The following is a 60949-nucleotide window of genomic DNA, read 5'->3' on the forward strand; positions in this document are numbered from 1 at the left end:
TACAGAACCCTCATAAGACAAAGCTAGAAAAAGACAATGACATTTTTAAAATGCTGAATATGAGAGAAAACATGACAAATAACGGTAATCTATCTGTCCCTGAAAGAGGACAGCAGAATTCACACGCTCATAGACATACACACAAATTCACACATGGGAGGAATAAGAAAAAAATAATTAAAAAAAATACATGTGTATTTTAAAAAAAGAAAAATATCCAATGTCTTAGTTGTAGACCAAAGTGACCTCCACCGAAATGGTCGAAATATTTGACCAGCATGGGTGGTCAGTGTCTGTTCAGTAGTCTTTCTCGTCCATTTTTCCTGAGTCAAGTACTGGTAGAACGGATGCAGGGCCTTAACCCATGCTGTGGCTCTCTGAGCTGCCTGTGCACCTAGGATTGAAGCTGTGTGCCTTCCTCTATCCTGATAATTCCTAGATTTGGTATTTCAGGTTATCCCATAATTTTTGGAGGTTCTGTTCATGGATTCTTACCATCTTCACTGTGAGGTCAACTTTTTAAAGATTATACATTTGTCTTCATTGTGTGAGGTTCTGTCTTCCAAATGATCTAGTCTGTTGGTGATGCTTCTGTAATTTTGTAGTGTCCTGCAGGTTACCAATACCTCATCTTTAAGAGGGAGATCAATATTTAGAGCACTCAAGGTGAACAATATGCATCCTTAAACCATATAGGTTCTCTTTAGACAGTTATAGTTTTTTCACAATAAACAGAAGCGGTGAATTTGATTAATACCTATAATGAAATAGTAGGTTTGTGTCAGGGTCTGCAGTTTCTGATGGTAGAGAGCAGGGGCGGGTGGGAGGTGAGAATAGAGAGGTGTTAGCTCACAACAAGAGTGAAGGAGGATCAAGAGAAGCAGGCTAGCAGGGTGCCTCTGGTGAACCAAGCCTGCAGGGACCTTGGTGATGGTCTTCCAGATGCTGGCTGTTGTTTTTAGATTGTATCGAGCATGTCCCTCGTTGGTGGCAGCGGCAGTGTCAAGTCTTCCAGGCCCCTAGCCATTGTCCTAAGATGGAAGCTTCCCTGACTAAAGATGATGGTGGTGGCAGTGGAGGTGTCCCAGAAGTGAGGTGATTGCTTTCAGAGATGGGGCTGAGAGGGTAGTTCCTGCATTGGCCAGCAGCGCTGTGATGTGTAGTGCTGCATCAGGCTGCTACCTCCAGGCCCTGTCCATTGTCCCAAGGTGGAGGCTAACATCTTGGAGGGGTTGCGCAGGTAGCTGCAGTGTCCCAAGATGGCAGCAGGTGGGAAAGCCATGCGTTGGTAGACGGGGCTGCAGCATGGTCACTCTCCTCCACATGTACGTGTTCACTCCCAGGTTTATATGCTCACATTGACCTAATGTACTGGGGTGAATTCTGGTATGTGCTGTGGTTTAAGGGACTTCTAGATACACAGCAGAGAGATGAGCTGAGGTGATGTTTGTGTCCACACAAAAAAAGTGAGGTCTTGAATGAGGGATGTGCAGAGAAGGAGAGGAAGACAGCAGGGTGTGGGGCAGGACAGACTCGAGGGTGAGACCTGGGTTCCCCTTGGCTGAGGCCCCGGCCTTGCTGTGAAGGTTTCCCTAGCCTCCCTTTCTTGATTCCCCATTGGCATGATTATTTTAAGGTACATCTCCTAATGGGAACTACAATGGTAGTTACTACAGATATCAAATAGCCACAGGTCCACAGAATTCTTCTCTAGAACGCTTTTAGGAGATTGTTGTCGGGGCTTTTAGCCCCCGTCTCCTCCTGACCAGCGGGAGACCTGTGAGGTGGGTAAGTGTACACACTTGAAAGAGTATAAGTGTAATAGATGTAGAGTTTCTCACAGTGATGTAGTTAAACGACACTCTTCAGTAAGTTCAAGCTCCATTTAACACATGACTGTTATAGGAATAGAACACAAGCCACACAGTTAATCAGAGTTTTTCTACTACCTACATTAAAATAACTTTAAAAACAGGCAAAATTATTTTGTTAACCCAGTGTATTTAAAATACTGCAATGTATGATCACTATTTTTACAGTGAGATATTTTACTGCCCTTTTTTTGTACTACATCTTCACAATCTGGAGTGTATTTCACACAGCATGTCCCACATCAGACCAGCCATGTGTTGTGGAGCTCAGTAGACCCATATGCCTTGTGGGTGCTATATTGGACAGCTCTGAACCTGTGTGGTGTTTATTGTTCCCTATAATTTCAGGTTTATAGTCAGTCTGCTGTACAATCATCTTAAATTATCTGGACTTTTGTGTCCTACTCCATTTCATCTATTTTGCCAGATAAGAGGTTCATTTTTATTTAGTCTAATCTTTTACCTTTTTTCCTACTTCTCTGAGTTTAAAGTTTTCACTCTTGTAAAATCTAAATACTGAATTCTAATTGCTACTAGGTTTGCAGTCTTTAAATATTTGATTTCTGCATTTTGAGGGATTTATAATTTTACAAATGTATAATTTATAATATAAGATTCGATCATTTTAAAGAACATAATTCAGTGACTTTTTAAAAAATGTATTTTCCACGTTGTGTAACCATCTCCACAATTCTGATTCAGAACATTTTCATCACCCTACTAAGATCCCTTTTGCCAAGTTACAGATAATCCTGATTGACATCTCCAGACCCAGACAACTAATGGTCTTGTCTCTGCAGATTTGCCTTTTATAGACATTTCATAAAACAAAACTACATTTATTTGTCCAGTGACACCTATGGGGTTGAATGTAGTATGTGGTACAAATTTATCCTCGAAGTAAAACTTTGATTTATTTACTTTCTCATCACAAACTCTCCTGAAATATTAAATATTTCATTAAAATCTTTCATATGATAATTCAAACCCCAAGAAGACACTAAAAAGTTATTGTTCTGTTTTTCATAGTTATTCTGATCAGTAATGATAATGATTGCATGCATATTGTAGAAGATTGATTTTTCAAGCACAGGAAAACAACCAGTCAATTTTTTGGTATCTTTCAGACTCCAGGTCTAAGTGTGAGGTGAAGAAATTACCACCAAATCAGTGCAACAAATCTGGGCAAAGCAGCTGTCAGAAACCAGTTTCTACAAAACAAAAGGTTCCAACAGGGAGCAGGGGCTACAGGAAAAGTTCATTTCTAAGCAAACCCAAGAAAGGTAATTCAGGGAAGAAAGCCTTAAAATGTGATTACTGTGCTAAAACCTTTAGTCAAAGCATCTCTCTTAAACTGCATCAGAACTCACATACTGGAGAGAGACCTTATGAATGTGGTAATTGTAGAAAAGCTTTCAGACAGATCTCATCTCTCATTCTTCATCAGAGAGTTCACAATGGGAAGAAAAGCCATGAGTGTGATAAATGTGGGGAAAGTTTCAATAACAAAATAGCCTTTATTCTACATAGAAAAATTCATAATGGAAAGGAAATGTCTAATTGTGGGAAGGGTTTGAGTTCATGCCCATCTCTCAGTGTACATCACAACATCCAAATTGTTGAGAGAGTCTACCAGTGCAGAAAATGTAGGAAAGTCTTTAGTCGGAAGTCATCCCTTTTAGTTCATAAGAGAATTCACAGTACAAAGAAAATACATAAATGCAATAGATGTGGGAGAGGCTTCAAAAAGAAACCAGCCCTTGTTACACATGAAAAAATTCATATCGGAGAGAAACCTCATAAAAGTGTGAAGGCCTTAAGTCAGAGTGTGATGCAGAGAAGTCACCATTTAGAGAATGCCTTTAAATGTGGAAAATGTGGGAAATCCTTTAGTAGGATTTCACCCCTTCTGCTTCATCATAAAATTCATGCTTCAGGTAAACCCTATAAATGTGACAAATGTGAGAAGGACTTTAGGCGCCTTTCAACCCTTATTCTGCATCGAAGGGTTCACAGTGGAAAGAAGCTGTACAGATGCAATAAATGTGAGAAGGTCTGTAATCGGCATTCATCCCTCATTCAACATCAGAAAATTCATAAACGGAAAAAGAAGCTCTTTGAGTGTAAGGAATGTGGAAAGATGTTTTCTGGAACTGCAAACCTTAAAATACATCAGAACATTCATTCTGAAGAGAAACCTTTCAAGTGCAATAAATGTAGTAAAGTTTTTGGTCGCCAGTCATTCCTTATTGAACATCAGAGGATTCATACTGGAGAAAAGCCCTATCAGTGTGAGGAATGTGGGAAAGCGTTCAGCCACCGAATATCCCTAACTCGACACAAGAGGATTCATACTGAAGACAGACCTTATGAATGTGACCAGTGTGGGAAGGCCTTCAGCCAGAGTGCACATCTTGCCCAGCACGAGAGAATCCACACTGGAGAGAAGCCGTACACCTGCAAGACATGTGGGAAGGCCTTCAGTCAGCGCACCTCCCTCATCCTCCATGAAAGAAGTCATACAGGAGAGAAACCCTACGAGTGCAATGAGTGTGGGAAGGCGTTTAGCAGTGGCTCAGACCTCATTCGACATCAGAGAAGTCATTCTTCGGAGAAACCCTATGAATGTAGCAAGTGTGGGAAGGCGTATAGTCGGAGCTCGTCCCTGATTCGACATCAAAACACTCATTCTGAAGAAAAGGCCTAATGTTTTAAATCTGTGAAAGCTAAGGATGAGGTTATCAGAGAAGCAGTCACAGGCATGGGGGAAATGTACAGATCTTCCTTAGGGGGTGGGGTTGTGTCCTGAGAAACTCCCCAAGGTTGAAAATATAGTGAATAACACACTTGAAGTACCAAACATCAGAGCTTTGCAACACAGCCCAGTGCAGAGTACCGAGCATTCATCATTGCACGGCTGACAGGGAGCTGTGCCCACTACTGCCGCCCAGCACCATGAAAGAGCATCATACTGCCTGCTGCTAGCCTAGGAAAAGATCACATCCTGAAGTATAGTTTCTACAGAACATATTGCTTCTGCACCATCATAAAGCCAAAACTCACAGGTTAAGCCTTTGTATATTGAGGTCTGTCTATACCTGTCTCTAATATAAATTCTGTATATATGGGGTGATGTGATGATGTATATCCCACTTTGAAAGCCAAAGAACAAAAGTCACTGGTGACTTTTGACCTCTGGATTTGAAACCAACTGAGGCAAGCTCAGGAGAAAGATAAGTCTTTTGAGGATGAAGGCTATTTTTCTTTGATGTTTTATTTCCTAGTGTAGTTTTGAAGAGACTTCACTGGCCACATGCCACACAATGGAATTGTGAAGTCTGGTTTTGTAGATGGGGCGTTGAGCCTGATTTGAGTTCACATGAGTTTGAGTTGGTTCCTCAGAACCAAAACTGTCCCATAAAAGGGAGTTCCTGGCAAAATAGGATGCTGCTTTCACCTGACAGTCTTTAGGGGGATAAAGACAGCACCTATAATGGTGTGTAGCAGCAGTGTTCACCATACTGTCTTCATGGATTTGAAGACGTGGTGTGAAAATTGAATGTGTTCAAGACAGGCTAATGGGGAAGAACCATGAGGCGGTGACAAAATGAGGAACTTCAGAGCAGGGAGAAAATTTATATTTGAAAATAAATTGTTTATATTTATATGACTATATATTGGTATTTTCATGTAATACCGATGTGTAATAAGTGACTTGTGAAATGTGTTGCAGATTAAATGTGTGTGTCACCCCAAAATTACATGCTGAAGCCCTCGCCCTCAATGTGGGGTATTTGGAAATGGGGCATCTGAGAAGTATTTAGCATTACATGAGGGCAAGGCTTCGTGATGGGTCATTGCCCTTAGAAGAAGAGACACCAGAGAGCGTACTCTCTGCACCATGCAAGAACATAGCAAGGCAGATGTCTGCCCCCAAGGAGACAGCCCTCCCTGGAACTGACCTGGTGGACATTCTGATCTCAGATTTCCAGCCTCTGGAACTGAGAAATTAATTCTGTTGTTTAAGTCCCAGTCTGTGGTATTTTATGATGTCAGCTCAAGTGGACCAAGACACTGGGGAGCCTCTAGGTATATATACTGAGCTCTTTTCATTTCACCTGTTTCCAGTGTGTGTAAAACATGTCAGAAATAAAGTCAGAGTTCTGTTTTGTGATTAATTATATAGTCAGGCTTTTCTGTTCGTGTTTTCCTTCTGCAAAAAAAAAAAAAAAACTACTTTTATGAATACTTGTATCTTGTTAATACAACTTTGTGGAATGTGGGATCACATGGGTTAGGTTATTTTGACTTTGACAAGTGAGAACAACAACCAGAATTGTGAGGAGTGAACATGCATGCAGCATGACCAACTAAGTTTCCCGTTTAAATTCGACCGTTCAGATATGAAAAGTAAGCATTAAAAATAAATCTCCACTTGGAGTAAATGGGTGAGTAAGGGCCTGGGGGAGGCAACAGGAAGCATCTTTTCTCCTCCTGCTTCTGCACACGTGTCCCTCCTCTCCACCTTGCTCTTTCTCCCAGGCTGCCATATGAGTGGTTCCTGATGGAGGGTGGTGTACCTAGAGTGGGGAGGAGCGAGAGGATGACCTGCCCCAGTCACCCACTCCCTTCAGTCTCACTGCCTGTTGGCCTTCTTGCCCTTCTTGGAAACTGCAAGAGTGCATCGGGATGGCAGTTCATTCACTCAGAAGCCGACTTGGGATGGGTTATGAGAACTGCTTATTGTAGCTGCCTTATTGCTGACCCCATCAGAAATCCTCACTTGATCTTGTTAGGCCTATTCTCACATTTCTGAGGGCGCCACATAGGCAGTGTGACTTAAGGCTTACCTACCTGTGCTCCCAACTACTAGCAACTCAGTTATTTTCTAAAGGATCAAAACCTTCATTATTTAATTTTTTAGTAATAGACATAAGTTTTAGAAGTACATTCAACCTCAAGAAAATCAATATTCGTTTGCTTTAATCCCTAAAACTTAAAATCCTGATAAAATGTGTTTTATTCACTTGCCTGGTATAGAAGAGGCGATTTTGACAGTATTTTTCTTTTTGTTTTTTAAAAATATTATTGTGGTTGTAGATGGACACAGTTCCTATATTTTATTTTTATGTGGTGCTGAGGATTGAACCCAGTGGCCCACACGTGTGAGGCAAGCGCTCTGTCACTGAGCTGCAACCCCAGCCCAGTATTTTGCTTTTAAGCGGTGCCTATGGACTTTCCGTAATCCTTCAGTGACATCATGTCTGCACATTTGTGTGTCGCTGTCCTGGAAACAATTACTCCTAAATCCAGGGATGTACGAGCTGGCTAGACATTGTTCCTGCCCACAGGCACCTGCTGATGACCAGAGAATACAGGATGTGAGAAAAGGGAAGTGTGTGCAAGGTGTCAGGCAGAGGGTGATGGTCTCCACGGTGCGGGCGGCAGGTAGGCAGACTGCTTCTAGAGATGGTGATGGTATTAAAGGAGGAACAAGGTGGGAGGCCAGGAGAAAAGTATACATGCATAAATAATGCAGGAGAAGTGGAGTGTGGGGGATGCTGCAAACTCCATCACTTAGTACCCCACAGGTGAGTGGTAAGCACTTAATGAAATATTTCACTGAAAATATTCTAGTAGAACTGGACTGTCTCTGAGCATGCCTTAACCTGAAGAGGACCTGGATGCTGAGGTAAACACTTGGGAACTAGCCCTCACCCCAAACTAAGAGTCACAAGTGGTGAACTTCAGGTAACTAGCCACAGCCAACCTGAAGCCTTGCCCAACACGGAAGGCTTAACAGAACCTTTTTCTATTGCCCTACTCAAGATACTGGACTTCCAGAAAAAACAGTACAGGGCACAAAAAATGCAAGGAAATACACCTCCCCGTCAGGACAGGAGGCCATCCTTAGAAGTACTGATGGAATTGAAGTAACAGTGACGTGTTAAATGTTCTAGCAGAAAAAGTGCACAATGGGCAGATATAGATGGGCAATTGAAGCTGAGAGATAATCAAATGGAAATGCAAAGAGTGAAAATAATAGATGACAGTGTCTTCAGCAAGTTCATCAATATAATTGAAACTCTGATAAAGAATGAATAAACCCGAAAGTAAGAAATATATGTATATGTCTCCATATACATATATATGTATATATAAAAAGCACCCAACAGCTGCCGGGAAATATCTTTTAGTCCAACAAAATAATTGAAATTCCAGAAGGCATATGGAATATGGGGCAGGAGAAACTCCAGAAATGAGGCTAGGAAGTTTCCAAAGTTAATGATCCCAGAATGCCAATGTGAAGCTCAGAGAGCACCAAGAAACAAGTACCAAAAGCACAGACACCAAGGCAAATTATATTCAAACTGCTGGGAAAATCTGATGTAGTCCACTTTGGGGCTGGGCTCAATGGTAGAGCTCTTGCCTAGCATGCATGAGGCTCTGGGTTTGATTCTCAGTACCGCATATAAATACATAAATAAATATCCATAGACAACTAAAAAATATTAAGAAAATCCCACATAGTACATGCAGAACACATTCTTTTTTAAGTGCTCACTAAATATTTCCAAGATATCATTAAACATTTAGTAAATGATAGAAAATTATTACAAAATGTGTTTTTTGTAACATAAGCAATAATAACATGAAGAATGCTAGGCATAAATTACAAATTCCATCTCTTTAATAGTCTGAACTGTTCTGATTATCATGAGTAACCTTTAGTAGTTTGATTCTTTCCAAAAGTTCTCCCATTTTATCTGTTATGAAATTTATTTCTGGAAAGGCCATTATGTGTGTGTGTGTATGTGAGTTTGTGTCTATATATGTATTTGTGTGTCTGTGTGTGTGTGTGTGTGTACACATATTTTGCCATTCCTGTTATGGCTAGAATTTGTCATGTCACCTCTGCTGCTCCATCTATCGGTAGCATATTTTCTCCCTTTTTTTCTTGGTCAGTCTGAATGAAAGTTCATTGACATTCTCATAGAAACAGCTCCTTAAGTTTTCTGATCTTTGACTTCCATCCTGTTAGTACGAGATGTCTGGAAGCAATGCAGTTGTCTGGGGACATCCTAGTACTTGTCTTGTGTTCCCATTTCTCAGGGGTCAGTCTTCCCTTGCGTGATGTCCATTTCAAACTGGATTCTGAACCTCTGCTGCTGCAGTTGCTGGCGGGCGTCCTCTGCAGCAGTGGCAGTCTGTGCTGCAGGGTGCCCTCAGCCAGCAGGACCGTACTCTGAAGCAGTGCAGTGTCGCAGCCCTTGGTGGCAGGAAGATGCCCTCTTGGCATTGCAGCAGACCCAGCCCCACCAGTGATTTCTTTCCAGGTTCTTGTGAATCCAAAGAATGAAACCCACAGACAATGGAAGGCAAGAGTTAAAAGAGGATTTAAGTGAGAAGAAAAACAATTCTTGCCAGGTGAGAGGGGACCTAAGGGTAGATTGTCATCCAGGTGTGCTAGTCTAGGAGTTAATACACTACGAGGTCAGGTCACCTGCCAGTCTGTGCTAAATAGGTGTTAGGAGAGTGCCATGGCTGCTGTCTACATCTCAGCTGAACATGCTGGATGTGGGGAAGCTCTCGGATCAGTCTGGGACTTCCTAACTGGTCATGCCCTCTTTGTCCTTGAGTCTGTAGCCTTCACTCAGGTCGCACCTGCTCTACCCTTTCTGCCATGAGAGGACCGATGGTTAATCTCACGGGGTGGCCTGTACGGTGATTGTGCTGCCTGCCTGTTTTACTGTCTGTCCTATGCACAATGTCCTGAACACCAACACTCCATATGTTTTGTTCGGTATTTTAAATGACATTTTAGATAGGTTAAACCAATCCCTATAACTCTGTCTTTGCTAGTTTAGTTCTTAGATAAGCATTTAGAGAGGAAAGTAGAATCCATTTAACATTCCTGTACATACATATTTTATTTTAAAATAATCTTTTTAAATGTAGATGGACATAATAACTTGATTTATTTTTATGTGGTGCCTCACACTTGCTAGGCCAGCGCCCCACTACTGATTCGCATCCCCCGCCCCCCTGCTTTTGTTTGTTTTGCACCAGTGGGTGAATCAGGGATGCTTAACAACTGAGCACATCCCCAGGATTTTTTTTTTTTACAGGATCTTGCTAAGTTGCTTACAATCTCACTAAGTTGCTGAGGCTAGCCTCAAACTTGCAATCTTCCTGCCTCAGCCTCCTAAGCCAATGGGATTATAGGTGTGTATCACCACTCCTGGCTTGTACATATGCTTTTGAAAAGCTTTACCCAATATTTTGGAAGACAAATGGAGCAAAGGTAGCCATGCCTTAATAATGTTGGCCACTTGTCTTTCCTAACCAAAGCAGTGCCCATTTGGAGTGAAGCAGAAGGGCCCTCAGAGCAATTCTGTGTGCCTTCCTTCAGCACTGCCTTCTTATTGCCACCCAGTGAACGGAGCAGCGAGGTTGTTCACGTTTCTTTGTGTAGAGTTTTCCATTATGATGCTTTCATCTGACAGAAGAAAGTACCAAAGATGCTGGATGCACTTTTAATGTGTCCCAAATCATCGTTTCTGCACACTTTTTTTCTCTTTTGGTGCTGGGCATTGAACCCAGGTCCTGTGTAGAGCAAGACCTCTTCCCTGAGCTCCGTGCCCGGCCCTGCATTACATCAGGGTGCTTAGGATTGACTCCAGGGCTGCTGTGTGCTGAGTAGGCACTCCACCACTGAACACATCCCCAGGCCCCAGCGGTATGAAGAGGTGCCACTCGTAAGTGATTTTTTTTTCTTTTCATTTTGTTGAGTTTGGGAAATTATCTGTGAATTTGAGTCGCTAATATTCGAGATAATCTGTGAAAGGATGGACTTCCTTTAAACGTTATTTAGAGACAGAGTCTCACTAAGTTGTTCAGGCTGGATTCCAGCTCATGGTGTTACTGCTGTTTACCGGTGATGCTGAAGTGTAACACCAGAGAAGCACTCCGAGGCAGTGAAGAGTGGAAAGTAAAAGTTTTATTAAAGGACAGCAGAAAAGACTTCTCCAGGAGGAAAAGGAGATCCAAAAGGCCGAATCTGTGGAAGGCGGAGGTCTTCACTTTTTTATAGCTAAGGTCTTCTTTCAGCTTTCCCATACTCCTATCCTTGTTTCTTGTTACCTTGCTGCGATAGAATGCAGGTGGGAAGGCCAAAAGGTCGGGAGATAGGTGGGCTGGAGGAGTAATCTGGGCTTTGATCAGCATTTGTTGGGAGCTGTTCCATTAACAGTTGCTTAGAATGGGCTCCAGGCCTTGGGGACATTAACATTTCAATTTCCCCAAGTGCTGCCCTGGTTTCCTGGACTCCATTCTCTATAATGGCTTCCATTTTATTTATCTTATTCGACATAGACCCAATTTACCTAACTACTAACTACCTATCTGTAAATCTGGCTTCAATGGCTCTCCCCTTCAACCTCCCGAGCAGCTGGACTTTTGTTATTTTAATTAAGAGAGTTCTTCCTGATGAGTTACTTATCAAGGGGGTGTTTCAGATTAGCAGGAAGTTGTTTTTGCCTAGTGATTTTCAAACCTTAAGGCAGATCATCTGGGGAATTTGTAAAAAGGCAGATTCTGCATAGCAGGTCAGTTTAGGACTCACAATTCTGGAATTGTCACGGACCCTCAGGGCACTACCGGGACAGCACTTGGATTTACCAGGAATTAGCTTTTACTGTACAATCCTCTCATCTCCTCGGTCACCTAGTAAGGCACCTTTTGAAAACCCATGGCAGTTTAACTTGCCCTTACTACAGGGTCTAAGGCAACACCCTTATCAAACTTGTCAGTACTGCTACAGCAAAAGACACGAATGTTCTCCCCACGTGAAATGAATGGTCGTGGGTGATGCACTCAGCCAGGGTCAGGCTTTCCCTCTCCACCCAGCTGCCATTCAGTGGGTTTTTTTTTAACCAATCTTTTATTGTTCTATTTCGTAGTTATTAGCTAGCCACAAGACAGCTCCCTCAGGCCCTGAATTCCACTTCTCAAGTCCATCCATGGGCTCCATTTTGTGGGTGCTTGTACTTTCCTCAGTGTGCCCTAGGGGGAGGTGCCAGGAGACCTGTCCCTCAGAGACCTTGGTGAAACTTTCTCTGAGTAGTGATGGCAGCCTCGAGATTCGCAAAGGGTAGCATTTAGGGAATCCCAATTTATTTTTTTTTATTTTTTTTTAATTTTTTTTTTAAGAGAGAGTGAGAGAGGAGAGAGAGAGAGAGAGGAGAGAGAGAGAGAGAGAGAGAGAGAGAGAGAGAGAGAGAGAGAGAGAGAGAAATTTTAATATTTATTTTTTAGTTCTCGACAGACACAACATCTTTGTTGGTATGTGGTGCTGGGGATCGAACCTGGGCCTCTCGCATGCCAGACGAGCACGCTACCGCCTGAGCCACATCCCCAGCCCAGGGAATCCCAATTTAAAGCCTGAAGTCTAAGGTGCATAACTTCACAACTGAAATCGTGTGGTTGGACAGTGTTTTTGTGTACATAGCACACAATGTTTAACAAATTTTATACACACACACACACACATACACATACACAAACACAAACACACATTGGGAAAACCTCCAGGCTAATTCCCCAAATGACATTATTATTATTATTATTCCAAATAACAGCCAAAAGAAATAAAAGAAATAAAGAGGAGGGGCACAAATTCATAGCCCAGAGAATTGAAAAAGGATTTTCATGGAACCTGGATGGAGATGTAACCTAGCCTGTAGCTAAGGTGACCACAGGAGGTCACAAATGCTGACGGTCTGTAAAGGAGTGGTGGCTGCTTGTATCCCAGGGCTCCTGAGAGAAGCAGTGGCTCCAGTAGCCAAGTGGCCGTGCACAGCAGAGTGCAGCAAGGTGGGCCCACCAGAGTGTGTGTCCGAGAATACAGACATGGATAGCACAGGCTCCGGGAGAATCAGGAATCAGTAGAGCTAGGAGCCACTGACAGTCCCTACACCAAAGTGCTCACAGTTGGAACTGGCCCTGTAAAATGGCAACAGTGTTGGAGAAACACTGAACCAACACTCAAGTCTGTAGAAAAGAAACAGTATAAAACATACCTTTAAAAAAAACAATGTTACTTTTTTAAAGTTGTAGATGGACATAATACTTTTTTTTTTTTAAATTTTTTATGTGGGGCTGATAAACCCAGCTTAATTCCCTCTTAAGATTGGGAGCTATCTTGTCACAAAGACAAGAAAAAGTAATTTCGGCTTTACTATAAATTACTGCGATTTCTAAACTTGCTTGCAATGCCTGCCCGTGCCTTGAACTCACCCACGCCTGTTTTTCCCTGACCAGATAACAACCCTCTCTGAAAATTTAGTGGTGCCTCATAAATTCCGATGTTGGGATCTAAATTTACTCTCTAAGTGCTGAACCATTTAGACCAATAACCTACTACCTGCCTTTGTATTATGCTTGTCAAAATCCTGTTATCTGTAAGTTCTCAAGACACCCCCCTTTTGCAATTTTCTGTGCTATAAAACTGTATTCCTAGAGAGCTGGGGTACTGTCTTCTACCCCACGGGTTTTGGGAGGGACAGCCCTGGCCGGTTGGAATTACAAGCTTGCTTTAATTTGATTTAAATTGGAGTCAGTGGTCTTTTTTTTTTTGCTTCATGGCTTAACAGTGCTAAGGATTGAATCCAGTGCCTCACATGTGGCAGGCAAATGCTTTACCACTGAGCCACAAGCTCAGCCCCTAAAACATAACTTTTGGGGATTTTTCTTTTAGGTAAGGTTTTCAGAAAACCCATGGGTAGATTTTGTTTCACAGAATGACCCAGCAGGCATGGGGGCGACACCTGTGATCCCAGTGGCTTGGGAGGTTGAGACAGAGGATCATCACTTCAAAGCCACCCTCAGCAATTGAGGCCCTAAGCAACTTAGCGAGACTCGGTCTCAAAATGAAAATTTTTTAAAAGGCAGGGGAGCTGGAAATGTAGTTCAGAGGTCAAGCACCCTGGGTTCAATCCCTGGTGCCAAAAAACACATATTCAAAACCAGAGTGATCTATATCACCCAAAAATGTCTTGCCTGGACAATAAATACTTGTTGTAGCCAAAAAGGGAGATAAAGCAGTTATTCTTTTAACTTCTCCATTTTTCTTGCAGATCAACTTACCGTCTAAGTTCTCAGGGCACAGGAAGAGATGGCAGCTTTCTGCAGGGTGCGTAGGGGAGCATGTCTCCACTTCTGCCCTCCAGTTTAGGGAGGGGCGGCAGGTGCTCAAAGAAATTGAAATCCTTGACTCCTGTTCTTCCATTGGGTTTTTTTCTTTTGAGTTTAAAACAGTTTTCAAAGGTGACTCCAGAGTGGATGCTGGCGTTTCTGTGTGGCAGTGAATAAACCTTTTATTTCATATTTTTTACATTTATTTATTTTGCATTTCATTTTTTGTTTCTTCTGCTAGAATGGAACTCCACAAGGGCAAGAAGCTGTGACAGTTATTGCTGCATCCACACCAAGAGCCTTAAGCTGGTCCATCGTAGGTGTTCAGTAAGTGAACTAATAGCAAGGCTCGACTCATCTCTTTTCTTTTTGTGGTTGGCACTGGGGGTTGACCTCAAAGGCACTGGGACACTGAGCACATCCCCATCCCTATTTCATATTTTATTTAGAGACATCGGCTCACTTTTGCTGAGGCTGGCTTTGAACTTGTGCTCCTCCTGCCTCAGCCTCCTGAGCTGCTGGGATTACAGGAGTGTGCCTCTGCACCCGGCTCATCTCTTTTCTTTATAGCTACATTGGGTCCAATATTTGTGAGTGAGCTTTACTTTTAAAATACACAAGGGCCTGACCACTTCTCACTATTGCTACTGTTAAGCCCCCAACCCATCTTTCTTAGAGAATCCCAGTAGCCTCTTACCTGTTTTCCCTGTTGCGTATCAGCCTTGGCCTACTGGAATCTACTCTTCATTGCATATGGTGTTAAATGGTCTTATTCAAGCATAAATCAGAACATGTTCCTTGGGCACACAAATCTCTCCGATGCCTCTCCACAACAGACCATGGTCTGCAGAAGGCCCTGCCGCATCCTGGTCCTTGTTCCCTACCATTCTTTCTCTCACTCATGCTTTCTGGCTACCATGGCCTCTTGCTTGCTGTGGTTGGATAGTCACTTTTTCTCTGGACTCGGTGCTTTATCCAGCCTTAAACACTGCCTGGCAAACTTCCCCTTAGGACTTTACACCAGCTCTCTGTGGAAGCATCACATTTTTGCGAGGCCTTCCTTGACCAGTGGCCTGTCACTTCCCACCATCCCACAAGCTGTGCCTGTTCTAACTTACTTTCTCCATGGCACCTCTTCTTCTCCTCTCTCTTTTTTTTTTTAAATATTTTTTTTTTAGTTGTAGATGGACAGAACATCTTTATTTTTATTTGCTTATTATTTTTTTTTAATGTGGTGCTGGGGACCGAATCCAGGGCCTCAGGTATGCGAGGCAAACACTCTACAAAGCTACATCCCCAGCCTTGGCACTTCTTACTAGAAGTAAAATGTATTTGGTTGTTTGTTCATTGACTCGTTTCTTCCTGAGACAGTAAACCGCAAGAAGACAGGGATCTTTGAGCCGATTTGCCTTGCATTCCCAAGGTTCAGAAGTACCTGGCTCAGAGTGCTGCTCAGTAGACATTTGTTGAATGAACAAATGGAAGGCCCTTCCTGAGGTAGCACCGAATCCTTACTGGTGCCTGCACTGTATACAGGAGAAAGGAGGTGCCATTGCATTCTAGGATGCAATGACGACTTTTTTTTTATATTTATTTATTCATTAGTTCTAACCGGTTATACATAACCGTAGAAAGCTCCTTGATTCATCGTACACAAATAAAGCAGAATTTTTCACTTCTCTGGTTGTGCATGAAGTAGTCACACAATTGGTGCAATCATACATGTACCAAGGGTAATGATGTCTGTCTCATTCCACTGCCTTTTGAAGGAATAATAATAAAGAAGACAGAGACAAGGTGCAGAGGCAGGAAAGTGGCAGAGTGGCTGAAAGACCTTTATTTATATCAACAGGTTGCATTAGGTCATTAGTACCACAACCACATTATTGTTCAGAGTGTCAGTAAGGTTGCTTGTTCTGCAGTTACATTTCACAGTTACAGTATGCAATGTCAGGAGCTTTGTGCAGTTCTCTGAAGTTACTGTTAGGTGGGCAGCTCCAGGAGCACTGGAGCTTGGTGAAACACTGCAGCTATCTAGCAAGCAGGTTCCTTTATTCCCTAAGACTAAGGTGAAGCTGATAGGACTCTAGCATGCAGGGCATTGCCATAGCCACTGGGCATCCTATGCCTTTGCACAAACTTTCCCAGGTACCAAGCATGCCACAGCCCTGAAGTCATCAGGGACCCCAATCCCAAACACACAACTCCTACAGTCTTTCCCACCCCTTTAGCCCCTCCCTATTAGACCTCTTTTTATAGAAACTTTTTTTTAGTTTTTAATGGACCTTTATTTTTATTTATTTATTTATATGTGTTGCCAGCATCCAAACCCAGTGTCTCACACATGCTAGGCAGGTGCTCTACCCCGATCTACAACTCCAGCCTGAATGGACCTCTTCTGTCAAATCAGAAAGAAAATCAAGCTGTTTCTTCTCTATAGCCCAAATTCAGTTATGGCATTAGGTTGGAATTATTAGAATTTCCCGATGTATTTTTTCTAATATCTGTTGGATTTTATATAACTGGAGTTGTCAAATTAGGGCTTTCTACAGAAATTAGCATGTCATCATCATCATTGTTTCTTTCAAAAACAAACTTAACCCAAAGTGGTGACAAATGAATCTTTTCACTTGCTTTCACTGAGGGGTTAGAAGGTTCACGTTCACAGAAATCACTCCCCCTCCCTTTTTTTTGTACTAGGGATGAACACAAGGGGCTTTACCACTGAGCCTCATCCCTAACCCATCTTATGTTTTTGAGAAAGAGTCTGGCTGCATTGCTAAGGCTGGTGTTTTGAAATTGTGATCCTCTTCTTCTGCCTCTCAAGCTGTTGGGATCACAGGCATGTCCCACCACTCCCAGCAGAAGTCCCCACATCATTCAGACAATTAACTCTTATTTCTTACCCAAACTCATGGTTTCTGGATTTGTAATCTTACTGGCTAAGAATCTGGTTCCACACAGTTTTGAGGTAATACTGCTGTTCTCATATGTCTTTGAAGTCTGGCTATTTTTGTAAGGGGTTCGTCAGCTATTGCTTTAATTTTATTCCTGTTCCTGTTTTCCCCATGTGTTCATTCAGTTCTTTATCAAATAGCTTGTAATTTGTGTATAGAGATCACTTTGAATCAAATGCCTGACCTGTTCCAGTGCTGCTGTTCAATTTTGCAAAGCTACACAAATATTTTCATTAGTTGGCTCTGAAGTTTTCATGCATCTAACATTTTGTTTTCTGAAAGCATCATCTTCTTTTGATTCATAATATCTATGTCAAGTAATGACTGCCACTGTGAGTCTGTGATTTTACAGTTTGAAATGCTGGAGTGATAGGTTCTACTGTTTTCTCTTTTCAGAATATTAGTAGTAGTTGGAAGAATGAACTGAATTCACCAAGTAAGGTGTAAAAAACATTAGTCTAGATTTAAAATGTTATATTGCCTTTTATCAAGTGACTCTGTCGTTTGCTTCTAAATTGGAAATCATCTTGTCAATGCTCTTATCATTCAAGTTATTTTTAACTACACCAGTCAATATAGTGGGTGGGCAGAAAATGGATTTTAGATTACAATTCTCTTCTGGTTCGAAACCAGTTTCTGTGACTTTTGTCAGATATTCAAGATTAGTTTCAGAAGTGTTCTGTAAATCTTCTGCCTTTTGTATAAACAATTTGCTGGGAGACTGTTGTTTTTCTTAGCTTTTGGAATGAATGACACACAACTTGTACATCAATGTATTCCAGTTGATATTGGAATCTATGATTCATTGTTGGTTCATTAGATCCTCAGGAACCACTCCACTGTGAGAATACTGTATCAGGTACAGTCCACTGGGCCTCAGAAGTCTCAGAATGTCCCCAGTTGCTAGTCTGACCCCAGTATTTTTCTTTTGCGGGAGCTTTTGATACCTTCCGTTGACTTCTACCTGGCCTTGCCGTCTTGCATATCCTTACAACACAGATGTTCAGGTGGGTTGGTTGTGGCATCTGCAATCCCAGCAACGTGGGCAGCTCAGGCAAGAGGATCCAAGTTAGAGGCCTGCCTGGGCAACTGAACAGGCTGGTTCAGTGGGCGCAGTCCACAGTTGTCTGACTCCACTGTCTCTGGGCTGGAACCAAAGCAGAGCATCACCGCCACCTGCCAGCTCCCAGCCAGGGCTGCACGTGTCTCTGTGAATGGTCAATCCAGCAGTCCGACCTTTCTGCACACGCACTTGACCCCGTGTTGTGGATCCAGTGGTTCACCCAGAGCAGGCCCAAAGCCTAGGCTGGGAGAAACCACCTCTCCTGCACCCCCAGGATCGAAATGGAAGTGGTATTTGAGTCACATTTCCATCAGTGTTGACTATGCTTGCTGTTTCTGAATCTGTCAACTTTACATGCTCTTTATCAGTCTTATGAAAATTAGGGACTGAACTCACCCCACCAAGAGAGTTATACTTTAGCTTAAAATATAGCTAGCCTAATTTTCTTATTTATCAACATAAGACTTCTTGAATTCTTGGTCTACCAGTAATTTGGTCTGATTGTTCTCTCTTTGCTAGTTAGAGTGTGACCCTCCTCATCCCCCACTCTTCTGTTTGAGAGCTACTGTTTTTTTTTTTAAGCTAGTTCTGCTGTTTTCTTCCTTATCCTTCCACAGTTTGGTGGAGGCAAACTTTGTTTGTTTTTGGTACCAGGGATTGAACTCAGGGGCACTCAACCACATCCCCAGCCCTATTTTGTATTTTATTTAGAGAGAGTCTCACTGAGTTGCTTAGTGCCTCACCGTTGCTGAGGCTGGCTTTGAACTTGTGATCCTCCTGCCTTAGCCTCCTGAGTCACTGGGATTAAAGGCTTGCACCACTGTGCCCAGAGAGGCAAACTTTTAATACCCTAAAAAAAAAAAAAAAAGCATTTGGTTGTGGGCTGGGGTGTGGCTCAGTGGTAGAGCACATGCCTAGCTAGCATGTGTGAGGCACTGGGTTCAATCCCCAGCACCATATAAAACTAGAACAAAATAATGCTATTGTGTCCATCTACAACTAAAACCATTTTTATAAAAAAATATATTTTGTGTTAATTGCCTGTCCAAAAATATCAGTACCTGGCCTCATGCTTTCAGTTATTATTGGATCGGTATTTCTAAGATTATTTTACTTCATAACCTGGCAGATGCTTTTCTGTATTCTGTCATTGATTTGAGAGAGAAAACTAGCTTAATTCTGTTTTTTTTAAAAAAAATTTTGTTTTTAGGAAACAGATATTTTTGAAAGCTTTCACAATGTTCTCATATTCAGTATTCTGTGATTTCACAAATGTATTTCTGGATTTTCCCCCTATTGTTGTTTTTGCAGTTAATCCTGTCCACTATTCAGTAAGCTATTCCAAGCTGAACATGAATGACTTGCTTCAGCCTATAAATATTCTCAATTATTTATGATACATTCTTCTTAAATTCTGTTGATTTTTAAAAAATCATAGTCAGATGTGGACCTTCTAAATTTCCATGTCCATTTTCATATTTTTCTGTCTTTTTATGTATTTGGAGATTTTCCTTAATTTTCTTTCACAACTTGATTATTACAGCAGTAATTCTTTTATTCTTGGGGAGTTTTGTATTATTATTCCTTTTACAAATAGTTTCCTATTTTAAAAATGCAACATCTCTTCATATCTCAGATTATACTGGAATTCTCACTTTCCTCCCTTACGACACAACTTGACCTTCTGGATCTAGTGCTGTCTTTTGGCTGTTTTCATGCAGATGGTTCTCACCACATGTTATGACCCCTGACCACCTGCACACATTCTAGAGCTCCATGGTGTGGTCACCCTGTGTAAATGGAAGGGGACTCTGGATGTTCTCCTGTTGCTGAACGGCATGGGTTAGCAGGCCCTCCATGTGCACAGGGAGGGGTGCAAGCCACGGAGAGGCTCCCACATATTAAAGAGGAGGCCTTCCCTTAGGTTGCTACTCGTCACTCTCAAGCTGCTGAGGTTATTTGTAAATACAGTTTCTTTAATGGTAATTTTTTTTATCACCTTCTTGTTTAAAACTTACAACTACATCCCGAGTTCAATTTCCATCACTATGAGAAAAAAATTTTTTCCAACAATACATATAACACTAAATTTCTGTGAGCAGAACATCCTAGTCCCTTCCCCAGAAGGAACACTGACCAGTTAGATCTGTTCAGAACTTTTCCTAAGCATTTTTTACTTACATAAATCCCTTACTTTTTTTTTTTCTCCAGTACCAAAGATAAACCCAGGGGTGACCTAGTAGTGAACTACATCCCCACCCCTTTTTATTTTAAATTATTTTGAGATAAGGTCTCACTAAGTTGCTAAGGCTGGCCTCCAACTTGTGATCCTCCTGTCTCCCAAGTTGTTGGAATTACAAGTGTTTGCCATTGCACCTGGCTAGAAATGTGCTTTTAAATATATAATACATACAAATTCTGCAATTTTTAGTCTTTTAATCAAATCCATACCAATATTGTCAGTCCATTCTTTTTAATTGCTGGATAGAACTTGCAGTTGTGAATGCATTGATGGAAACTGAAGATTGTTTCCTAGGGTCCACAAGCCCGAGGCCAGAGCAGCGAGCGGTGAGCATTCAAAAGGCTGCCTCCGCTGTAGCCGGGTGACAGCACTCACTCCACACCACTGACAGTGCGTGATAGTGTACTTTAAACTTGCAACTTAATGCTGGTGAGGCTGAGCAGGGACCCTGATTTACAAGCCTGCATTCTCTGGTCCACTCGCATCCTTTGCCAGAACTCAGGGGATCCTTTAGCAATCTAGTGGACATTGCCGCACTCCAGGGAGCAGCTATCTCCTCTGGATGTCAGGAACTCTTTCACCCCTTTGGCCTTTTGCAGAAACACTGACAATCTTGCTTGACCTTCTTTTCTTTTGTTTGGCAGTTTTTATGCTGACCAATTGGCTAAAGGGGATTTGGAGGGAAGACCAAGTCGAGTGCTATTTTTATTGCTTTTCCTAATGACAGTTTTAAAAAATATATATTTTTAGCTGTCAGTGGACCTTTATTTATATGTGGTGCTGAGAATCAGACCCAGTGTCTCTCACATGCTAGGTAAGCACTCTACCACTGAGCCATGACTCCAGCCCCCCACTGACAATTTTGATACTGGCAAATTGCTTCCCAGAAACCTGTATAAATTCACACTCCACCCCACAGCAGTGCATAGCAGGTTCTCCTTTCCTCTGATTGCACCATGCAAAATTTTATCAATGTACTGCAAAATGGTTCTTCAAATTGTATTTCTGGCCAGTGAGATTCAGTACTTATCACACACTTATCACTTGATAAATCTTCACATTCTTTGCTGTTGGAGGGAGAAGTGTGTTCTCCCAATCTGGGATTTAAAAACTTTTTACTTTGTTTATCTTTTAAGATTTTTATTTGTTCTTTTTAGTTATATATGACAGTAGAATGTTATACTATCTTTGACCATATATAAAGACTTTTATGAAATTCTTAGCAAACCTGAATCTTCATGTGCAAGGGGAGGGAAGTTTGTGATCTCACATATTTAGGGAGATTGTCCTCATTCAATGATTTTACATTGTCCTCTAGTGTTTGTTCCACATTTAGATAACTATTTAAAGCAACTTTCATGTACAGGAGGAGAGGATTCCTGTTTTTTTTTTTTTTTTGGGGGGGGTGGGGGCGTGGGCAGTGGTACCGGGGATTGAACTGCACTTGACTTCACACCTATTTTGTATTTTATTTGAGCAACATCCTCACTTCTATTTTGCATTTTATTTAGAGACAAGGTCTCACTGAGTTGCTTAGCACCTTGCTGTTGCTGAGGCTGGCTTTGAACTTGTGATCCTCTTGTCTCAGCCTCCAGAGCTGCTGGGATTACAGGTGTGTGCCACCATCCCCGGCTGGGGAGTAGTTTTGAACAGAGCAGAATCAATTTTTCCCAAGTACTGAAACAACTGTTGTCAAATATGACTTTTATTATGCATTTTCTTTATATGTGTGTCTTTATGAATGTATATGTCTATTCACACACACAATCATTCACCAAGAGAGACACATACTTCAAGCCGTGGAAAATTTTCAGGATTTTGTTAGGTTTAAATAATCTGTATATTAATTTGTGGGCTACTGATATCTATATCATGCTGAAAATTCCCATAGAGGTGGATAAATGTCTACTCAAGTCTTCATTTCCATCCTCCTTTTATCTCGTATGTTCAGATGTGAGCTGGTTACTGTGTTGCTGCACACTCAAAGCCTTCGAGTCAGGAGGAGTATAAACAGTACAGCAGGGTAGATACGAGGGAATGGCGAGTGGTTTGAACTTTGGAGAACTAGAAATAACATTGTCATAAAAGGTATTAGGTTCATTTAAAACTCAATGCACATTAAACCAATGTTTGTGGACAGCCAGTTGGAGTATCCATCTATAGTTCTACTTTATCTTCTCCTTTGGGTTTGGAATTTTAGAAATGTAACAGCTTTTTTAGTTTAAATGACATAAGTTTGAGACAATTCATCCACCTGGAATTAGGAAAGCAGGTCAAACTTTATTCTCTATCTTCACTGGTTACGGATGAAGTTTTATCTAGTTTTAAAAATTTGTTGTTTTGTTTATATGTAAATGAGGAACACATCTTGGTTCTTTTTAAAATATTTTTTCTCTCTCTTTTTTTTATCTTTTCTTTTTTTGGAACTGGGAATCAAACCCAGGGCTTTGTGAATGAGAGGCAGATGCTTTGCTGCTGATCTAAATCCCAGCCCTCAGTTCTCTTTTGAAAAGTGATTTTGCATAAAATCTAGCTTCTGAGAACTCTTGAATTTCTATTGAAGTTGTCCTTGTTACCAGTGGTCATGTATCCACATCTCTGCATTCTGAAGTAAAGCCACATTACCCTGCAGCAGAGATGCTAATGAGAATTGCAGTAGATCTCACCACCTACACTGCTGCTCCTAAGGAAAGGTCTCACAACTGCTCGGCCGACACTCTTGGTCGATTTCTTATGGTGAAGTCGAACAGCTCTTTGTATGCCATGGTCTTTAATTCTACATTAACATTTGAGTTATTATCATGCTAGGCACTCTGCTGAGCAATTTACATGCATTATTTAATTTTCTCATTAAGTTTTGAGGTAGTACCATTATTATTCATATAAGACTTAAGTTTACAAAGGAAAAACTGCTTCCTCAAAATTAGGGCTAGAAAATGGAAGAGTCAGGATTGGACACCAGATCTACTGGATGTTGAAATAAGTACTTAATTTTGAACAAATATTCAGGAAAAGAGAGGGTTTGGGAAGGTAGTCTGGAATAAGGTATTGTCTGTGGGAGGGCAGGAGGCTTTTTAGGTTATTTTGAGAAATGTGATGAGAATGATGGAATGTCACTGAGGGATTTTAATGAGGCAGAAATGATGTGACCTACACCTCTTTTTTTTTTTTTTAAATACAAGTTTGGCTGAAATGCTGATGATGGACAGAGGCAATGGTGCTCCTTGTAAACCAACCAGAAGCCATTTCCATATGCGATAGATTCATACGTATTGGATAAGGGTGATATGATGGAAATGCATTAAATGGGTCAGCTTTTGTACATATTAGGAGATCAAACCTACAGGTCTTGTCAACTGATTAGATGTAGAGGGTGAGGAAGAGGAAATGGTCAAGAATGTCTCCATAGTATGAATTTTCTCATGATGAGAAAGGTGTGCACGCTGCCTGAAAGATTTCCTGCAATCTTTACATTCATAGGGTCTCTCTCCAGTATGAATTCTCTGGTGTAGAGTAAGAGAGCCACTATAGCTAAAGGCTTTCCCACAAATATTACATTCATAAGGCTTCTCTCCAGTATGAATTCTCTGATGCTGAGCAAGGCCTGCATTCTGGCTAAATGTTTTCCTACATTCCTTGCACATATAAGGTTTTTCTCCAGTATGACTTCTCTGGTGTTGTGCAAGGGAGGAACTATTGCTAAAAGCCTTCCCACATTCCACACATTCATAGGGCTTCTCTCCAGTGTGAACCCTCTGGTGCTGATCCAGGTATGCAATCTGGCTGAAGGCTTTCCTGCATACTTTGCATTCATAGGGCTTCTCTCCAGTGTGAACCCTCTGGTGCTGAGCCAGGTGTGCGTACTGGCTGAAGGCCTTTCTACATTCCTTACATTCATAGGGTCTCTCTCCTGTATGAATCCTCTGATGTACAATTAGGTATCCACGATGGCTAAAGGCCTTCCCACACACATGACATACATAAGGTTTCTCTCCTGTGTGAATCCTCTGATGTTGAGCAAGAAATGAACCATTACTAAAGGCCTTTCCACACTCAATACATTCAAAAGGTCTCTCTCCAGTGTGAACCCTCTGGTGCTGAGTCAGGTGGGCGATCTGGCTGAAGGCCTTTTTACATTCCTGACACTGATAAGGCCTCTCTCCAGTGTGAACCCTCTGGTGCTGAGCCAAGTGTGCGTTCTGGCTGAAGGCCTTCCTACATTCTTTACACTCAAAAGGCTTCTCCCCAGTATGTATTCTTTTATGTTGAGCTAGGTTTGCACTCTGGCTGAAGGTTTTCCCACATTCCACACATGCATAGGGTTTCTCTCCAGTATGAATTCTCTGATGGAGAGTAAGTGATGAGCTCTGATTGAAGACCTTCTCACATTCATTACATTTCAAAAGTTTCTTTTCTACATACACCTTCTTATGTTTCATTTCAACAGATTTTTTTCGATAACATCTCTTTTGTGGTTCACACTTATGCACTCTTTCTTTGGTGGGGAATCTCTGATGTATATTTAGTCTTGCATCCAGACTGAATGTTTCCCAAGATTTATTACACTCATTGCTTTGATCTTCAGGGAGGATTTCTTTATGAGTGATGGTAAGTTGATCAGAATGTAACTCCTGACTTCCAAACTTGTTCTTAAACCAGTCCTCACTTACACAGGGTTTCCAACTGGGGCACACAAGGCTATGAGAGAGATGGCTTCTTCCCAGTGTCACTGCTTTGGCAGATTCTTGATAAACATCTTGCTTTGATGAAAAGTCACTGTTTTTAAATACATACTCCCAATCTGAAATATATCAATAAAACAAACATATTTTGAATTTTTTTCATTATAAGAAATTTCTAAAACAAAAATGGGAAAATGAAATGCTAAAGTATTTCAAAATTAATGTCTCAATGCATTCTAAGACTTATGAAAGTACAAACAACAAGAGCTTAAGAAAGGTGATTCAGGAAATAAAATAATCACATATAACCAGTAAGGTGATATTAGAAGAGCAAAACACTGAAGAGGTCATTGAAAATCACAATTGCTGTTTTATATCTAAGTTAATATTATAGTCTTCATCTTTCCTCTATTGCTGCAGTTTATTCTGCATTCAATCTAAGTTGGTTATCTTTAAAAAGTAGATTTTAAAAACTAAGTGCAGTGTTGCCTGCCTGTAATCCCAGCAACTCAGGAGGCTGAGGACCACAAATTCAAAGCCACAAGACCTAGGCAACAAGACCCTGTCTCAAAATTAAAAAAAAAAAAAAAAAAAAAAAAAAAAAGAAGGCCTGAGGATGGGGTTGGTGTATCTCAGTAGTAGAGTGCCCCCTGTGTTCAATTCCAGTAACAACAACAACAACAAAAAGCACCAAGTGTAAAATGTCAAGAATATAGCTAATAAGCCTCCATGGATCCCCCAAAACTAAAGACACACCAGAAGCCTTAGGATGCACATGAAACTGCTTGTTCATCAAGCTATATGTGTAAACTTTTGCAATTAGAGAAAGGTCTTTCTGAGCATAATTTTCTACATGCTAAATTCCAACTAAACATACATTTTCTTTCAACTGATCCTTGAAGCTAAGATTCCTTTACATAAAACAAAAATTTTGTATCAAGCTACTTGCTTTTATTAACAGCCCAGGCCTTAATCTGCCTTCTCCTTTCCAGTGATTTCTTACTAGTGTACATTAAAATCAAAATCCCTAGCCTGGTCTATAGTCCTGTGTGGCCTGTTCTCTGACCCCTTCCACCTGTCCTTCTCCTGCCTACTGGGCTTCAGCTAGTGGGTATTTCCACTTGAAAGTGCCTGCCCTGAATACCTTCTTCCCTTCCTTAGTGGGCTGCACTCAGGGTCTGCTCACACTTACCTCTCTAGGTGACCTTCCTTGACCTCCTAATATAAATTACTACACACTTAGCACTATCTATTCTTTGTCTGGCTCTTCATAGCACTTAACTTAGTTCGCATTATCATACATGTTAATTTAATCTCTGTCATCACGAGAATGGACACTTGTATATGCAGGAACCATCCCTTCCTATTTCTTGAATACCCATTGCCTAGAATAGGCCAGAATTAGGATTGTGAATCAATAACACTTGAAACGCCACATTAATTTGTCCTTTCATTTGAATGATCTGCTTGCACAAATAAAGTAAATGACTGATATACTACTAGAAAACTGGATATATCACAGTAGATAAGGAAATGTGGTAGAAAACTATCAAGACAACAGATCTGAACTGCAGCTGATTACTCATGCTGCCTTTCCTCAATGCTCTTGCAGACTCCTACCCTGTAGCTAAATAATCACACACCAACTCATGAATGTCCCCTAGAAAGTCAACATGAAGAAGCAGTCCTGAAGACTCAATCTAGGCAAACTCAGGATTAAATCCATAAAACTGTAATAAAAAAATAAAAATAAAAGTAGTGTGTTTTTTAATATTAATTCTCAATGGACTGATAAGTGAGGGATCTATATTATATTCATTATAGCCATACAACTCTCAGAGTTTAGAATATATCAGAATTACCTACAGAACTTGTTAAAATATAGATTGCTGCACCTCAGGAGGCTGAGGCAGGAGAATCACAAGTTAAAGGCCAATCCTGGCAACTTAGTGAGACCCCTCCCTCAAAAAAAAATAATAGTTCACTAAATGCCTACACACAGAAATGAGTTGGGATGCAGCTTATAGTAGTGCACCCCTGCGTCCAACCCCCAGTACCACAAATAGAAAAAACATGCAGATCGCTGGGCCCCATGCACAGAGTTTCTGAGTAGGTCTGGGAAGTGAGCTGAATATCCAAATTTCTAATGAGTTCCCAGGTGACGCTGCTCATCTCAAGATCATATTTTTGAGTACTACTGCCCAACAGCAGCCACTGAAAACATAATGTAAAAAGGGTACATCTAAAAAGCCAGGAAATAAATTAACATTCTAAAACATATTCAAATAAGCTAAAAGAAGAGGAAAACAGAAGAATAAAAGAGCAGAGAAAAAAAAATGATAATGGCAGACCAAAATCAAGCTACCTAAATAATTACAGGTTGAGTATCTCTTATGGTCAGAACCAGAAGTATTCTGGATATTAGATTTTTTTTTTGCATTTTTGAAAAAAATATATATATAAATAAAAATAAACATCTTAGGGATGGGACATAAGTGGAAACACAAAACTAATTTACATTTCATATAAACTTTCATGTAGCTTGAATGTAATTTTACACAATATTTTAAATAATTTTATGGATAAAACTAGTCTCATGGTGTGGAACTTTGCACATATGGCATGTCAGCATTCAAAATTTTCAGATTTTGGAGAATTTCAGATTTCTGGATTGGGCATGTTCAACCTGCATACTAAATATTAATGGATTTCCTAACCAGTTAAAGGGTAGCAAGTGTAAGAAAGACACCCATGCTGTCCACAGTAACATGCAAACAGTAAGTACAGGCCAGAGTGCCTCTGTTCATACAGATAAAACAGACTTCAAAGGAGAGCATCACCAAAAACAAGGAGGGATATATCACAATGATAAATGATCAAGTCATCAGGAAATTATAATTATTAATGTGTATGCATCTAATACATAGCCTCATATACCTTAAAACAAAATCTGACAATATTAAGTACTAAAGGATACTGTATAATCATAGTAAGTGATTTCAATATGTTATATCCAGCAATTGATAAAACTAGATAAAAATTAGTAGATACATAGAAGATAATGTCTGGATTAACTAACTTGATGTAATTTATATTAACAGCACACTATGTACATCAACTGTACAATAGGTATTGATGGCATGTTCAATAAGATAGACAGAATGCTGGTTCATAAGCCAAGTCTTAGTAAACAGTATGTTCTTTAACTTCAACAGAATTAAATTCAAAATGAATAAATAATGATGTCTTGTAAAATTCACACATCTGGGAAATTATATAGAAACAATTCATTTCTATATAATTCATAGGTCAAATAGTTTATTAAAAGAAATCAGAAAATATCTTATATTGACCAATAATGATAATATAACACACGGAAATTTGTAAGATGTAGCTAAAACAGTACTTAAAGGAAACTCTTTAAGATACTCATAGTAGAAAAAAACCTAAAAGTATAAACATCAACAATCTAAGTGAGAAGAAAAACCACAATAAACCCAAGGAAAATAGAAAAAAAAAAAAAAGCTAACTAGAGAAAATAACAAAATAGAAAACAATTGATAGAGAAGTAAAACCAAAAGTAGGTTCACTGAAAAGATCACTAATTAGGGAGAAAAAAAAAAAAAGAATAGAAGTCAGAAAAATCAGAGCTTTAAAGAGGAGTCTGGTGTGATCGAATGCACTTGGAATCCTAGCCATGCAGGAGGCTAAGGCAGGAGGATCCCAGGTTCAAGGCCAGCCTCAGCCACTTAGAAAGACCCTGTTTCAGAATAAAAATACAATGGGCCGGGGATGCAGCTCAATGGTAGAGCACCTCTGCATTTAATTCCCAGTACCAAAGACAAAACACAAAACAACAACAACAACAACAAAAAACAAACTGAAAAGAATTATCATATACCCTATAGACATTAAGAAGAAAATATTATGAACAACATATACATAAACTGGACAACTCAAATAAACTGTACAAATCCCTTGAAAGATATACCCTACTAGAGTTGATTCAAGAAGAATTATATAACAAAAATAACCCTTATATCCATTAAATCTATTAATGGATAAAAATATTCCACATAAACAACATTCCAGGCATAGATGTCTTAACTATTCCACCAGTGTAGGGGAAAAACAATTATACCCAACTCTTTCATAAAATAGGAGAGGATGAAATACTTCCCAACTTGTTTCCGTAATGCCAGCATTATCTTGGTAAGGAAATTACAAAAGGGTAAATCCATGTAGCATATGAACATAAATGTAAAATATTTAGTCAAACGTTGCCAAATCAAATGCAGGACAATATGAAAAGCATAATCTTGACCAAGTAGAGTTTTATCCCTGGAAAGCAAATTGGTTTAATATTTGAAAATCATCAATGCAATTCATCATATTAATACAGAATAAAGATGAAAAACTGCATGATCATGTTTAGAATGAGTATTTGACCCATTACAAAAAATTTTAGGAGCTGGGGCTAGAGCTCAGTGGTAGAACACTTGCCTAGCATGTATGAGGCACTGGGTTCAATTCTCAGCACCACATATAAATAAATGAATAACATAAAGATCCATCAATATCTAAAAAATATATTTTAAAAGGAATTGCATTGAATTCATCAAGATTATCTAAGGAAAGAACTATAGCTTACATCAAGGGAATAGGGATAGAATACATTTCCTCTCAAGAATGGCACAACATAAATGTATTTGTTCTTACCACTTGTATTCAACATTGTATAGGAGATGCTAGCTATTGCAATACATCAAGAAAAAGAAATGATCAGAAAGAAATAAAACTGTATATGCAGATGTTATAACTGTGTTTTCGAAAAATCCTCAGAAATATATAAAAGAATTCCTATAATCCTATATGAAACTCTTAAAGATACTTATAGTAGAAATGAGTTAATATAAAAACACTTTACATTCTTTGCATACAAGCAGAACACTACTGGAAAACAGAATTTTTAAAAATTATATTTATAGTGATACCCAAAAACCATAAAAGATTTAGGAAAAAATTTAAAAAGCTATACAACATCACTACACTAGATACTATAAAATAATCCTATGAGAAATTAAAGTATACTAAATGGCTTATTAAAACACACTCATGGGGGCTGAAGTTGTGGCTCAGTAGTAGAACGCTTGCTTAGCATGTGTGAGGCATTGGGTTGGATCCCCAGCACCACATAAAAATAAATAAATAAAAGTATTATCTCCATCTACAACTAAAAAAATATTTAAAAAAACATACTCATGATTAGAAGAATCAAAAAAAATTTTTTTTCAGGGAGGGATTACCTGGGATTGAACTCAGGGGCACTTGACCACTGAACCACACCCCCAGCCCTATTTTGTATTTTATTTAGAGACAGGGTCTCACTGAGCTGCTTATTGCCTTGCACTGCTGAGGCTGGCTTTGAACTCATGATCTTCCCGCCCCAGCCTCCTGAGCTGCTGGGATTACAGGCATGTGCAAGTGCACCTAGCTAAGAATGTTGTTAAGGTGTCACTTCTCTCAATGGGTACATGGATTCAACATAATCCCAACCAAAACCCACCCTTGTTGAAGAGAAATTCTAAACTTCATTCTAAAATGCAAATGACTTCTAATAGTCAAAGTGATTTAACAAATGGCACAATCTGATATCAAAATTAATCATAATGCTACAGCAATCAAGGCGATGTGGTTCTGGTGAAAGGATAAATGTATAAATTTCCAGGTGCAATGGTACCTGCCTGAAACCCCAGTGGCTTGGGAGACTGACACAGGAGGATCTCAAGTTCAAGACCAGCCTCAGCAACCTAAAGAGACCCTAAGCAACTCAGTGAGACCCCCGTCTCAAAACAAAATAAAAAGCTGGGAATGTATCTCAATGGTAAATTGTCCCCAGGTAAATCCCCAGTACAAATAGAACAGAACAGAACAAAACTACAATACCACCATTATAATGACTTAGATTAAAAATAATACTGATAATAACAATATTTTTTGAGGGCATAAAGCAAACAAGATGCTTATATATTGCTAGAGGTTATGTACAATGGACAGTCCCTTTGGGAATCTTTGGCAGTTTCTTATGAAGTTAAACGTATAATTATCATATGATCTAGTTTAGATATTTACTCAAGAGAAATGAAAAGAACTGTCTACCCAATGTTCTTCACATGACAGCTTCATAGCAGCTTTATTTATAATAGCCCAAACTGGAAACAACACAGGTGGGTGATCTGTTTATCCATTCACAATGGATGCTATTCAATGTAAAACTCCTCACCAATCAAAGGATCAATGTGGGACTGAGGTTGTGGCTCAGTGGTAAAGCGCTTGCCTCGAGTGTGAGGCACTGGGTTCAATCTTCAGCACCAGGTAAAAACAAAGATACGGTGTGTCCACCTACAACTAAAAAGATAATAACCACAAAAAAAGGAGCCACATATTCATACATGAACAATGTGGGCAGATTTCAAAATCATCATGCCAATTAGAGATGCTGGACAGAACCTAAGCCACAGTAGATGATTTCATTTAGTATGGCTGCAACCTAATCTAATGTGACAAAGAAAATGTCAGTATTCACTTGGAACTAGAGATGGAGAAAAGGGTGGACTGCACAGAGCTAGATGTAATCTTTTTTCTTTTTCCTTTTTTTTTTTTTGTGGTACAAGGGATGAAACTGGGGTCTTGGACATGCTCTACTCAGCTATTCCTCCACCCCATAAGTAGTCTTTTGGTATATAAATACTATGTGGCTTGATTGTGGTGGAGATTTAAGGATATATGCAAATATCAGAACTACTTAAGTTGTATAATTTATGTAGATACAATTTACTGTTTATAAATATCCTTAATATTAATAGGATCTAATAAAATACAATAGAACAAGTAGATCAAAATATATTAAAACCAGAAAATTATTTTTTAAACAATTCTTCAGTGAAAAGGAACTTTAAAATTGTAGATTATTTGGGAAATGGCAATAACAAAACTTTTAAATGTCAAAGTCTGTAGGAGAGAGTTCTAGAAAGAGATTTAAAATACATAGCTCTTAATAATTTCATTACTGAATAAAAGAAAATGAAATTAACATATTAAGCTCTCATTTCAGCAACATAGAGAACAAAATAAATAAGAAAATTAGAAGGAAAAAGTCAGTAAGGGAAGAAAAGCAAAAGAACAAAGAACTGAAAAAGAGAAGAGCAGTCACTAAAAAGAGAAATCCATTAGCTGGGTCTTGAAAAAGAAAACTGATTTATGAGTGGCAACCTAATAATTTAAAAAAAAAAACAATGACTATATAAAGTAAGAAACTTGCCAGGCGTGGTGGCACATGCCTGCAATCCTGGCAATTCAGTAGGCTGAGGCAGAGAGATCAAAAGTTCAAGGTCAGCCTCAGCAACTTAGACCAAGTCTTAAAAAAAAAAAAAAAAAAAAAAAGGCAGGGGCTGGGGCTGGGGATCTGGCTCAATGGTAGACTGCCCCAGTACTATCAAAGAAAAGACTAAAGAAACTGGGAGAGTGCTCGCCTAGCATGTGCAAGGCCCTGGGTTCAATCCTCAGCACCATATATAAATAAATAAATAAATAAAATAAAGCTTAAAAAAAAAAAAGATTATTTTGTTCAAAATCATGGGAAAAAAATCTGATAATGAAAAGGATAGTTATGTAGAAAAAATTTTTTAACCAAAGACAAATCTACAGAGTCAATTTAATACAGAGGACCCTGAGAAAGTTGTCAAAGATCTGCTTTTGATAAGACTTTAAGTCTTTACCTCTCAAACTCTCAAGACAGGTGATCTCATTCATTCACACTGACATCTTTAGATTTTTTTTGAACCTCTGTCTTCCAATCCAGTTGCATGTTGCATTTCTACACTTGGAAACCTTCATATGTCATGAGAATACATTTTTTTCCCCAGCAAAATTCCTCATCTTTCCTCCCACCAAGATATTTTCTTATGATTGTTTCTATTAAGTGCTATCACCTTCCAGTTACTTAGACTTGAAAATAAAACTAGAGCTGGGCATGGTGGCCAATGCCTGTAATCCCAGAGGCTCGGGAGGCTGAGGCAGGAGGATCACAAGTTCAAAGCTAGCCTCAGCAAAATCGAGGTACTAAGCAAGTCAGTGAGACCCTATTCCTAAATAATATACAAAATAGGCCTCGGATGTGGCTCAGTGGTCAAGTACCCTTGAGTTCAATCCCTGGTATGCCAATTAAAAAAAAAAATAGAAATGCTTTATTTTTTATTTTTTTTATGGTTTATAAAACTCTTTAATAATCCCAAGAATTTAGCAAGGTGTTGTGCTCAAAACAGAAACTCAGTGAAATAATAAGTAAATAAAAAATGAATCAATCCTTCAATCAAAGGAATAAATATCTGGAAAGGAACAAAGTCTGGATTTAAACAAATAGAATGAATAACTATTGCAAAACTAGACAAGGACAAGGAGACACTGACATTTGGACCCAGAGATCAGGAAAATGAGTCATCGGAGAAGGTAATAATTTTCGAGAGAAGATATACAAAAACAATAAATCAAAGCACTGTGCTAAAAATATTACTTCTCAGGCCTCTGCTTTGAATAGAGCCCCCAGGAAGCATCCATTCTGAGTTGGAGCTGCACTGTCCCTAGCAGTGTGCCTCCTAGTTCTCTCACTCACCAGGGCATGTTACTCTTGTTCCTTCCTTCTTCACAATCCAGGGCTCTTTTCCTTGCTCCAATAATGAGATTACATCTGGCTTAGAAAAAGAAATCCCTGCTTATAAGAGATAAAAGAGGAATTAGCCACACCTGTAAATTAGTCAAGTTTCTTGGTCATCAGGACTGGGGGGGGGGTGAGGGGGGCATCACAGTCAGAAGATAAAGAAGTGGTAAAATATTTTGAAAAATGGGGAAGATGAAATTGCAGAACCACACTAATGAAGATCCGAATTCTACAAAACTCCACCTATTTGGGGGAGCATAAGAAAAAAGACTTTTATATGGAGTCTTGCTATGCTGGCCAGGCTGGCCCTGCTGGGCTCTACAACTCTCCTGTCACAGCCTCTGAGGTAGATGAGACTACAGGCACACACCAGGGCACCCGGCTCAAGAAAGAATCCTTCAGGAGGCACACTGGAGGCTCTCCAAACACTGGAACGCACACCTGCATAGAAATTTTGAATTATAAGGAGTCCTCCTTACCCAGTGATACCAGGCTCCTATAGTTCTCCAACATGACCTTCCTGTACAAAATCCTCTGAGTGGGGTTCAGCCATTCCCACTCCTCTTGAGTGAAACTTACAGACACATCCCCAAATGTCACCAAATCCTGAAATGACACAAACACATATTTGTTCAATTAGTGTTCAAATTCTACTATGGGCCTAAGTGAAAGAGTTAAATTGTCTTCAGTTTTGGATATAATATTGCATATAGAAAAATCTTCTGACAGTGTACTAAGTTCATAGCAATTCGTGTCAAATAATGGTAGATGACTTTTTTGCTTGCTTTGATGGAAAGTATACAATTTCAGAGAGAATAGCTACTGGGATGGAAAAGATCTACCACACATACATACATACACACACAAAATTGGGCTGACGGAAAACTGTAATCAATCAAGAATAAACTAATAGGTTATTCATACTAAATGTCAGGGCATTTCTCAATCTGGGGAAACCAGGATACACTAGGGAAGTAAACAAGATATTATATAATAAGTAATGGATGAATATTCTTTAAAGTAGTCACTAAAAGATTATAAAGTTGATAGCACTTAATAAGATAATAAGGGGAAAATGCTTGATTTATCAGAAGGCAAAAAAGGAGAAATAAAGGAACCAAGAAAAAATGGTATAAATGGAAAACAAACAGAAATATGGTAGGTTTAGACACACATTCATGAGTAATAACATTAAATGAAAATGTACTAAACACTAATTAAAAGACCAAGATTACCATATTGGATTTTAAAAAAACAACATACGCTATTTGTAAGAGTCATATGGTAATCTCTGTTGGCAGAGATTCTCAAAAGGTATGCATTAAAATAACACTGAGAGACAGGCACAGTGGTGCATGCCTTTAATTCCAGTGACTCAGGAGGCTGAGGCAGGAGGATCATGAGTTCCAACCAAGCTCAGCAAAAGCGAGGTGTTGAGCAACTCAGTGAAACCCTGTCTCTAAATAAAATACCAAAAGAGGGCTAGGGATGTGGCTCAGTGGTTGAGTACTCCTGAATCAATCCCCAGTACCAAAAAAAAAAAAAAAAAAAAAAAAATCACACTGGGGTGATCATGGTAGACCACGCCTATAATCACATGACACAGGAGGCTGAGGCAGAAGGCTGCAAGTTCTACTGGTAGTGTTGCTGTAGATTATTTCTCACTCACCAGGGCATGTTCCTCTTGCAGGCCAAATCTGGCCTGCATTTCTCATACAACCATTCTCTGTATTTTAATCTTTTTTTAATGTTTAACCTACAAAATCTCTAAGTGTAAGGAAGAACGTTTTTTTCTAAGTGAATAATCCATTCTTTTCCCACTGACTTAAAACCATACCAGTACATTATCATATAATAAGCAAACTAGTAGATGTTAAATTCTTCATAGACAATGTCTATTTTTATTTTCCACAGCACTTAGTTCTCAGTCTTTAGTAACTACGTGTTCAGTGAATGAGTAAATATTTTCCATTCTTATGGAATTCTTATATTTGTTTCTGGACATTATATACTGATCTTTTCATGTTTCTTCTAGTTCCAATTCCATAGGCTATTACAATTTTCATTATTATAGATTTTTTCCATTTTTTTAAAAAATGTAGCTTCAAGTGCTTCCCCCATAACTCTCTTTTTTTTAAGAAAGTATCCATTTTCCACATTAATTCCATTAATCTTAACTGGATGGCCTAGAATATCATAGCTGCAGCCTCCTGTGAACTCAGGATGTCCCTAAAATGAGAATTTACTATTCCCCTAAAATTCTACCCTTCAAACTCCACCAAAGTACCTTCAAAAAGCCCTGCCTCCGCTGATCCACACTCTTATGCTCAAGATACAATACATCTCACTCCTCAAAATCACCTCAAATAATGTGCTCAGTGGAGGTGCGGAATGTTCTTTGAATAAAGATGAAAATACGAATTAGGGGAAAATAAGGAAGTTCATGGCTTTTTGGGGACTTCCTTTTTTTCTGGAATGAAAGGTATAAGGAGCAAGTCACTCATAAATGAGATTTTTTTAACTTGTTTTTTAATTTTTATTTTTGTTTATTTTTTAAATTTTCATGTGGTGCCAGGGATCGAACCCAGTACCTCACGCATACTAGGCAAGTGCTCTACCACTGAGTCCAACATCGGCCTCATAAATGAGATTTTGTTAGGCTATGGCATTATGGAAGAGAAGTTAAATGTTTATATAACCTGAAAAATAAGATGGTGTTTTAGAGAAATGCTTCTTACCTTGGACATGGCTTTAAGACTTCTAAGAGTTTATGAGTTCTTCTGTCCTCCTCCTTCAAATTCCCCTCTGGAAGAGGGGCAGGGTCCTGAGAAAATCGAGCTGGAGAGGGAAAAAGAAACCATAGAGTGCCAGATTAGCTCAGCAGCTCCCAAGGTGACCAGCCTAGAAACAATCTTTCCTTCCCTCTCTTCCTCCCGCAACTGAAGCTTTCAGTGTCACTGAATTGAGACATTTATCTAAACTGACAATTGTTTTTCAAAAGAATTCTGAACTTACAATTTACAATTACATCTCAAAAATACAATGTATAATTTGTGCATAAATTATCTACTCATTTTAAATTATAAACAATAACTGGAGCTGAGGCTCAGTGATAGAGCACACTGCACATGTGAGGTACTGCGTTTGATCCTCAGCACCACACAAAAATAAATAAAGATACTGTGTCCATCTACAACTAAAAAAATATTTCAAAAAAAAAAAAAAGGACAATAACAGCAACTACAGAATGGCATTATCAAGGAAGGATTTTCCACTCTTTTCATTCATGAAGGCTTTCACCAGTGGAATTACAGAGGTTGACTCCAGAGGCTGAGGCAAGAGTATCAAGTCTGAGGCCAGCTTCAGCAACTTAGTAGGACCCTGTCTAAAAAAATAAAATCCAAAACATACCCAAAGTGTCATGGTAATAATTAAGTCAAACTGGAAATGAGGTCTTAATTTTTAGTCTTTCTACCAGATGATGATGTTGAAAGGAAATATGTCCAACCTTTTAAAAAGAATTAAGAGAGAAAGCCACCAAGTGAATGTATTGGGAAAGCACCTTTACACAGAGTGGGCATCAGAGGGGTCATGTTGTCTGAAGACATTAGACAAGAGTCAGGACAACCTGCTTTGGGTCCTGGCTGATAACAAATGCATCTAAAAACCAAGCTCTTAACTTCTCTGAGCATTTCCTGAGAAAGGGTCGATGGAGGTAGGAGACAAGGCTCTTGGCGGACAGTCATTGGAACCTCTTAACCCTGAGTTCTTTTCCACTAGAGCTCACTAACTTGAAGAATAAAGCAATAAGCAGCAGCATAGGGCTGGAGGTATAGCTCAGTGGTAGAGTGCTTGTCTAGCATCTGGCGTCCCTGAGTTCCATCTCTAGCACTGCAGGGGAAAAAACAAACTAAAACAACAACAACAAAACAGAACAAAGCAGCATAGTGAGTATAAGAAGTTCTAGCTGGGCACCGTGGCCCACACCTGCAATCCCATCTAACCAGGAAGCTAAGGCGTAGGATCCCAAGTTTCAATCTAACCTGGGCAATTTAACAAATTGTGTCTCAAAATAAAACACAAAGAAGGCTGGGGACGTAGTAAAGTGGTAGAGCACTTGCCCAGTATATGGAGTGGAGAGGGCCCTGGGCCCGGGATTAGAAGGCTTAAATTCAAACACCCAGTCCACCACACCCAGCTACCCTCAGTCCAACTGTGTTTAGTCTCACATGGTCCCACAGTGACAGTCTTACACGGTCAGACTCCAAAGGTCATACCATCTGACACAGTCATAATCCCAGTTACAGGACCTCTGATACATGGTGGCAGGGGTTCACTGTCACACAGTGTCATGTGCTGTACTGTCACAGTCCAGATCACAGTGTCATGTTGTCACATGGTGACAGACATTCCATCTCAGTCTCATACACTGTTGTGCCCCCCCCCCCCACATGCTGACACCCTCTCATACTGTCACAGTGTTACACACATGCTCTCAGCCTCACAGCAGTATTCAGGGAGTCACGGGCCCCATCTCACATGATGGGGTGGTCTCATACTATCATAGAGAGCATCAGACACATTTTCAGTCTCCCACATTGTTACAGGGTGGTACAACTAACACACACTGTCCAGGCTCCCTTGCATAGATTTGTAGATCTCATACTGTCACACAATGTCACAACTTCACTTCCAGTCTTACAAGGGTGTCATGGGCCCCCTAATACTTGGTGACACAATTCACACTATCATACTCTGAAAGCCTCAGCTGTGAGCACAGCCTGCGCATGTGAGCGTGGTGTCACCTGTCACACAATGTCACTCTCGTCTCAGTGGCAAGCACAGCCTGTGCACACTTGTGTGGTGTCACACTATCACAGTGTCACATTCTCACAGCCTCACATGCCAGCATGGCCCATGCACATTGGCACAGTGTCACACTGTCACACAGTGTCTCAGTCTCAGCTGCAAGCATGGCCCATACACGCCGTTACACTGTCACAGTGTCACACTCAGTCTCAGTTGTGAGCTGAGTCAGCACACACTATCACACTCAATCTCAGCCATGAGCACAGCCCATGCACGCTGTCACAGTGTCACACTCTCAGTCTCAGCTGCGAGCACAGCCCGTGCACTCTGTCACGCTGTCACACATGGTGTCACACTCAGTCTCAGCCGCGAACACAGCCCATGCACTCTGTCACGCTGTCACACAGTGTCACACTCTCAGTCTCAGCCGCGAACACAGCCCGTGCACTCTGTCACGCTGTCACACACAGTGTCACACTCTCAGTCTCAGCATCGAGGACGGCCCGTGCACGTGGGCGCGATGTCATACTGTCACCCCCACAGTCTCAGCCGCAAGCACGGCCCGCGGGCGCGGTGTCACACCGTCAGACACAGTGTAACACTCAGTCTCGGGCGCGGTGTCCCTGGTCGCACAGGTCGCGCCCTCCCACGCCGTCCCCCGGCCCCGCTCACCGCCTCCTCGCTCGGGCGCGCGCGGGCAGGCCGGGGCTGAACCTCCGCCGACCGCCGCGCTCACAAAGGTGCCGCGAGCCGGCGCAGGCGGCCGAGGCCGCGGGGGCCGCCGGGAGTGGAGTGAGGCGCGCGGCGTGCTGGGAGGCTGGGGGGGACGCCAGCCGCAGGCTCCGCCCCCGGCGGCGGCGGAGCCTCAGCCCCCTGCCCGCCCACACCCGGACTGGGGGGGGGGACGGCAGGCAGAGTGCGCAGGCGCGACTCGCGGTCGGACGAGTGCGCATGCGCAGCTGTAGTCCAGTCACTACATCCCAGAGCAGCTGCCGCGTGTGGCCGCTGTGTGGCGCGCGGGAGAATCCACTAGGGTAAAGGTATGGCCTTATGAGGACCGAGCCAAGTGTTGACGTCGTCCCCTTTTTCTGGTCTTCTACCTTTTGGGAAATGTCCAACGAACTCGTTTCTCGGTCCTTCTCGCCAGAGTCACCAACGACGCACAGCCTGAGCGGAGCAACTTAGAAGTTGAGGAAGGACAAGTCCGATGTGTCCCAAAGGCATCAGTTGAGGAAAGGGCACGTGGGATCTGGGGCAGGTCCAGACAGTCAGGCACCAGTAGCCGTTAGTTGCAGGTGGACACAGTACCTTTTTATTTTATTCATTTGTTTTCACGCGGTGCTGAGAATTGAACCCAGGGCCTCACGTGCTAGGCAAGCGTCCACCACTGAGCCCCCGCCCCAGCCCAGGACCTCTGTTTTAAAACGACAAGAAACAAACAAACGAAGAAAGAGTGGCAATGAAACACGAAACACTCTTGGGTTCTGTTTTCTGCCCTATCATCCCGCACCGGGAGCCGAGCAGAGGCCTCACTTGCTGGGCAAGTGCTCTGCTCCTGAGCTATACCCCCATCCCCTGGCCAGGTTTCCGAGGCTAGCCTCAATGTTCCTCCAGCCTGAGCCTCCTCAGTTGCTGAAATTACAGCCACGCACAACTGCGCTGGGCCCGATCGTTTTTTGTACTGTCAAATCTGTTGAGGTATCTGATAAGGATTTGAATCCAGCATTTGCAAAGACACACCTTGCTAATAAAAACAGAAATAGCACAATTTCCAAGTGAACAACGGATGTGAGCCGCCTTTTCCCCAAAGAAGATATATATCCGGTCCACTAGAGCTTGAAAGTCCCGTCTTCGGTCAGTGGGGCAGGACACATCTAAACCACGGTGGCACCTTCCTGCCCAGCACGAGGATTCGAGGACAACGTGTGGGCAGGAACGGAGAGGCGGGCCTCTGCAGGCCACCCCTGCTCATAGGAGGCACAGCTGTGCTTGGCGTCGCGGTGGTCTGGTCACTTGCGGCCCGTAGTTTCCCATAAAATGGGAGGGTGAGCCTTTCCGTAGCCAGGGGATGGGAAACTCAGTAACCCTTTGAGATCAAGTCTGGGGCAGGCAGGTCCCGCAGGGCTCCCTCCGTTCCCTCGCACCACTTTGCACGCGCGGGGGGCAGCGCACGATGCCTCCCGAGCAGGAGCCCGCGCGCACGCACGTCCCCGCACGTCGCTCCTCTCGAAACGCCGCGAGATCCGCCTCGCCACGCCGAGATCGCGTTCCCCGGAAGGGGCCGCGGCGCCCGCGCGTGCGCATCGCCTAGCTTCCGGTCGGCGCCGCGGGACGCGCCGTGAGAGGCGGGGCGCCTGCTCCCCAGGCGGCAGGTGAGGGAGTGACGCGCCACTTCTTCCGCGAGCGCGCGCGTCTTGCGCAGCGTGTGTTTAACCCGGACGAGCACTTGCTTCGTGGGGGCCTCCCGAGAGTTTCAAGACCCCGAAGCCCTGGGCGCCCCGCCGTGGGAGCCGAGGCTGCACGGGCAACGCGTCAGGGGTCGCGGTGGCTCCCTCGTGGGGAGGCGACGCGCGACGCGCAGGCGGCCCGGGCGGGCGTCGGCAGCAGGGCGCTTGCTGCCTCCGTGCCCGCACGACGCCCGCCTCCGGCGGCACTGCCGCGCCTGTGCGGAGCTCTGCTCGGTGCTGACCTCGGTGCTGACCTCGAGAGGGTCAGAGAGGCCGAGGGTGTTCTGCGGGCGCTGAGCCCGTGAGCGTTTGCGTGGCTTGACTTCTTGTTGCTGCATTTCCCACATCGTGCAGAGGATCCCGAGTTGGATATCTTGTGCGTGATGTCCAACATTATTTTGGTTGTGCCAAAAATGATTCAGCCACTGGCCTACTTGTAGCCCTGACTCCTTATGTGCTGCGTATTCTTCTGCAGAGCTTGGTGTGCAAATGTGCACACTACTTTGTGTCTATGGAGGGCCACATTTATGTCTTGATATGGAGCCCTGGGCTTGCGCCATTTAATTTATCTGCCTCTCCACTCCCGTTTCTTGACTCGAGGTAGACCCTAAAGTGCTGTCCACAAAGCCTATTGAACTGCAGGCTTTTTGATTGTGGAAGTTGGGCAAAGAGCCAGGTAGGCTTTTTTTGTACTGGGGATGGAACAGGGGGCATCTTACCCTTCTTATGTTTTTATTTTGAAATAGGGTCTCACTCAGTTGCTTAGGGCCTCCCTAAGTTACTGAGTCTGGCCTTGAACTTGCAGTCCTCCTGCCTCGGCCTCTCAAGCCACAGGTAGACTTTTGAAGATGTTAAATTTGATGCATGAGAGAATGAAATGGCATAATCCTGGGGAAACTTTATTTTGGGCTGGAGCTATGCATATTATTATACAAACCCTCTATATTACTCTACCTAAGAGGAATTTTCCTTGTACTTGAGGTACAATGTGGGTCTCAGTCACTGGAATAAGTGTGAGCATCCTTGTGTTAGATGTGTGTCGGCAACAAGGCAGAACCTCTGGGTATTTAAGGGAAATCAGAGAGAGGACCCTTGATTCCTGCCTCCTTGGCTGGGTTGAGTGACAGCCAGTTTGTCCTCACTCTGTTTTGAGGGTGGTTGGGGACAAGCAGGTTAGGGCTTGTAACCTCCTCTTCTGGGAGCTGTGAAGCAAGCCTACCCTCTGTTCTTTACTTCCCCCAGCTCCACCATCTCAGGAGACTGCACTTCCTCAAGAGAGGAACCTGGAGGAGGACCTACCACCTTGTGAAATTCTAAAAGTCATGTCCCTCGTGAGTTTTAAAATCATGTAAATATTTGTTTTCCTTATCCTGAAACTGCCCATCTGGGTTCCATTAGTTAGTTTAGTTCTCAGAGGTCTCCATTTTAGGGACTGAAAGGCCCAGACAGCTAATTCCTGTCCTATTGCTTGCCCTCACAAATGCCCATGGGTCCATTCTGCATAGCATCACATGTGTCCTGACAGTTCAGCCTTCGGCTAGGAGGACAGATGGAGCAAAAATACACTTTGGTTTATGAAATGAGAGCACCCTTTGTCAGAACTGAGGTGAAAAGAATGGAAATGACATTTGGGGATGTAGAAAAGCATGGAGCTGGTGCAGGTTGGTCTCCATGTGAGTGTGTATGTAGTGTCCTTCTTTGGAAGAAATAATTGAGGCTTAGCTGAGAATCTGAGATTGAATGCCAGAGTGAAGATCTAATTTGAGGCTGCACAGAGCATTTGATTCTGGGTCGTTCTTCAATAAGAGAGAGAAGCGCAGAACTAAGGATGTGGCTGAAAGCAAGTGTAGACTGTCAGCCTGGTGGGTGGTCAGATCACATAAGAGCTTCGAGATTTGTGATCAGTTCTGGGTCCACAGTAACTGAGCGTGCCATTCTTCTCACTTTAAGAAAATTGGATAGTCATTAACAGTCATCTTTGTGTTCGTTGTTTTTCTCATGAAGAAAATGCTCACGATATATTCTGATATGATGAATTTAGGTTTCTGAGAAATTCTTGATGTAGATGAACATCCTGTTTTTAGATAAAAACATTTTTATAAAAATTTTTGAACAATATTTAGGTGAAAGCCCATCAGGTATCTTTTTTTGTTGTCCCATCAAGGTAAAAACTATAGGTCTTACCTTAATGGTGTCAAGCAGAGCGGGCAGCCTATTTTAGCACACTATTGCACAGAATAAAGAAAACTCCATTTGGCTTTTTCATTTTCATCCCAGACTTGCACAAGAGCTTTGGCTTGCTGTTTTAGTCTTGCCCACTTCCTCTGTCCCTGCCCCAGCTTTTTCATTCACCAGAACAACCCCTTCCTGCAAAGACTTCCAGTTTTTCTCATCCCACTGTGAAAACATCTTGAAATATACATGTATCATTTATTCCTCTTGTTCCAGGGGTCAGAATTTTTCAGGGATGTGGCTATAGTCTTCTCACAAGAAGAATGGGAATGGCTGGAGCCTGCTCAGAGGGATTTGTACAGAGATGTGATGTTGGAGACTTACCGCAACCTGGTCTCACTGGGTAAGGTGATCTGGTCTTATCAAGGGTCCACGGCCAGTGTCTCATTGGAGGGTTCTTCCTACCCAGGAGAATCTAAGCCACCCTAAAACTTAAAATCTCAAATTATTAGTGAATAATAAAACACAGATACTCAGAAATGTATTCACGAAATGCGAAGCTCCTGATCTAGTCCACGTGGGTTCTGGAACTAGACAAAGAAAAGATGGATCTGGTGGTTTATTTAAGGGGGTCCATCAAAGGCAGGGGTAAGGTCTCAGGGGCAGAGTCTTGCTTCTTAATGTCTTGTTGTCAGGAGGTTGATTGACATCTGGCAGGTCACACCCATCTCAGGTACTATGTGGGCCACAGCAGAGTGGGCTAGAGATTCACATTGACCCTGAGCAGCTGACCAGAGAAAATGTCCATTGGTCATTCCCAGACACCAGATGTCTCTATCCTCTAGGCTTCCACGCATGGTGACCCACATGCAACTCATGGGTGGCTCCTGACACGGTCTGTCAGCTTGGATCTTACTCTAGGGCGTTTCTGTCCCCTCCTGGTCGGTTTCTGGTGTCAGTCAGTTCTGTGAGTGTTGGTCATTTGGGGAGTGACTAAAGGGCATCCCACTAGCTGAATCGATTTCAAGTAATCACTAAGTCGTCTTCTAGCTTTCTTTTTGCCACTGCCTCTCCTGTGCAATGACCCAGCCCTGAGTCTGAGTTCTGGCCGTCCCATCTCCACTATAACTGCGTGGTCTTTTTCTTCTCTTTGCCAGGTCTTGCCATATCCAAACCTGATGTGATCTCCTTCCTGGAACAAGGCAAAGAGCCCTGGATGGAGGAGAGGGTGGTGTCAGGAAGCCTGTGTACAGGTGAGTGAGGCATCAGTGGAGAGAGGGCAGATCTGCATCAAGGAGGTGGCCCTTGGCATTAGAAAGTCTTCCCTTCAAGTTGCCAGATTCAGAGGTCAGGTCTTGCATACAGGTCCTTGATCTTTCCTTCCTGAAACATTTATTTATCGTCTTGTATTTAGCAATTGAGTGAATACAAACGTTACGCTTCCTAAGGAAAGTATTTTCTTTTTGGAAAGAGATGTATGTCCTTTAACCACTTTTCTAAAGGAAAAGTCAGCTCTTTATTTAAATTTTGGAGAACAGTCAACAAGTATTTTTGAGCTTGTGTCATGCACCACAGTGTGTACTGGTGAGGGGGCCACACCGTGTCCCTGCCTTCGTGGAGCTTAACTGCCAGAAGAAATAGACATGAACACACGCACGCAAGCACATGCACAAACAGAAAAAAGAAAAGGTCATCTGGGCCGCACAGCAGGGCAGCTGGTCCAAGGAGGAGGCATTTTAGCTGAGACGCAGGCCTTTGATGGCCCTTGGTAAACATCAGCTATGTGTGTGAAAGCTGAGTCAGGGAGGCCCTTGGTGCCTCTGAGACAGATGGCCAGGGTGGCTGGAGTCGAGCGAGGCATGGAGCATGGGAGAGGAAGGTGCATCTTGGTGTGAGCCAGGGACTGCCAGAGGTCTTGCCCATGTGGAGGATCCAAGCCATGATGTGTGGGAACCACCTGAGAATGTGTAGGTAGCATGTTCCTCACAAGTTGTTTGTTTTTTTGTGTGGTACTTTAGCACTGAAACACATCCCCAACCCTTTTGTTTTTTATTTTGAGATGGGCTCTTATTCAGTTGCTTAGGACCCCACTAAGTTGCTGAGGCTGGCTTGAACTTGCAGTCCTTCTGCCTCAGCCTCCCAAGTCTCTGGGATTACAGGTGTGCACCACTGTGTTCACCTTGTGTTTTTTTTTTCTTTAGCTTTTCAATATTTGTACTTGTAGGTGGACATAATACCTTTATTAATTTTTAATGTGGTGCTGAGGATTGAACCCAGTGCCTCACACGTGCCTGGTAAGTACTCTGCCACTGAGCTATAACCCCAGCCCCTCATGTTTCTTTTTGCTGGTACCAGGAATTGAACTCAGGGGCCCTCAGCCACTCAGCCACATCCACAGCCCAATTTTGTATTTTTTTAATATTTATTTTTTAGTTGTACACAATACCTTTATTTTGTTTACTTATTTTTATGTGGTACTGAGGATCGAACCCAGGGCCTCGCATATGCTAGGCGAGCACTCTACCACTGAGCCACAACCCCAGCCCTGTTTTTTTTTTTAATATATTTTTTTAGTTGTGGATAGACCTTTATCTTATTTATTTACATGCAGTGCTGAGAACCAAACCCAGTGCCTCATGTATGCCAGGCAAGTGCGCTACCGCTGAACCATAGCCCCAACCCCCTATTTTATATTTTATTTAGAGACAGGGTCTCAGTTGCTTAGCACCTCGCTTTTGCTTTGAATTCACGACCCTCCTGTCTCAGCCTCCTGAGCAGATGGGATTACAGGCATGCTCTACTGCACCCAGCTCATGGTTCCTAAAGTCACAAAAAACACGTTTAGATTAACAAGAAATACGAAGGCATGATGGAGAAGAGATTTGAGTGGGCAGAATGTTGGAACCTTGTTTTAAATATTTTGCTATATTAAGTATCCTAATTTAAATCATTCAGAAATATGTGTATTTTTAGGAATGTTAGAGTCAGGGCCAATAATGGAGGAGGAAAAAGCTAAACTAATATATTTTCAACAAAGAAGTGCTCATCTAGTGATAGCAACAATCTGTAATTTAAAATAAATCTAAAAATAACGAAATAGCTGTCTAGTGTTTTTTTTGTTTGTATTTGTTTTTTAAGACAGGGTCTCTGTAGGTTGCTCAGGGCCTCAATACACTGTCATGGCTGTCCTCAAACTTGGGATCTTCCTGCCTCAGCCTCCAGAACAGCTGGGATCATAGGTGTGTGCCACTGCACCTGGCTGCTGTTCATTTTTTTAACAGTCCAAACTGCTCTTTCTGATGTAATCAAGTTGCTCCATAAAGTTGTTAGCATTTTTTACAAGACAAAAGGCAGGTAAATAACCTTAGTCTGGCCTGGTCTCAGCGTTCCAGATCTCCTGTTGGTGTGCCTCCTCTAGTAGAGTCAGTTCTATGGCTCACGCGTGTTGGTAAGGCAAAGCTTTGGTGGCACAGCTTGCTCAGATGCATTTAAAAGCACTGGCTGTGGACTGGAGATGTGACTCAGTGGTAGACCACTTGCCTCACATGCTCAGGGGCCTGAAATCAAAGTGTCCGTAGTCCTCAGATTTGGACTTTGAAATTGAGGGAAGTGTCTCCTGTGAGCCAGGGGACTCACAAGTCCATCTGCTACTCTGTTAAGTAGGTCTTTCAGCAGCTACTACTACATGATGCTTAGGTCTTGATCCATTTTGTTTTGTTATAACAAAATACACGAAGCTGGCTCACTTATAAATAAAATAGGTTTATGTGGCTCATGGTGACTAAAAGGTCCCAGCATCATTGTGCTGGTGTCTGGTGAGGTCCTCCTGGCTTTGGATCATAGCATGGTAGAAAAGTGAAACGGCTACATGAAGAAGGGCCAAGCATATATGGTGGCCTCACATAAAGCGGCTCCCTCTCGGAACTGGTCTATTGACATGAGGCCCACACTGCTCCCGGGAGCCAGGTGTCAGCCGTTAGCCCCTTCGGAGGGTGGTGTTCTGTGTTCTAATCACCTCCCGTTGGGCCCTCCTCTTAGAGGTCCCACCACCTCACTGCCATCTCATGGGGACCATGTCCAAACCATGGTGCTGGGTGTGACAAATAGTTGACAGTCCAGGTTCATCATGAATAAACCACCAAAGACAGTTGCCTTCTAGCTGTCTTCACTTGTCACAAGCCTGGAGAAGGTGCCAGCACAGTGTGTACTAATATAACTAAGAGTCAACACTTCACTGTTATCCCCAACAATTAATCGTTTGTCTTTACTTATCACCATTTGAATTTGATGTACTCAAAATTGAAATGTTTAATTATGCAAAACTCAAGTACTTGTTAGAAGTGAAAACCAAAATATTGTATTGCTGACTGTTCATAAGATTTTTAGATATTTTTTCATTGGTTGTTCAAAACAGTGAGTACTAATGCCCAAATAGCTCCCTGTGCTGTTCCAGATCTCATCAGGAAAGATGAAAACATAGGAGAACTCACTTTTTTGGAGGGTGGGGTACTGGGGATTGAACACAGGGGTGCTTAACCACTGAGCCACAGCCCCCCCCCTTTTTTGTATTTATATTTTATTTAGACACAGGATCTCACCGAGTGCATAGGCCTTGCTGAGTTGCTGAGGCTGATTCTGAGCTCAGAGCTTCCTGCCTCAGCCTTCTGAGCCCCGGGATAAGACCTCACTATATTGTTGCTGTTTCACATTCACAAGGAGTTAAGTAGACACAGAGGTTAGAAATCAGGATGATAGTACTTTCTTTGGATAGTAATATAATCAGAGGTGTTTATATTTAGAAGACTGGGAAAATGCTCATGGAGTCAACACTACACTCTGCCATTGATCGATAAAATCTGACCATTTAAGGCAGATGTGATAGATTGGCACACAGAGAAAGGTGTGTTTTTAAAGGCTTTTCCTTAGAAGTAGTCAATGTTTTTTCCCACATAGTTAAAAAAAAGCAGTAAGGTTCTGTGACTTTGCTCCTCCAACAGTGGCCATGGGGCATAGCTGGCTATCCCACACCGTTTTCCTCTGTCCACTGGCCAGCTTTACTTCTGTGGTCTGCTGCCATCCTTTGGTGCCCTTTCCTTTCTTCCTTTCTTTGGTGGAATGTCCTCACCACTGAATAGGGCCGTACAGGGGGACATCCTGAGTGACTATTTGGAATCTGTCTCTCCAGATGCATTCCTGGCCGCAGTAGAGACTCGACTTTTCTCCTGCACAGCTGGAGCCTGGAAGTGTGTCTTTCCCCTGCCTCGTTGCACTGTCTCTTCATGGAGTTGTGTGGATGTACTGTGGTTGTAGCACAAGGTCTCGAAGTGACAGCAGCCACATCATCATCACAAAACCTCATGATCTTTCACAGTCTTCCTCACCTTCTGCTGTAGAAGCAACCTTTATATTCCAATAGTTTTTGCTTAATACTTTAACAACAAAATGAGCAAAACCGATATGCCACCATAAGAGGCAAACACGTACCCGTGAAGTCCTCCCAGGCCATATGCTGAGAACGCTTCATGGCCTGTACAAAAGCACCCATCTGCTTTCCCCTGTGGTTCTCCTGACAGTGAGTCTTTTTTAGCCAAATGAGGTTGGTAGCTGTAATAGTAACCACCTCAACTGAAATCTCGGGCCTGTGAACTCTGGATCTAATACACCATTCACTTTTTGCTTGTAATTTGAATAAGCAGCAAAATATGTAGTTCTGGAAGGGACCCACCCTTCATCAGTTGTGCCTGATCATCTTAAAACAGGGCGCTTCTTGTTCCTAAGTCACCGTAGGCAGTGGAAAGGTCCAGGAGAGGCTGCTCAGTTGGTGGCTTTGTCGTGGTGGTCAGCCAAACTTCAGTGACAGAAAACACCACGGAAGCCGCAGCAGCCCGTCAGCACGGCCTCTGGGTGCCGAGGCAGGACAGGGCGAGCCCCACTTAGTCTTACTTTTTGAAATTGTGATAAAATACATATAACAAAAATTACCATGACAACCATCAATACACAATTCAGTGGTGATCATATCCACCACTGTGCAACTGTCGCCACTTTGAACTTTTTATATCTTGTGAAATCTCCATGATTTTGAAAAATACTGAGGATGATCTATATTCAACAAATGTAGCTGTTTTGAGTGTGACATTAATGAGTGTGACCATCACACAGTCAAGGCAGGACGTTGGCATGACCTGAAGGCCCCCTGGGCTCTCATGCTCCTCCCACATGCTCCTTCATGCTCCAGGCAACAGCCATTTCTGGGTCACTCCGGGTCATGTCAGATCATATCTGTCTCTTCTAGTGTCTCATGGAAGCTTCCTTTTCTTTGCTGGTACTGGGGCTTGAACCTTGAATCCAGGATGCTCCTTTAAGCTGCATCCCCAGTCCTTTTTATTTATTTTTTATATTTAAAGGGTGTCTTGGTAAGTTGCTGAGGCTGGCATCGAACTTACAATCCTCCTACCTCAGCCTTCCAAGCCTTTGGAATTATAGGTGCAGGCCACCACACCCAGCCATAAAGACTATTTGTTAAAAAAAGTGATTCAGAGGTGGTTGAGATATACACTAACATGTTTAGAACTACTCTTATCATCTCTCTGATTACCACCCTCATTTCGTTTATGGTATTTGTTTTTCTTTCTCTGTTCTACTTGGCTACCTTTTAATTGCTTAGCCACACTCAAGAGCTTATAAGTATTATTTTGAGCCTAAACTTTCCAGTTTTTACTAAATTTCCTTCTAGAAAAGAAAAATAAAACATAACTGTTTGTTTCTTTTTTAGTCTTGAAATCCAGATATGATACCAAAGTGTCACCTCCAGAGCAGCATGTTCATGAAGTCAAGTCGCCCCGGTGGGAGATAATGGAAAGACTTGCAAGTTATGGTCTCAGGTGCTCAGGTTTGCCTGGCGACTGGGATTGCAAAACTCAGTTTGACAGACAACCAGGAGGTCCAGACAGGCACTTCAGACGAATGTTAATCAGTCATGAAAAAATACCTGCTTTGAACCCGCAGACATCCCTCATTTTTTACCAGAACATTCACACTGGAGGAAAGCCACATGGATATAATAAGTGTAGAAATGACTTCTGGCAGGAGGAATTCCTTATTAATCATCCAGGAATTCATTCTAACGAGAAACCCTATAAATGTAAGGAATGTGGGAAGGCCTTTAAATATGGCTCACGACTCATTCAGCATGAGAATATTCATTCTGGCAAGAAACCCTATGAATGTAAGCAATGTGGAAAAGCCTTCAATTCTGGGTCCAATTTCATACAGCACCAGAGAGTTCATACTGGGGAGAAACCCTATGAATGTAGGGACTGTGCGAAGGCCTTCAGTCGGAGCTCGCAGTTGATTGAACACCAACGGATTCACACTGGTGAGAAACCCTACCAGTGTAAGGAGTGTGGCAAGGCCTTCAATCGGATCTCACATCTCAAAGTGCATTACAGGACTCATACTGGGGAAAAACCCTATGCATGTAAGGAGTGTGGGAAGACTTTCAGCCATCGGTCTCAGTTGATTCAGCATCAGACTGTTCATACTGGCAAGAAACTCTACGAATGTAAGGAATGTGGGAAAGCCTTTAATCAGGGATCAACTCTCATTCGCCATCAGAGAATTCATACGGGGGAGAAGCCCTATGAATGTAAGGTGTGTGGGAAGGCCTTTAGAGTGAGCTCCCAGCTTAGGCAACATCAGAGAATCCACACTGGAGAGAAGCCCTACCAGTGCAAGGTGTGTAGTAGGGCCTTCAAACGGGTGTCACACCTCACCGTCCATCACAGGACTCACACAGGCGAGAAGCCATATGACTGTACGCAGTGTGGGAAGGCCTTCAGTCACTGCTCCCAGCTGGTTCAGCACCAGGCCTCTCATGCTAAGGGAAAGCCCCGGGAACACGAAGGATGGGGGACGACCCTTGCTCGAAGTGCCACTGCGCTTCAACACTCCAGGCTGCGGAGTGGAGAAACACGCACGAATTTATTGAGTGCAGAAGAGCCCACCGTCGGCACATACCCTTTGTTGATCATCAGGGAGTTTGTGTTGGCCAGCAGCCATGTCAGTGGAAGTCAGGGGAAAGCCCAGCAGCTCAGGCCAGCCACAGCTGCCAGCTCCCGCACCTTACAGAAAGGCCTGAGGGGGAAGGGGGTGGGAAGGCCTTCGCTCAGAGCTTGTCTTTCACCTGAAGTTGTAAGCTCTGCGGAAACATTTGTGGATATAAAGGAATGTGCTTAGACCACTATTTATCAGGCAGGGAAGGTTGGGGAATATTTATCTCTGACACATTCAGAATCATATTTTCTAACCTCAGCTTACTAATTTCAATAAGAGTCAAGTTTTAGTTTTCTTGGGGGTGGGTGAAGAACTGACTGAATTACTCCTGGATTACTCCCCGGGAAGTACATCATGCAGCTACCATAAAGGGTGACGAGCAGGTCGTTCACACCAAGGGGTCAGACGTCCCATGCTCCTCCTGAGCACTGCGTGCACACAAGCCGGGGAGCTCAGACACACCAAGGGTACTGGTCAGCCTACAGAGACCCAGGCCGCACAGCAGGTGGACAGAGTGGTGCCAGGGCAGGTGGTCATCTCCTGGTCATCACCATTTCTCTGTGTCCCTATTTCAGGAAGAGTCCGTTTGGGAGAGTCTCTTAATTTCCCCATGGGCAGCTTGTTTTGGGTCGTATTTTGTGACTTCTGTCTTGGGCAGGTGTCATTTGCCTGCCCAGAAGGTGTGGCAGCTCACCTTATTGGCAGCATCGTCTCTTGCTTAGGATGTGAAAATGTCAGATTCTCATTTTCCAACCTCCTGTGCCACTCAGAGTGACCAGTGTGTCCCACTGTGAGTGGGGCTTTTGGGGAGCAGTTCACTCCTTCCCTGTGCACTTCCCGTTGTTGGACATCTTCACGTGGGAAGGTGAGACTGCAGCTGTCGTGGAGCCAAGAGGAGGAAAAAGGACCTGGAGAAGCTGACTCAGAGCCCAGAGACCCCAGGCTGGGGCGGCCTGATGCCTCTGTGCGAGAAATGAACCTTCACTGCCCATGTTTTAGTTGGGTCTTTTGTGAATTTGCATCCAAAAGCATTCCAAATGATATAACTTCAAAAATATTTAATTTTTTTTATGATTGATAAGTGTGGCCTGAAAATGTCAGCTTTGATTGTCTTTTTTCATGGCTAAATATAGGGCTGGTTTTTAAATATGTTCCATGAACTTCAAAAAATGTATGCATTTTACATTTTTGGATATAGTTTTTGAAATAAATCTGTTAAAGCCAGTGGGTTTTAATGATAAAATTCTCTATATTCTTATATAACTTGATATATTGGATCAGAATTTCCTAAAATTGACTTTTTTTTTTTTTTTTAAAAAAAAAAAACAAGGTCCTGAGATTCCTGCCAGACTTTTGCTTTTTGTTGTTTGGGCTGTAAGGACGTTACTAATCCTCTACATGCATGTTACACCTTTCTTTTTTTAAAATATGTTTTTCATTGGAGGTGGACACAATACCTTTATTTTAATTTTTACGTGGTGCTGAGGATCGAGCCCAGTGCCTTCCACATTCGAGGCAGGCGTTCTGCCACTGAGCCCCAGCCCCAGCCCGAATGCCACACCTTTCATCTTTATGTGGTGCCCACCTCTGCCAAGTCCAGCTGCTGCCTGTTCTGTCAGGTCTCACTGGACAGGCCTGCTCGTCCATTTGTTGTTTGACGCCTTTGCGCCACTGGAATGTTGCAGCAGACTGGCCACAAGACTATGTTTACTGTAGGGCTTTTATAAAAATAAAAAGTTTTTATAAAAGATAGAAAGTTCGCTCCTACGTGGCCGAGTAATTCTTTGGCTATTTATTTTCAGATTTTGTATACTACTTGTAATGCCTTATCTCTGTGTGGTGTGCTTCTCCCTGTTACAGAAAGCTGGGCTTTCTGGAGGCTGAGGTAGGGCAGAGGCCCCCTTCAGACCCAGATTCTTTCGATCCAGTCAGATTTCAGACATGTGGCTCAGAGTAACAGGCATGAGTTTATAGAAGGGATAGGAAAAGGGGAAGGGGACACTCTCAAGGGAGAAAGTAGGTCCTCAGAGAGGAGAGGGACAATGTGCCCCTCCTGTGCTCCAGTTTTATTGGGGATCCCAGAGAAGTTTCCAGAGAGTCCTGCCCAGGTCCACCTCTTGACTTTTGACTAGACAGCATGACATCAGACTTTGAAGACCTCACTGCCATGACAACTCTTGGTCACTTTGGCCTGTGCTGACCAGTTCTAATTGGATTCTTTTTTTGCTTTTGTTACCAGGGATTGAACCCAGGGGTGGAGGGTACTGGGGATTGAATTCTCGGGGGCACTGAGCCATATCCCCCTATTTTGCATTTTATTTAGAGACGGTCTCAGTGAGTTGCTTAGTGCCTCACTTTTGCTGAGGCTGGCTTTGAACTTGGGGTCCTCCTGCCCCAGCCTCCTGAGCCTCTGTTGTCATCATACCCAGTCCTAATTGGTTCTTAACCACACATTCTTAGAGATCTTACAGTTAGGAGAAATTAGACTCATTTCACTGAATTTTAAATCTGACCTGTGAAAGGGACATAAAAGGTTCCCCCTTCAGGGTGGCTTGGGTTCCTCTTATGGACATTATTTCAGGCCTGTATTTTTCCTAAGGTTAAAAGTTTGTTGAGGGATGTGACATATCCTGTCCACTCAAGACTATCAGGGCTGCAGGCAAATTGCTTCTTAGAAAAGAAAGTGTGGGGGTCAGCACAGTGTGCCCACTGTATAGGATTATTCCTTAACCTGTGTTCCTGCCACTCCAGCTTGTCTGTCCCCTATCATGCCATACACTTGTTTTCAGCCCCTGTCCCTTATTAGAAAACATATTTGAGGCAGGGATGTAGCTCAGTGGTAGAGAATTGCCTCACATGCACATGGCCCTTTATTAATTCCCAGGACAAAAAAAAATGACCTTACCAGTGGGGCATGGTGGCCACACTGTAACCCAGCAACTCCAAAGCATGAGCAGGAGGACCCCCAAGTTCAAGGCCAACCTCAGCAAAAAACTTGAAAAGGGGGTGTAGCTCAGTGGCCGATCCCAGGGAAAACATACACCCTGATTTTTCAAAATGAAAAGTGAATCTTAGGTTTAATGGAACAGTTCAGCTCCATTCCTTTGCTTCACCTGGTATGTGCTAATATGCTACCTGGGTCTTACGCTGGCTGGTGGTTCCCTTTCTCTTGCTAAATTAGAGCTCTCGGCATGCTTAGGATGGAGGCCGTCTCCCCATTCTTGGTCATTCTTTGGGCAGAAGGAGATCACTATACTTCCTAACCACTATGAAGTTTGCTTCTCCCATGAAGAGGGCACCCCTGATGGTTCTTCCCTCCCTTCGAAGCCCATTCTTTATCCTTTCTTTCTAATAACCAAATACAAGTTTGATGTTTGTATCACCACCAGCCTCACCTGGACTTGCCCTCAAGTATGCTCAGGAGTGCCAGTCACTGCTGGCCACTGCTTTGCACGGTTTTCTCCTGTCCAGAATTGACAGTTTTATTTCCAGTGCCATTGAGACTTCTCTTGGGTGTTTATATTATCTCAATGAACGATGGCATATTCTGAATTCTCGCATGTTCAAGAGTTTCTTACACCTTCATAAGTTGTTTTTTAGGTTGGCTGAACATTTTTAGGGCTTTAATGATCTGTGGCCCTCATTTCAATGAGTGATGGCTTCTTGACTTTCAGAAGAGGGACCGGGCATCAGACTGAATCTCATGGTTTGTGTGGATGTGTTCATTTCCTGTTGCTGCTGTAATAAGTTGTCACACTTATCATCTGGAGGTCAGAATCTCAAATAGGTCTCCCTGGACTGGAACCAAGTTGCTGGGGGACCCATGTTCTCTTCTGGACACGAGTAAGGGAATCACTTCTTTGCTCTTCCCAGCTTCCAGAGCTTCCAGGCTCCTTAGCTGGAGGCTTTCTTCCACCCTCAGAGTAAGCAATAGCCAGACCAGTCCTCATGCTGTGTCACTGTCTCTGACATGGCACCCTCTGCCTCCCTCTTCCACCTCGGGGGAGCTCTTAATTACATTGGGTGCACCTGCATAATCCAGAATAATCTAACCTCAACAGATTAAAAATCGTTATTCTGTGTGCAGTTTGATCCCCCTTGATCTGTAACATATTTACAAATCCCTGGGCTAATCAAGATGTGAACTTTGGAGAACCACATTCCTGGTAAGAAACTGGGAACTTGGCAAGAATGTCTGCCCTTGGAATTCAGAATATTAAGCATTTAGCTTCATGCCGTCTTTCAGCCTGAAGAAAAATTTTTTCCTAAATGTTTAATCAGTACTGAACTGTTGTGTTTTACTTCTATTTTAAAAATTTAACATTTGAATATATGTGTATATGTATATACACACATTTGTGACTTAACTTGAAGTTGTAAGAAAGATACGCAGTGGAAGTCCTTCCTATGCCTTGCCCCTTCTGGTTGTACCCACAGATCGCTGTCTCCCTGGGCCTGGTCCTTGGGGTGTGAGAGAGATTCTGCCTATCTCCTCTCTTCTTATATCTAATCATAATTCCTCAAAATAGCCTCAGTCAGGTTTTATTTTCTGTATAGAAGAAAAATTTAAATGAAGATGTAGAAAAAAGTGTGTTGTCAGACAATGCAGAGCTGGGATAGGAGTGGTCGGGTTGTCATTTGCCCTCAGGTTTGTGTGACTCAGATTCCCCTCTGTCAGAAAGGTGCCTGCAGGGAAGAGCAGGCCCGGGGCTTCCTGCCATGGTGCCATTGTGCCATCGCGCCATCCCGCCATCGTGCCATCACACCATTGTGCCATCACGCCATCCTGCCATCGTGCCATCCTGCCATCGCAGAAGTGCGGGGAGCCCCGGGCTCGGGCCTGGCTCTGCCGCAACCTGTCCCGGTAGCTGGGGAACTTGGGGAGCAGCTCTCGCTGAGAGCCTGGTGGTACCCCAGGCAGCGCTGCAGCTGGACCCAGCACCTGTCGCGGGCGGCTCCTCCCCGTGGGCAGGAAGAAGAGGGACACCTGGACAGAGCCGAGGCACACACGCCAACACGCGTGGACTCGTCTTCATCGTCCAGTAGTTTGGGCTGACTTTGAATTCCTCCCGTGATGATTCCGAGTTTTCCTTGAAAAGGCCACGTCTTTGCTCCCAACAGACTTCCCCTCCGGGAGGTGCCGGTTCCTGGGGCCGCACAGTAGTGGTCCGTTGCGACCCGAAAGGTCAGCCTCAAAGACCCCGCCTGGGTGCCACAGACCACCGAGCAGGAGCCCTGTCCCCGTCCTGCGACCTCTGCTCCACGCGGGCGCCCCCGCTGACCCCTGTCCCCACACTAAGCGACGTGGGCAGGCATCCTGTCGCCGGCGCCCACTCCCTGCATGCAACACGGTGGGTGTCGGTGTCACCGAGCACGTGGGTGCACTTCTGGCCACCCCGGGCGGGGTCTCCCTGGCGGGGGTCTCAGCCATCACAGGCCGGAGGCGGACCCGTCAGAGGGGCCTAGTCGCATCTAATGCCCACTCTGCGTTTTAGCCTTGAGGGACCGGGCTTGTTTGGGGACTGGGTCACATTGTTGGGCCACAGTGAGGCTCGCCTGCGGGCAGCGCAGGTGGAGGAAGGGAGGTCAGCCTCCTAAGAGGAGCTCCTGGTCTCAGCAAGTCAAGGCTTCTCAACTCTTTCCTCAAGGGTCTAAACGAAAAAAGGGCGCCCCTTTCCCAGGAGACCTCAAACTGCACTACTTACCAGTGTGTCTGTCACCTTGGGCGAATGTCCCCAAATCAAAACTGCCAAAGAAAAGATCATTGTTTATAGCCTTTGCTTCTGTGCCAGCAGGACAGACTGCCTCCTACCAAGTTGATTTGCAATACAGAACTCCCCTCCATCTGGATCCCAGCTACTGGGGAGACTGAGGCAGGAGGATGACAATTGGAGGCCAGACTTGACAACTTAGTGAGACCCTGTCTAAGAATGAGAAATACAAGTGAAAAGGCTGGGCCTGCAGCTCAGTGGTAGGGCGCCCCTGGACTCTACCTCCTGGGGAGTACCAGGAGAAGAGGGGGTAAAGACTTGGAGGGCCTCTGATTTTGCCAGGGAGCAAGTAACTACTACTTAATAATTTGCAGCCTAAAATTGCTGCCCAGACTAGGTCCCAAATCTTGTTTTTAATTACCGGACTTTCCCCCATACTTCCTACAGTGCAGTATTTGAAAGAAGGCAGAGACTTTGTGACAGGTGACTATCACCAACAGTAAGCGATAGGTACTCCTACACTGAGCACTGTGATTTTTTTCCCTTAAATTTGTTCTATGCACATGTTAAAGCCTTTCTAAAATCTCCATGGCCAGTTTACAGAAGAATGATACTCACTAACATACCAACCCAGCTAAGAGGGAGCACTGCAGAGCCTGAGAACCCAGTGGCCTTCAGACACCAATTCTTCTTTATCATCATGGCCTCAAATACACTTTATGGCGTTAGGTTACATTCCTTGGCTCTGCATTTTGTTCGGCCTCTTTTGTAATATTAATCCTAAATGAAATGTCGGTTCTGTCCTGATTTTGAACTGAAAGGGCCTCACGCTGCCATCTTCTCTGCTGCGTAACTTCAGCAGAGCACCTCCACATCATCTCCGTTCCTGGTTGATGAACCAGGGGTTGGTTCAAACCTTTTGCCCTTTCAAAACATCGGCCAAATCTTCTCCATGTCCTGGGCACATCCGTGAATTGGCCCGAGCCAGGGTCCAGTAGTGGACATCTGGATTGGGCAGCCTCACTGCAGCCCAGCTCCAGTTGCCGTTGTGTAACAGGGGCCCTCTTCATGCCTGGAATATAGCCCTTTCCACTGCAGTTTATTTATTTCCCTTGCTCTTCTCCCTGGTCCCCTCCCTGACTACAGCAAAAGCAAGATCACTCTTCTTGTCATTATAGGCCGAGCTGTCCTTCATTCACAGACCACAGGAATGAAGGAGTCCAGGCTGGAGGCTGGCACCCAAAGCTCTAAGAAATGGCTCTCTGCTCAACTCAGCGTTGGTGGTGTTCATTCTGTGGAACACAAACCCGAGCCCAATTCCTGCAGGTAACAGCATGCTGTTGTGCTAGACTGAAAGGACTTCCTGGCCAAGCTCATATTAGGGCATGGGTGACGTGAAAACTGGGACCCTCAGACATGGGACCCACTCAGGGAGCCACTAGTTCCAGTGACTCAGAAGTTGGAGCTGGACCACTTATGGTCCACAACTCCCTGCTCCAGAGAGAGATTTACGTCCCACCATGAGACCCCACAGGAATGGAGGAACTGGAGTCGGAGTTCAGGCAGAAAATAAAAGACAATGTCCCTGCCTAGGGCTTCGCTGTGGGACCCTGGAGCAGACCGCACAACAGGGGAACCGTGCAGGACTCTCCCTTGCTTTATGTCAGTGGCTCTATTCCAGGGCTGCTAACAAGCACGGGGTCCTGATACCAGATAAGGGCAGTCGGGGTCAGACAGTTAGGGCACTGGACCCACGTAGGCCTATTTCAGTGTAAAGACCACCTGTGTGTGGGGGTGGGAATGGAAGGCAGGGGTGCCCACAGAGGAGGGTTGCAGGAAGGATTAAAACTCAGGCTAAAAGACACTGCCAACATTCTTGACACTTCTTCCAAACCTGTGTAACACAGATTTTGATAAATGTGCGTAATCAAAAACTGTGTGATCCTCCAGGCTACCACACCAAACAGGTTTTTCCTGAGATCCGTTCCCCTCCCACATAGTAGTTCTCTCTTCTCACTTAAGTCCTACTCTGTTTACTCTTGCCTTCCATTACTGTCGGTGGATTTTATTCTTCAGGTTTGCAAGACAAGAACCCAGAAGGAAACTGGTGAGGCCTGCGGCTTGGACAAACTCCATCTGCCAGCAGGATCAGGGATTCTAGTTCCATCTCAAAACTGGGTTTCACTGGTGTCATTATTATCCCTGTTAGTAGGGCAGCACACTGATGGCAGATCTAACGGAGACACATGCGGAGGAAAACCCAGCCCAAACTGGAAGGACCTCTGAGAATCCAGCCCAAACTGGAAGAACCTCTCTTGGTCTCCTGTAGATAGATGTGGGTAGACTTGGGCAGCAGGAGTAATGAAAGGAAAATAGGAAACAACCTAATGCCACCCTAGTACAGTTAGGGAGCAATTGCCCAAGGACAAGAGGCTTCAACTGCCATTACCTCTCAATAAGGAAGACAAAAGGGGAGACCTCAGAAATGTAGAATGGATTCCTGGTCCAAAAAGAGACCGAGACCAGTGTCCCCTGTTAGAAGATGCAATGATAAGTGAGCCATGGCCTCTCGGAGGAGTCGGAGCCTTTGGGTATAGGATGACTAGATAAAGGTCAAGTTCAGGGCCTGAGCCTTGTCCCTGGACTAGAGGCCATATATAGAATTGGTAATGATTGTCTTCAAGGAATACGTAACGTGACCGCGTTGGTGGACACAGGAGCTAAGTGTGCGTGGATATAAGGTAATGCTGACAAATTCTTGGGCAGGTTAATCGGTGTTGACGTAGGGTTGGGGGAGGACAGTGAGAGTCCAGGTGATAAGGTGGACTGTGGCGTGACGCCTGCCACTACCCCTATGCAGTGTTCATGGCCTCCATTCCTGGATATATAATAGATGTTGAGATCTTGTGGGGTAAATGGTTACAGAGTATCACAGGGGAGTTGAAAAGTTGTGGAGACAACTCTGCCTCTTATTGAAAAGCATTTTTCAAAAGGTGTTTCTTTTCAAATAAATGGCACTGCACCAAACTGCCCACAGTCCGCAGGTATGGACGAGTCAAGGCTGCTTCTGGCAGAGGGAACTCAGTGCCAGCAAATTAAAGGTCAGAGCAGGAGGTGCCTGCTGGGCGGTGGCACCTCACACTCAGTCTGCACGGGCGCTTGAGGCGAGTGCTGCTGTGGCTCCTAAGTGACAACCTCAAGACTGGGTGCCAATAATGTCTTTCTTCTGTATCTCCAAATTCTGTCTCAACTCCATCTGCAGGAAGGTAAGTTGTAAGCGGGCAAGGAATTGTTGCTTTTCTTATTTGCTTCAACTTCCAACACAACCAAACACAATAAATCCACAGCCTTCAGAACCAGAATGGTTCCACCCTGGTGAGGCGCAGGCGGTGTTCAATCCCAGCAGTCTGGCTCTGAGACGCCGACGTATTCAACCTCTCCCAAGTGTGCAAGGGTGAGTGTCTGTGAAGAGTAGGGGAGGAGAAGTCCTGGTATGTGAGTGAGAGGTCGGTGGGAGCTCCAGTGTGCAGGGCAGTGTGCAGGGTGCTGGGGCAGGATGGGACGGGACTGTGCACTGAGAGAGGAGAGTTGAGGAAACTGGTGTGTGCTTTGTGTGTGTGAGGAAGTAATAGGAGTGTGGAAGACCAGGCTGTGTGCATTAATGAGAGACTGGAATGTGGGAGAAACTGATGTGTCCTTGAAGGAATCCATAGAGTGTGAGCCCATCATGATTGTGAGAGTGGGGAAGGAAGAATGGTGTGAGACCCAGAAAGGTCAGAAACAGACTGTGTGGTCCATGGGTCACGTGAGGCTGCACAAGGTAACCCCTGAGGTAGAAGAGAATGTGCCTGTGAAGGTGCTGGGTGGCTGTGAAGGTGTGAAGGAACGAACCTGGATGTGTGTGGAGGGATCTGAGAGCCTCCATGTGGGTCGCCAGGAAGCCTCTAGGGGTGTGTGTGCAGACACCTGAGTGCCTCAGTGTGGGGTGGCCAGGTGTGGTTCTGTGGGTGTGTGTGAAGAGGACTGAGA

At 43.2% G+C, this 60949-nt stretch overlaps 3 protein-coding genes and 1 non-coding gene across 17 annotated transcripts; 3 read left to right on the plus strand and 1 right to left on the minus strand.

Annotated features, from left to right (window-relative positions):
* Positions 1 to 2928: 2928 nt before the first annotated feature.
* LOC144372939 (uncharacterized) lies at positions 2929 to 6049 on the plus strand (the record flags this gene model as incomplete). The annotated part of the gene is made up of 1 exon (XM_078036142.1): positions 2929 to 6049. A coding segment is annotated over one exon (1650 nt), but the record flags the coding sequence as incomplete, so codon positions are not given.
* Positions 3025 to 52976, plus strand: LOC101975576 (uncharacterized). 12 transcript variants are annotated; one of them, XM_040280089.2, is made up of 7 exons: positions 3051 to 3154; positions 9209 to 10630; positions 14308 to 14393; positions 42225 to 42313; positions 43431 to 43557; positions 44312 to 44407; positions 49930 to 52976. In XM_040280089.2, the coding sequence occupies exons 4-7, from the start codon at positions 42305 to 42307 to the stop codon at positions 51390 to 51392; spliced, it is 1695 nt and encodes a 564-aa protein (XP_040136023.2). In that variant the 5' UTR covers positions 3051 to 3154; positions 9209 to 10630; positions 14308 to 14393; positions 42225 to 42304; the 3' UTR covers positions 51393 to 52976. The 12 variants fall into 12 exon arrangements, with proteins under 12 accessions (XP_077892265.1, XP_040136023.2, XP_040136024.2 ...); XM_078036139.1 differs by lacking the exon at positions 9209 to 10630 and having other exon boundaries at positions 3025 to 3154; XM_040280090.2 differs by lacking the exons at positions 3051 to 3154; positions 9209 to 10630 and having other exon boundaries at positions 42225 to 42330.
* Positions 18971 to 19046, plus strand: Trnaa-agc (transfer RNA alanine (anticodon AGC)). Its single transcript has one exon. It is a non-coding gene; the product is annotated as a tRNA-Ala (tRNA).
* On the minus strand, positions 22016 to 39397 carry Znf583 (zinc finger protein 583). Of its 3 annotated transcripts, none has more exons than XM_078036134.1 (5): positions 39208 to 39392; positions 36465 to 36564; positions 34206 to 34332; positions 33682 to 33780; positions 22016 to 25129 (listed from the first exon to the last, which is right to left on the minus strand). In XM_078036134.1, exons 2-5 carry the CDS (start codon positions 36471 to 36473, stop codon positions 23655 to 23657), a joined length of 1710 nt encoding a protein of 569 aa, XP_077892260.1. In that variant the 5' UTR covers positions 36474 to 36564; positions 39208 to 39392; the 3' UTR covers positions 22016 to 23654. The 3 variants fall into 3 exon arrangements, with proteins under 3 accessions (XP_077892260.1, XP_077892262.1, XP_077892263.1); XM_078036136.1 differs by having other exon boundaries at positions 33682 to 33777; positions 39208 to 39390; XM_078036137.1 differs by lacking the exon at positions 33682 to 33780 and having other exon boundaries at positions 39208 to 39397.
* Positions 52977 to 60949: the final 7973 nt, after the last annotated feature.

The sequence above is a fragment of the Ictidomys tridecemlineatus genome, unplaced genomic scaffold (genome assembly GCF_052094955.1).
Source record: "Ictidomys tridecemlineatus isolate mIctTri1 unplaced genomic scaffold, mIctTri1.hap1 Scaffold_1958, whole genome shotgun sequence".
In the NCBI taxonomy this organism is placed as follows: Eukaryota; Metazoa; Chordata; class Mammalia; order Rodentia; family Sciuridae; genus Ictidomys; species Ictidomys tridecemlineatus.

Coding starts and splice junctions, on each gene's coding strand:
- Znf583 (XM_078036134.1), bottom strand. Junction 33,781..34,205: donor TAGGAGCCTGGTATCACTGG/GTAAGGAGGACT, acceptor ATCTCTTATAAG/CAGGGATTTCTTTTTCTAAG. Junction 25,130..33,681: donor AACAAGAGTAACATGCCCTG/GTGAGTGAGAGA, acceptor GATATATTTCAG/ATTGGGAGTATGTATTTAAA.
- LOC101975576 (XM_078036139.1), top strand. Junction 43,558..44,311: donor CCGCAACCTGGTCTCACTGG/GTAAGGTGATCT, acceptor TCTCTTTGCCAG/GTCTTGCCATATCCAAACCT. Junction 44,408..49,929: donor GTCAGGAAGCCTGTGTACAG/GTGAGTGAGGCA, acceptor TTTCTTTTTTAG/TCTTGAAATCCAGATATGAT.